This window comes from Saimiri boliviensis, chromosome 16, assembly GCF_048565385.1.
Source record: "Saimiri boliviensis isolate mSaiBol1 chromosome 16, mSaiBol1.pri, whole genome shotgun sequence".
Taxonomy (NCBI): domain Eukaryota; kingdom Metazoa; phylum Chordata; class Mammalia; order Primates; family Cebidae; genus Saimiri; species Saimiri boliviensis.
Window position 1 is genome coordinate 72,529,108 of NC_133464.1, and position 72,089 is coordinate 72,601,196.

The following is a 72,089-nucleotide window of genomic DNA, read 5'->3' on the forward strand; positions in this document are numbered from 1 at the left end:
AAAAAAGATGTGCATATCTTTTAGTCATTATTTTAGGGAAAGACATTGAGTTTTTGCCCCTCAAAATCTGTGGAATCAGTTATTTACTGGAAAATGGATATGTGCTATTAAAAAATCCAGCTATGTAACTTTACATCACTGTAAGACTGCTCATTATAACCTGTATACTTCTGAATGTGCTTCTCTGACTTTAGAACCAGTGGACCCTGTTGGAAATTTCCCGGTAAAAAATGCATCAATGCTCCTTTCATACAAAGGCGAATTCCAAAGAATTATTGGTTTGCATGACATCTCTGTGACCCAAGTGAAAAGCTGAGACATTTTATAAGCACATAGTACAATTACCCAGGGAAACTACATACAAGTAAAATACTAATATAATATCTATTTCAAAAGAAATAAAAAAAAAAACTCTGAGTGATTTTGGAAAATATACTAGCAAACCCATAGGGAAAAACAACAAAACCATTTCCTGTTTTTCCCTGTGGGTTTGCTAGCTCTTGAGCAATGGATTCCTAACCCAAGCTACACACTAAAATCACCCCCAAATGCATCAGAGCAGTGATATCAGAATCTCTGGGGCTGGAACTCTGGCACTAGTATTTTTTAAAGCTTTCCAAGTAATTCTGATGTGCAGCCAAAGTTGAGATCCACTGGCTTAGGGCTGTCTCAAGGTATCTTGCAGCGGTACTGATGTCTGCCAGTCTTGAGACAGAGAACGAGCAAGACCCAGAGATAAAATAGCAATGCTTTCCTTCCTGCAAGTGTTGAGAAAATACTAATGAGCATTCTGACATTTGTCTGATCGCCATCATCTGGAACATTCTGCAATAATTTATACAACAAGTAATTTAATTAGCATGATGGAGAGCAAAGCACATCATGAACACCTAGGACACTAATAAACTGACTAGAGGCAGCTCACAATGAGACAATAGATTATGACATTTTGAAAGAGATATAGAATTAAGTACATGACGAGGGCTTAATAAAACACTGATTCAATCAAGGCTCTGTTACCTGACAGGTGAAATGAATACAAATGGGGATGCAAGATGGAAATTGTGTTATCCTGGAAAACTGTACAAGTGGAATGTGGAAAGAGGTTCTATGTAATCTGTTCTTTCAAGCAGATATTCTTAGAACAGTAGCAATAATCTATCAATCACTTTACTCAGGGATTTAGTTTCAAAGTAAATCGTATTACCTTTTGGGTACCAAAATATTTAATAATAAACTAGCTTTGAATTTGCAAATAATCATTTCGTTAAAGTACTAGCTCAGAAACTGATTCTGTTGAAGGAATTTCTCCTTAGTTCAGCTAAAGACGGGGTCTTTGTCACATGGCCATGAAATATGAGGCTCACAGACACTTCGAAGGTGGAGAAAAATGGGATTTACTGGACAAAAGGAAAAAAAGGGAAACAGGGACCCTCAGCAGAGCGGGAGTCCTGCTAGTGGGCTTCCTCCTTCACAGATTGAATCCCAGGTTCCCTCCAGGAAGAGGAGGGACAAGTCTCCTCCCTGCTGCAAACCGTGTGAACTTCCCTGGCTCCCCCTCGGTGCACACTCCTCCCAGCATGCAGGTGGTTGGAGTTTCTCTGGGGCCTGCTTTACGTTTGGCTGTCTCAATTCCACATAGTGAGTCAGCAGTACAGCCTGGGGAAAAAACAGCATTCAGGATCCATTCAAAAAGTCTATGCTTCATAGACTTCCTGAAGGATAACTACAGAGTTCTTCCACTTTTTTTTTTTCCTTTAATATACTCACACCTTTTGCTCATGAGTTTATTAGTATATATGTGTGTTGGTCAAGAAAGGACTCAGGAGTCAGACGATCTAGGTGCCATTCCAGCTTCCCTAATGGCTAGCTTTATGGCTTTGGGCAAGTTCACATCATCTTCGTGCCACAGTTTTCTCATCTGTAAAATGGGGATAATAACCTGTCTCACAGAGTTGTTGTGAGAAGAAATGTGTTCGTTGTACGTCCTGGAACACAGCACCATATGCCTGTGAACCCTGCTATTACAAGGACAAAGAACAAATTTCTGGATCCACACACTCCTTTCTGTCTTTTTCTCTTGCCTTTTGTCTGTCTTCAGGCCATTTCGCTGTTAATTAACACTTCCATCTTATCATGAGTGACAGAAATAAAGATAGGAAATCAAGACAGTCAATTTTGATATTAATTATCACTGCATTAAAATATGAAAAGTCTGAAGCCATTGGTAAAAATGAGATTTGGGGTTGTCTATTGAATTCAGTTATCTGGGTTCTTCCCAGAACCTGCAGTTCTCCCAACTTATTTTTTGACGTGGACAATTGAAGGTTAATTATTCAAACCACTGGCATAAAACTCCAGATATATGTTAGAATCATTGGAGATGTTTTGAAAAATATCTTTGCTCTGGCCTCACTGCTACATTAATGTCATTGGAATCTGCATGGTGTTTTTTGTTTGTTTGTTTGTTTTGTTTTTTCAGAAAAAAAGATTAGAGGGGAAGGAAAGTTCCTTCTTTGACTGTTCTTGTCTTAAGCTGGCCTTCTGTTTTTTAAGTCTGGCTGGTGCTTAGAGGTGACATGTGCTTTCTGAGTGCTTTTGTGAGTTCTCAGGCCCCAGCCTCATGAGTGGATATTTTGCACCTGCAGAGCCCCAAATGCCAGTGATAACGCTACTCCAGCTCATACCTTACACCTGGGCATCCAGCCTCTGCTGTAGCTACTGCAGGTCCCATCTCTTCTCCAGTGGCCCTATTATACAGGACCTCAAACAATCTCAGTGGCTCATGAGAAACACTCATGATTCTTTTTCCCTGACAAACTTGGAGTCCAGGCTCACTCCTTTGGCAGCCACCTTTCCCTCAGCACCATTTGTATCAGCTAGTCAGCCCATTATTTATCCTCCAGATTTCTCAGAGCAGAGATAGTCACTAGTGTACTGGGTCCTTCTAATTTCGGGGTACACATATCAAGTTCTGCAGATGATCCCTCTGCAGTTTCTTTCTCTTGGTTTACAATAAAGAGTTGAACACTTCCCAGCTCTAACGAGGACTAGGAATCATACCACAACTCTCTCTACAGAAAACCTCTTCCTTCTCTCCAGCCTCCAAGAGCTCTGAAACAGTAGCTAGAAAGAGAGAAAACACTGTAACCCTTTTCTCCCCAGAATATGCTCTACCTGGTGGGAGGGGAGACAGCTGTGAATGAAGCTGGAAGTTTTGATTAATAAGTAAGGGTGACCTTTCTAACTTCAAATCTGAAACTTCGTCTTGCTCCTTAGAGGAATTATATGACTTTGTGATTTTGAAACTAGCCAGAGAGTTGTGAGATTGCCAGTGTTTTCATCCAGAAAGAGGGAAGGAACCACCTCAGCTAAATAACATTAAAGTTATAGTGGGAGAATAAAATTAAGTTGCTTAGTGATTATATTCACTAAGACATACTTGCTGAAGTACAGGGTTACACAGAGATCCAGACAGGATCAATTAGTTGTAAAATGTATTCCCAAGAAATTCAAAATATTAATGAGATTTAGGTTAACAATTCTATAAACTACTTAAATGTATGAGAACATCTGCTTACAATAATATCTATGGTTTTATAACAGTTGATAGCCATTCATTTTTTCAGACCAAAGTTATTGAGCAAATCTTTCTTTATTTTGTTTTTATTTTTAAATTAAATAGAGATGGGGTCTCACTTTGATGCCCAGGCTGGTCCCAAACTCCTGACCTCAAGCAATACTCCCATTTCAGTCTCAAAAGTGCTAGGATTATAGGCATGAGCCACTGTGCTGAGTTCTTTTTTACTTTAAGACCACCCTATATTATCACTTTACTGGATCTTTCTCTCTGATAGTAGCACAATATTATACACAATTCTATTATTTTAGGAAATTAAAATATTTTAAGTAAGCATTTTATTTTAAAAATATAACACAAGAACAGAAAACCAAACACCTCATGTTCTCACTTGTAAGTGGGTGTTGAATAATGAGAACACAAGGATGCAGGGAGGGGAACATCACACACTGGGGCCTGGGGGTTAGGGGGCTGGGGAGGAATAGCGGGGTGGGGGCGGGATTGGGGAGAGATAACATTAGAATAAATATCTAGTGTGGATGATGGGGCAATGGATGCAGGAAACCATCACCAAGGCACGTGTATACTTATGTAACAAACCTGCACAATCTGTACACGTACCCCAGAACTTGAAGTATAATAAATAAATTTAAAAAAAAAGAATATACCATGTATACTCATAATGTCTTGGTTATAGTGTTCTCTACATATCAGTTAGGTCAAAGTGGTTGATAGTCTTTTTAAAAGTAATCTGTATACTTACTGATATTTCAATCTAATAACATAATTAAAATATTGTGATTTTATCAAAAAAGTAAAAATAAAAAATAATGTTGATAACACATCCTTAATTTGCCATATATATTAATTCACAAAAAGAATTCCAGTCTCCTTCAAATTGTCAATCAAATGTTGACAACCTGATTTTTTGATACTAAGAATTCCTTTGCTCACTATCATCATAACTCATCTTATAAAAATTAAGCTTCAAGTGGGATGGTTTGGGATTGTGGTAGAGAGACAGTAAGAAATGGTCCACTGTAACTGCATGTGTTAAACCAAAAATTCCCTGGCTGGATGCAGATGTTTTAAAAGAAAACAGATGAATTATAATGTGTTTTTGCAATAATATTGTTTTTTGATGCTTCATTTCTCAGCAAGTCTTGAATATTGATTTTTTGTGGTCTTTGGGGAGACTGAAGCTCTCCCCAATTTCCATCCACCCCAGTCTCAGGACAGTTGATAAATGGACCCCACCACTCTGTTGCAGTTGTCAGGGAGGGAAGGGAAGGTATTGACTTGTGGGTGTTTTAATATTTGAAGTCAAATAAAAATTATTTTGGCTTATCTCTGTTTTTTCATTATCTTCTCTTCTCTCCATCCATGCATACAGTTCATAATTGTCTGCATAAATTAAATAATTCACAACAAGCCTAATTATTATCTTCTCTAAATGCAGTTTCATTAACATTAAAAATTACAGTCTATCATGTCAAATCATTGTATTGATTTAAAAACAAACTAATTACCACAGGATCTGTGATTCTAACTTAAGCACTATGAGTTGGGGGACAAAAATATGGAAAAGGGTGACAGAGCAAATTGGTGCATGAAGGCAGGGAATGCAGAAGATAAGCCTGAAGTCACTTGCAGTTCCAGCAAGCAAAGAAAAAAATAAATAAAAAAGAAAGAGAGGGAAAATCACACTGTCTTAGTCCGTTCTTACACTCCTAGAAAGAACTACCTGAGACTGGGTAATTTATGAAGAAAAGAGGTTTAATTGACTCACAGTTCCACTGTCTGTACAGGAGGCATGGCTAGGGAAGCCTTAGGAAACTTAGAATCCTGGCAGAAGGTTGAAAGGGAAGCAAGCACCTTCTTCACATGGTGGAGCAGGAGAGAGAGAGTGAATGGGGAAGGGCTACACACTTTCAAACAACCAGATCTCCTAAGAACTCACTCACTATCACAAGAACAGCTAGGGGAAAATCTGCCCCCGTGATCCTTCCACCAATCCCTCTCCCAACATTGAGAACTACAGTTCGACATGAGATTTGGGTGGGAACACAGAGCCAAACCATATCACACACATAATGAGACAGTGTGTAAAAAAGACAAAGCAACCCATTGAAAGAGTTCCTCTGAGCACCTTTCAGTTTTATAGATTGGATGCTGCCTGATTCATGAGTCACTAATAAAAGCCAATTTGGTCTTTGAACTCAATTTGTTGAAAAAAAAATTGGGGGGCATTTTTAATGGTTTCCAGATCTTATAAAGACACATGGGGGAGTGGCAGGATCAAGCAATGGAGCTCTTAAATCAGGTGAAAGCTGAATGTTGAGGACTCAGCCTTGGAGGGAGTTTATGCCTATTGCTAACCCCCACGAAGAAGAGACAAGAAAATTTCCTTTATTCCTCTGAACAGACTATAACACTGGACACTTAATTTTTAGGTACTGAAAATCAGCAATGAAATTTTGTTTTTTGAGAAGTGCAAAATAAAGAAACTTGAACAAAATATGAACTCCGTTAATAAAAATTTACCAATACTGTTTCATTAACTGTGATAAATATATCATCTCAATATAATAATACAGTAAACTGGGCATGGGGTATATGAGAACTCTCTGTACTATCCTCCCAACTTCTCTGTAAATCTGAAAGTATTCTAAAAGTTAAAAATGTATTTAAAAACAAATTTGAGCATTATGGATCATAAGTGGAATTGATGCAGTTCATGTTATGGCCTGTAAAAAGAAAAGAGTATGGCTACAGGAATATCAGGAGGGGGAGCAGAGAGCAGGTGAGTGATGTGGCCAAGGAAAAGCATTATGCTGTGAAAGACAGGAGAATCTTCCACAGGTACATAACTAAGCTTCAGAACTATTCTGTTCTGCATGTCATAAAATGCCTCCAAATACACAAAAAAGGAAAAGGAAAGAGTAAGACCCTTTAGAGAGCTCTGAATGAAAGCCAAATTATCAAATTCACCTAAAATTAAAGAAATTGCTTTCTGTAAAGGTAGAGCATTTTTAGATTCTTCATTTTTAAAAGTCCAGAAGAATAAGTATCACTGAGAAGGACGAGTAGGGCTGGCTTCACCATGACTGTTATTTAGCTTTCCAAGAGTTCATCGAATCCCAAAGCATGGATTTTTTACACTACAGGAATAAACAAACTTATTTATCTTTGGCAAAAGAAAAGTGTTGATTATAAAGGCTCCTGTTTTGATTAATAAAGATGGGTTTGAGCCTAGTTATAATGATTTAAAATTCATGGTCTAAAACTGCAATTATGTTTGCACCAACCTAATACTATCATTGTTGCCTTGCAGCTGCTGGTGAACTGTGTGACTCTCTCTGGCATCATATACAGAAGGCTTTAAATTCTTTAAAGCAGAAATTAAGGGCAAGTTTTCATAAAGTAGTAATTTTTAAAGATAGAGTCAAGAAAGAGGTTCTGTATTAAAATCTGGCCTTAGGTGTATCCTAAAAAATGATCACAATATATTTTTTATATTGCATATTGGTAACAATTATGATGTCATTTATTACTTTTATTTAAAAGGGGATGCTGAATGGAGCTTTTAAAAATGTTTCCTTAGTTGAAGACCTAAAACAGAGAAGATTAAATAAGCAAAAGATGCCTCCACATGCTAAGCCTGACATGTCTAAGCTAAATCTACTGAAAGATATTATATCCTATCTGGTATAATACTCATCAAAACTATCACTCACCTCCAGCCGTTATCAGCCTATATAAGAGAAGATGATCACCAAGGAAGGAGAGCTGTTGGCCTAGTGGGGCCAGTGTGGCATTTCCACCCTTCCCAACAAGTACTGGGGATCTGAGAGACATGCTAACCACAGTTGGGGGTGTCTCAAGGAGAGACGTTTGGCATCTCACTTCCAGCTACATGTTCACTGAGTTGCAGATACTCTGGGGCCCACCAGGAGCACTAAAGTGGAGGTGGTGGAGCATGGCAAGAAGCTGGCATGGGTTTTCTGTAGACTGGGGCCTCTGTCAACATAAGCACTGGTGCCTGATTTCTCTTTGGAATACCATGAAGACAGGAGGACAGCTGGAGAAGCCCCTTCACCCACTGATGGAAGGCAAAGAGAGAGAGAGCTATGGCTTCCTCATTTGCTGTGGAAAGATGCATGAGGTCCTTAAGGATGAAGAGAAATGGTAGTTGCGGATGGTCACCAGAGAGAGTCTGCTGAAGAGTTAATTACCTATGTCAGGCAATGAGAGTAGCCTGAAGGTGTGAAGTGAGGATGGGGGAAGGCTCCACAGAACACTCAATGATGCCGGGACAAAACCAGCACATACAGGCCTGCCAGAAGAGAGACCAGAACAGGCCATCAGCACTAGCAGAGAGAGCACCACCAGTGACACTGGACCTTTCCTGCCTTCCTGGAATCCCTCTCCCTTCTCCTAATTCTGAAGCTCCAGAAGGTTCAGTGGAGAAATGTCAAAGTCTTTACATCAACCCTTCCCCACTGTAGGTTTCTGAGCCAACTGAGATTTGGTGGAAAGCAGAGAGGTAGGGGGAGAAGCTACGAGCTGGCTGTGAAGTTCAAGCTTTGATACTAGATTGAATCAGACCTTTTTACATCCCCCAAATCAGTTAGGCACGAGATAAAGCTTTTTTCAAAAATAGCTGGAAGCGATAGGAAAACTATGCACTCTACCTTAAGCTGTCATCAGGGGGTGGGGAGAGGAAATCCGAGACTGCAAAAGTGAAAGTGGTTTGTGGTTTTACCCCATTGATTAAACCCATTTTAAAAACCAGCAACAGTTATTTTAAAATAGAACATTCTATAGAAACAGCCTAATTGATAGAACAGGCCATTGAAATATTTTTCTTGTCCTTTGCAGACATGCAGGCCCAGGGAAGGATAAATGGAAGCGTTCATGCTTTCTGAACTTAGAGCCTGCATGGAGCTCGTCGGCGAGACAAGCTTTGCAAGTCCCGCTCAACAGCAACGTGGTATAAGTTGCTGGTTTGTGAAGAGACAGATTCTAGAAAAAGAACCCAAGGCATTTTCTGGAAAATATATAACATTTTGAAGAGGAAGAGGTTAGGACCTAGCGTTTATTAATTATTTATTATTTTGCCTGTATGCCTGGCAACCTGGTAGTGTGACAGGTGCCTTATCTCATTTAATCTTTCCTACAATAATGTGAGGTAATTATTCATATGCCTGTTTTGCAGATGAGTAAGTTGAGCCTCAGAAAGTTTATAGAATTTTCCTAAACTCATCTGGTTAATAAATGTATTTGATTCAAAAGCCATTCTGTTTCTACCACGTTGCATTGCCAAAACTTGTGAAAGACAATATAAACCTCATCATGTTCAATTGCAAAAGAGATGGACTGGTAACAGATAGGTTACAGCTGTAACAGGGATTATTGTTAGGAAACTTGATAAGAGAGATGGCTGCTCCCTGAAGGGAAAAAAAAAAGGAACAACTCAAAGCAATATGAACTTCAGATAAGATTAAGGCAGTGCTGAGCAGTGTCTGGGGAGAGAATTCTCCAGATTAAACAGAGTTGAATCCACTGAAGTGGGAACATGGAAGACCACAGAAAAGCTGACATAAGGAGCAAAAAGAACAGAAAAGACACTGGGAGCAAAGGCTGTGTTTGAATGGGCACAGTCTGGGGTGAGCACCTCTAAGGAGCATCAGTGGCCACCAGTGAGGCCCGCCTCTCCTTCCCAAGTTGATCTAGGGGTGCTTGGAGAAGATCAAGGAGGAAGCTCTTAGACAGGCTTTTCCGAGTCTGGGCAAGATTTCAAGGCTGTTGCCATTGCCAAATGGATCTTTTGTGAAACTCACGCAAATCAGAAAGATCACCTGAGGTCACATTATGGAGATCTGTAAGAAGGACATTTTTCCAAATAAAATTTAAAAAGTGTTTACTTTTCAATTGTTCCTATTCACCTGGACAAGTATCTCCAAACAAACCAATGGGTTTTGTCTGGGTAGGCTTTTATTAGTGCCAAAGGATACTCCGCTCTACAATTGCATATGAACAAGCATCCTACTGTACTCTCATTCCTATTCCTGGAGAATTAAAAATTTTTCAGTCAGTTAAAAATCCCTCTGCTTAGGGATAGGATTGGGGTGAGGGAGTGGTCTAAACCCAGTCTTAGAAACTCTCTAAAAGAGACGACCCACCTGCTCCCCTGTGTCTGCTGTGATCTCTGAAAGTGACCACATATAGTCTGGAAAGAGCATAGGCTTGAAGTTACAAACCAGGTTTCCAATCAGCTTTGTATAATCTTAGGCAAGTTATAGAATCTCAGTTTCCTAGTCTGTAAAATGCAGAATCCCTGCATTACTGGTTAGCATTTGTGCTGTTTTCATGATTAAATACGATAATGTCTGCAGAACACTTGGTAATAATCCTGGAACGTGATTAGACAATAAATAGTCTTTTCCTTGCTTCGATGTCTTACCTCAGTGTCTGCAGAACTGCCCGCTGCTCTTTAAATCTGCAGTTTGGGCACCCTGGGAATGAATGGGAACCAAGTACACCAGCGAGCCCAGATTTCAGAGCGCGCTCATTCATTCTGCCAGGTTTCTTCACACTTTCCTGGTCTGTGTCCTGAATTCCTCTCGGCTGAATTAACTGAAATGGACATAAGAGAAATGTTCCTTTGCAAGTGCTGCTGCCTCCTGTTTTCATTCTTCCTGACATCAGAGCAAATCTACATTTCTGATGATGCTGTTGGTGATGGGCTGCCACAGAGCAGGCTCGGATTTGGGAGTGTCTTGACAGAATCCCCCGGAGTAGAAATAAACTGCTTGTACCATGAATTAGTTTGTTAGAATTTTTTCCAAGCCTCAGACTCCATCAGTAATGATGGACAAAGTGTGGGTGGCCTCTCTGGTGCTGGATGATGCTACCACATCTTCAAAAGGCATTTGCACTCTGTAGACAAACATTTTCTATGGGATTTTGTTTTGGTAGAATGATGATAAGGATGATGTAATATGATATAAACAAAAATAAAGCATTGATATTATTTTGAAATACTAATTGGTGTTTTTAAATTCCTTTTATTTTATATCTTTAAAACATTAAAACTAGTGAGGCTGAGGTTCCTTGTTCTACAAGAACAGAAAAATATCCACTATGAACTGAGAAATAAAAATAAAATCCTAAGCCCCCCAACCAACTGAATAGACCTCCTCTTGGCCAATAGGATTCCAGAGTAACAGTGAAAAAAAAAACTGAGTTATTGGCCATGGCAGGATTGGAGGCTAGACACACTTCATTATATACCTGTCCTTGCTAACCACCATTAGATTCCTTCCCTAAGGGCTAAACATAAGCCAGCTTTTTCAAAAGACCCCACCACTAACAACTGCTTACTGCTGTCTCTCCTTTCTGTCTGATAAGGGACAACCAACCACAGAAATCTGATAAGAGAATGACAGTCCATAGAGTGTGCACAGTAAGGGTTTGTGTGTTCACCATTTGATGTCAGCATGCCAAAAACTCTACCCTGGGATCATGCTAACACCCATTTGTTGTACATGGGATCTATAAAGGGTCATGAAGTTCAATTGCACATGCGCACATTTCTTCTCTCAAATATTTCAGAGTTTTTAAAGTTGCTCATTGAACGCTTATATTCAGCCACCTCACTCAACTTAAATTTCTCTTCCTTTTGTCCCTCCCTCGAAGTGTCTGTTTTCGGCGTCTGACCAGAGGCTACACTTCTGAGCCTGTCAGATGGCCATCCTGTGACTGCTTTATGAGAAATAAAGCTCTCCTTTCAAAATTTATGAACTTCATCATTCTTCGGTTGACAAAATAAAAGTTTAAATTTTTGGCTTTGAGTTCCAAATAAGGTGCATGAAATTCAAAGGCAAATCAGTAAATTTAAAAGCCTAAGTCTTTTGATTGATAAGAATTGTAATTTTTTTAAAAGAGAAAAGGCTGGAGAATTAGATTTTCCACTACAACCCTTGAGAGCACAGAGCTGGTATCCTTTCTCTTAAGGTCGAGCACAGGCTGAGAAGAGGGAGAGCCAGCCCCCAAGCCTTGCTGAAAGAATATACAATAAATCACACCTGCTAGAGTCATGGGCAGCAGTGACAGCAGGGTGCAAAACGACCCTGAGAGCAGAGGAAGCATGAAGTCTGGACGATACTGCTGGCATCACTTGTTCATTCACTCAGCAAACATTTATATGGCAATTAACTATGTGCCAAAGCTGAACAGGGGTTCAGCCACAGGGATGCCACAGGGACTACAGATTCCATCCCTTGGGAGCCTTTTGAGATAAAATGAATTCAGTAACAGCATAACAAGGATAGATTTTTGTCATGCCTAAGCTTGTGGACTGACGTGTTTGGACATTGAAAGCCATGGCAAACTGATCTGCAACTTTGAAAGCTGTTGCTAATCTTTCTGGGCAAGTTTTTATAAACAAAACTTGCTCAGAAGTCCATAGACAAGGAAAAAATGCTAAGACAAGGTACTGTCATGCAGGGGTCCCTCAGCTGTGGCTCTGCGCCAGCAGTGGCAGCATGGCTGTCACCTGGGAGTTTGTTAGAAATGCCAGTTCTTAGCCCTTCCTCAGTTCTAGTGAATCAGAAACTCTGGAGGGAAGGCCCAGTGATCTGTTAATATGACCTGCAGACGATTCTGTGCATGCTAAGGTTTGAGAACTGATGCTAGATAGATAGGGATCACTAACAAATTAAATTAACTTATCCAATAAGCACTTATTCTGAGTCATGGGTTGGCACTGAGGATGTGAAGGGAAACAAAATGAGTTCCCAGCACTCAGGTAGGTGCTCACAGGCAGGAACATATATAGTTACAATATCATGCAACCAGTGACGTGAAGCATATTCAGGTATGGTACGAGCCCAAGGAGCCAGCTCTTCCCCACACGCTTCCTTGCAGTGGAAGGAAGAGAGGGCTGAAAAAGTGAAGGCTGCTTTTCTTGGAATTCTAGGGTGGCGGGGACTAAGAAGAAGTTTCCTCTACCAAGGCCAGAGCTGCCCCTGGTTGCAGAGCAAAGTTCCACACCAAGCTGTCTTCAGAAACACAGAGAGAGCTTAGAAACATAAGCTGCTGGTCCCAGAGGCTATATTTCATTAGATATATGCACACACACACACACACACACACACATGCACACACATATATGTGTATATATGTATATTCACATACACACGCAAACACATATATACACAAATATGTACATTTAATTTGTATATATACATGCATTTTATACACACACACACACACACACACACACACACACACACATATTTAACGAGCTTCCCAAGTGATTCTTAGGCACCAAAAAGTTTATTCTAAGAGATGAAGAATGAATCAACCTATGAACTTTCCTACCTCATTTTTCATTAGTGCTGCTCATTGAACTATGAGGGAATAGAGGAAATATTTTGCTCTAATTATCTAGTCTCCTGCGAGGCACACCTATGTGGGTTATTTATCTGAGAGCAATTGCTCATGGCATAGGAACCTTATCTTATATTGTAGCTCAACTACTATGATAATTATTGCAGCCCTTATTTAGCAAACATGCATTGAATACTGACAGTTCGCAATTCCTACCTTCACTTGCTTTGGCCATTGGGAGTAACCAGTCATGATCCTTTGCATGACTGAACAGAAGCTTTAAATGCCATTGTATTGCATGGTATGACTGACACTGTACCCTAGTACCACATCTTAGATAATGGATTCTCCTCTGACCTAGATTCTAGAATGAGAAGACACATGGAGCCAAGTCTAACAGAGTCCGGCTGAACTGCAGACCTCATATAATGTGACCAAGAAATAAATATTTATAGTTGTAAACTACTGAGATTTGGAGTTTGTTTACCTTGCAGAATATTCTAGGGAAAGCTGACTAAAACACCAGCTCTGTGTCTGGCGTTGTACTGCAGGGACAAAGATGAGTAACACTGTCTCCTCCCTCAGAACACTTGCTGTTCTGAAGGGGATGAATCAATATTCTATTCTATCCTATTCTATAATTCTATTCTATTAATGCATTCCTTAGATTGTCCCAGAAAGGACTTATTCTGGCTTTTATACGTAGAATGTAAGTAATAAAACACACTAAGGTACATTAGAAGCAGATGAGAAAGAAAAGAGAAAAACAGAGGTCAAGAAATATGACTTAGGAAAGATCCATAATATATGCTTGTGGATAGACTCAAATTTGATTGTGATAATCCAGAAGCCAATTCATGAAAGAGACCTGATTAGCTTCACAATTCACAATGCCCATAATATTAAAAGCAAAGCAATTGCTCCAGAGAGGCATGGCTATGCCTGATCATCGTAAAACAATATAGAAATTACTCTGAGAATGTATGAGATTTAAACTCTTAAAATTTGCTTTTGGGGTTGTAATTTAAGATTTTCTTTTCCAAAATACTATATATATAGCCTCAACTCAATTCTGTTTTAATTTCAAAGAGAGAAGGAGAGAGATAAAAGTTTTGTTTTGTTTTGCTTTAGCTAGGAGAGGGAGAAGATATTGTGTGCTAAATCTGTAAAGCACTCTTTGAGAGTATAGTCTTCATTACCTATCACACTGAATTATAAGTATTTGTTTACCTGCTTGTTTCCTTGGGAGTTATTCTAGGAGATGGTTGGCTTTAATTATTTTTACTTCTAGCTTAGTGTTTAGAATAAAGGAGTTCAATAAAGATTGAACAGAATGAGTGGCTGAATATTGGGTTTATTAATTTTCATTGTTGTGTAGTATTCCACTGCATATACTATTCTATATCCATTATATGTCAGTTCTTAGCTATTTGAGTCATTTCCAGTTTGGTCAACTACAAGCTGTACAACCATAGACACACTTAGACATCTACTTGCTTATACATAAAAGCAGATAATCTCTAGGAAATAAATCTAATGTGGAAAAACTAGGTGATACGGTGTATACAGCTTCCAATTTACTAGCTAACACTATTCTGTTTTTCAAAGAGGCAGTTTCCATCTTCCTTCCCATCAGCAGAGCCAGAGTATAAGAGTATATGATATTTCACCTTTATACAAACACAAACATAAACTATTTTCAGATTTTTTTATATATGCCAATTTTAGTGAGTATATTGTTGTTTTGTTTCTCCTTGTCATTTTAATTTGCCTCTCCCATATTACTAATGAGGCTGAGTTCACTCCCATGTTAATAATGGCTATTGGATTTCCTTCCATGTGAAGAACCAGTTCAAGAATTTTGCACACTTAAAAATTTGTGTTATCTGTTTTTTTCTTATTACAGGAGCTCTTTATATATTCTGAATACTAATCCCTTATCTATTATGTGTGCTACAAATATTTCTACTCAGGTTTACTTTTACACTCTTTTAAAAAATATTTCCATGAAGAAATGTTGTATAACGTCTTTTTATATTTCCATGAAGAAAAAAGGTAGTCTTTTTTATGATGAGTGATTTTTATCTTATATAAGAAATTCTTCCTTCCAAGTCATGAAGATATTTCTTCTAGTTCTTTCTAAAAGGCTTTGTAGTTTAGCTTTTTGTATATAACTTTTTAATCCATCATAAATTATTATAATTTCCAGTAATAAGGATAGAAACAACTGGAAAATAAAACACAAATAATTTTTGCTGAAAGAATTATCATAATTAGTATTTGGGAGGGAGGGTCTGGTAGGTTTCAAAACAGCCCACTTTGGTGAATCAGCCCAGGGTTGCCCCAGCATTGCGGCAACAGAACTATACAGATAGTTCATGGCAGTAGTGAGAGTGGAGGTTGGTGACTGAGCTGTTATCTTCGGAGTGACTAACAGAGCAAAAGATACCTACCACACCCCCCACGGATGCTGTAGACCAGAGGCAGTGCCACCATGGGAACACAGGTAGGCAAAGGAGGATCCCACCCCTTCCCCCAGCCCAACCCAACCAAGGGTAGGCAGTGGAGTGTAAGTAGTTCCGAGCTATAGAATGTTAAATAGTGATTTCCCAAAGAAGTCCACATCCTAATCCTCAGAATCTGTGGCTCTGTGATTTTATAAGGAAGAGAGACTTTGTGGATGTGATCACCTTAAAGATGTTCAGATGCGGGGATTATCTTAGTATATTCCAGTGGGCCCAATGTAATCACAAAGCTAAAAATCCAGACAGTGTTTACTAATAGCCTGATGACTTTAGAAGCACAAACTCAAGTACTGAGCTTTCAGATGCAAAAGTGATTTCTGGATGTTTGATTGCAGGAGGATTCATGAAACCACAAGTTGAAGTCTAGCCCTGAAATGGATAGGGCATTTGTTGTATCAGAGAGCCCCACATGAATTGGAATGTCAGGGTGAATCTGGTTACTTTTATTTACATAATTTAAAAATCTATTTGCAATATTCTTGATTTGCTGTAAACAGTAATGCATCAGAAACAGTTTTTCAGAAATGATATGTTTTTCTCATAGATGCAAAACAAATGCATGTGAGACCAAGATGTGCAAGGAATAATGTAAAATTAATTTTCAGCCAACCCACTCTGGTCACTTTAATCACCTACCTGATCAAAAGGACCCATTTAAAACCCCAAGTGACCATGGTGACCAAGAACCCTTTTTCCAGGGCCTTCTACCTTTTTTTTCCCAATCTGTTTCTGCCTTCAGTAATTTTAAAGGAACCTAAGCCACTGTAATCCCCAACCATTTAAGAGAATTTATAAAGGCGACTAAAACCTAATTCATTTGGCATAAAGCTGGAATTGCTTTGGTGTTGAAATATGTACAGACATGAAGAGTTTCCTTAAAATCCTCAGAGCTCTCCTCCTTCTTCCTGTAGAATACTCTGCAATGCCCAGACGTTTATATAAGGGTTTTATATACCTGCACATCATGGTATTAGAGGAGGTAAAGGACGGGAGACTTCACAGAGCATCTGGTCCATGTATGTGCCAAAAGAGTATCATTTCTTACAACATACTCTCTGGAGATCTATTCTAGCTATAAGCTTCTAACCATCCACCTAAATGATTCTATGATAATATAAAGAGACATTTTCCTTGACATTTAGTGTGTACTTTCTCTCCCAAATTTTAACCACATCTTCCAGAAGGATTCTTTTTATAGACTTAATTAACTAATTTTCTTTCTTGATTTCTGAACCCCTTAAGGACTGAATGCAAATCACAAGAGAGTTTTTTTTTTTTTTTAAGAATAAGGAACTTAATGTATTTTTGAATCATAACAAATTTTTTCTGGGTTTGAGTCTACATTCTGTGCTAGTATCTTTGTTTATTACTGTCTAGCTCTTACCAGTTTTTCTCTTCAATAAACCTTGGGACTATCTCAAATTTTGAGTATGAGAACAGAAATGCTAATATGAGTGTTTTAAACTTAGAAATTTTAAAATAGTCTTAGAGTAAAATAAGACACATAACTATGCCAGTTTAGAAAAATCTAATAATAAACAAGATGATTAACTAAAAAGAATTGAGCAGTGTAATCTCTGAGATTATATCCTGCAAAAGGTATTTCTTGGATGTGTTCAACCACAATCAGTTCTTTCATTATATTCCCTGGTCAGAACTAAATCCTCAAAAATTGTGGGGAAAAAGAGAAAAATGTAGAAAATATTTTAAAGTTATATTTCGCTTTTTATATTAGAATCTCAAATTGTGGCCTAAGAGAACTCTGTCTCTTGTCTCCTGCCCGTGATGGAGATGGAGGGAACTGGATGGGGCGAGGATATGAGTTTTAATGACTACATGATGATCTCAATAGATGCAGAAAAAACTTTTGATAAAATCCAACATCCCTTCATGGTAAAAACCCTCAGCAAACTAGCTATTGAAGGAGAATATAGTTTAGAATGTCTTCTCTGACCCAATGGCGACTGTCTCCCACTTCCGTTACAATGGACTGCATGGATTTTCCTTAGCTACAGTTTAATTTATAGAATCTTAAGGAGAGTGAAGGTATCTCAGAAAAGAATAACTCTGTGGCTAAAATACAAGAAGAGATTACAAGAAAGAAAACATGTAAAAATATTTTGTAACCTCAGGCTTAATTCTGAAGTATATCTTGCCATTTTGTTTACTATTTCATGAGACCAGAGATAAAGAGATGATCAATGTTCTGATCAATAAGTGACTTCACTGGGAATTTTCTTGCTTTTTGTAAAATCTGTAAAGAGAAGGGTTGAGAACTGACTTGTAATGAAAATACACAGCTAAATAATTGCTGTCACAATATTATAAAACAACCTTTATCCAAACAGCTGAGTTTTCATTCTACCTGACGTACTTTTAATCCTCCATAAATACTTTGACTTATTTTTTAAAACACATGCATTACCTCATATATTTATCATTTTTTATTGTCAGATCAATTAAAATAGTAATTTTTAAGAATATAATACATTGTTATTAACTATACTCATCATGTTGTACAACAGATCTCTTCAATGTTTTTCTTCTCTCTAACCTTTGACCAATATTCTGGTAAACACCATGCTACTCTCTGCTTCTATGAATAGACTTTTTAAAGTGGGATTATGCAGTATTTATATTTTTGTGCCTTGCTTATTTTAGTTAGCACAATGTTCTTCAGGTCCGTCAAGGTTGTTGCAAATGGCAGGATGTCCTTCTTTTTTAAGGCTAAAAAGTATTCCATAGCATATATACGCTACATTAAAAAATCATTTATCCACTGATGGACATTTAACTTGCTTCCATATGTTGGCTATAGAGAATAATGCTGAAGTAAACATGGGAATGTAGGTATCTCTTCAATAAGTTGATTTCATATCCTGATATGGTTTGGCTGTGTCCCCACTAAAATCTCATCTTGAATTGTAATCCCCATAATCCTCATAATCTTCAAGGTAGAGACGAAGTAGAGGTAATTGAACCATGCTGTTCTATTGACAGTAAGTGAATTCTTATGAGATCTGATGGTTTCATAAGTGTTTGGCAAGTTCCTTCTTCAGTCATTCTCTCTCTTGCTGCCTTGTGAAGAAGGTGCCTGCCTCCCCTTCACCTTCTGTTGTGATTATAAGTTTCATGAGGCCTTCCCAGTCATACAGAGCTCTGAGTCCATAAAACTTCTTTCCTTGATAAATTATTCAGTCTTGGGGAGTTCTTCATAGCAGTTTGAGAGTGAAGTAGTAAGTAAATTGGTACCAAGGTAGTGGGGAACGGCTATGAAGATACCTGAAAATATGTAAGTAACTTTGGAACTGGGTAATGGGCAGAGGTTGGAACAGTCTGGAGGGCTCAGAAGAAGACAGAAAGATGTGGGAAAGTTTGGAACTTCCTAGAGACTTATTGAATGGTTTTGACCAAAATGCTGATAGTAATATGGATGATGAAGTTTAGGCTGAGGTGGTCTCAGATGGAGATGAAGAACTTCTTGGGAACTGGAACAAAGGTCCAGTCACTCTTGCTATGCTTTAGCAAAGAGATTGGTAGCATTTTGCTTCTTCCCTAGAGATCTGTTGAAATTTGAACTTGAGAGAGTGATTTAGGGTGATCTAACTTTGAACTTGAGAGAGATTATTTAAATTTCTTAACTGGCAGAAGTTTCTAAGGAGAAAAGCATTCAAGATGTGACCTGGGTGAGCTTAAAGGCATTCAGTTTGATGCATTCACAAAGAGATGATTTGGAATTGGAACTTATGTTTAAAAGGGAAACAGAGCATAAAAGTTTGGAAAATTTGCACCCTGACAATGCAATAAAAAAGAAAACCACATTTTCTGGGGAGAAATTCAAGCTGGCTGCAGAAATTTGCATAAGTAGCAAGGAGCCAAATGTTAATCCCAAGACAATGGGACAAATGTCTCCAGGACATGTCAAAGGTCTTCACGTCAGCCCATCCCATCACATGCCCAGAAGCCTAGGAGGAAAAAGTGTTTTTGTGGGATGAGCTCAGGGCCTTGCCACTTTGTGCAGTCTCAGGACTTGGTGCCCTGTGTTCCAGCTGTGGCTAACAGAGGCCAACATACAGCTCATGCCATTGCTTCACAGGGTGCAACCCCCAAGCATTAGTGGCTTACATATGTTGGGCCAGAAGATGCACAGAAGTCAAGAATTGAGGTTTGGGAACCCCCACCTAGATTTCAGCAGATGTATAGAAATACATGGATGTCTAGGCAGAAGTTTGCTGCAGGGGTGGAGCCCTTATAAAGAACCTCTGTTAGGGCAGTGCAGAAGGGAAATACGAGGTTAGAGCCCCCACACAGAGTTCTTACTGGGACACTGCCTAGTAAAGCTATGAGAAGTGGGTCACTGTCCTCCAGACTCCATCATGATAGATCCACCAACAGCTCACACTGTTCAGACACTCAATGCCAGTAAAGAAGCTGGGAGTGGAGCTGTACTCCACAAAGCCACAGGGCTGGAGCTGCCCATGGCTGTGGTAGCCCAACACTTGCATCAGAGTGACCTGATGAGACACATAGAGTCAGAAAAGATCATTTTGGAGATTTAAGATTTGACTGTCCCATTGGATTTCAGAATTGCATGGGTCCTGTAGCCCCTTCATTTTCACCAATTTCTCCCATTTGGAAAAGGTGTATTTACCCAATGCTTGAACACCCATTGTATCTAGAAAGTAACTAACTTGCTTTTGATTTTACCGGCTCCTAGTCAGAAGGAACATGCCTTGTCTCAGATGAGGCTTTGGACTTTGACATTTGGGTTAGTGCTGGAATGAGTTAAGACTCTGGGGAACTATTAGAAAGGCATGATTGTGTTTTGAAATGTGAGGACAACGGGGACCACGATCTGGTGCAGAGAGTCTCTTGTCCTGGGAAATGGATGCAGCCAGAAAGGTGGCTGCCCCTTTGCCCATCACGCAACGCATGTTCATGGGGAACCTGGCACTAAACCATTCATAGGCAATCTGCTTCTGGGTCAGGGTTTCTTACATAGCAGAGCAGCTCCCTCACTGTGATTTATTGAAAGTCAGCCCTCAACACAAGGGTTTGTTTTTTGAAAAGATTAAAAAGAATTTTTTTTTTAAATGTGAGACATGAGAGTTGGGAGGGGCTAGAAATGAGATAATATGGTTTGGCTGTGTCCCCACCCAAATCTCATTTAGAATTGTAATCCCAATAATCCCCATAACCTGCATATGTTTAGGGAGAGACCAGGCAAAGGTAATTGAATCATAGGGGTGGTTTCCCCATGCTGTTCTCATGATGGTGAGTGAATCCTCACGAGATCTGATGGCTTTATAAGTGTCTGGCAAGTTCCTTCTTCAGTTATTCTCTCTCCTGCCACCTTATGAAGAAGGTGCCTGCCTTCCTTTCACCTTCTGCTTTGATTGTAAGTTTCCTGAGGCCTCCCCAGCCATACAGAACTGTGAGTCAACTAAACCTTTTTCCTTTATAGATTACCCAGTCTTAGGAAGTTCTTTATAGCAGTGTGAGAACACATTAATACATATCCTTTGGATAAATACCCAGAAGTGAGATTGCTGGAGCATATGGGAATTCTATTGTTAATTTCTTGAGGAACTTCCATCATGTTTTCCATAATGGCTATCCTACCTAGAGTGTCTCCACATCCTCCCCAAAACTTGCTATCTTTTGTCTTTTTGATAGTAGTTATTCTAAAAGGTGTGAGATAATATCTCATTGTGGTTTTAATTTGTATTTTTCTGATAATTAGCAATGTTGAGTATTTTTTCATGTATCTGTTGGATATTTGTATGTTTTCTTTTGATGAATGTCTCTTTAAGTCCTTTGCCCATTTTAAAATCAGGTTATTTGTTCTCTTGCTATTGAGTTGTTTGAGTTCCTTATATATTTTGGATATTAACCCCTTATCAGATGTATGATTTGCAAATATTTACCTCATTCAGTAGATTGTCTCTTTGTTGATTATTTTCTTTGCTGTACAGAACCTTAGTTTAATGCAATCTCATTTGCCTTTTTTTTCCCCTTTTGTTACCTATGTTTGGGAGGTCATATCCAAAAAAGTATTGCCTAAGCCAATGCCATAGAGATTGATAGAAAACTACTAAAAGATATTTTCTTTTAGTAGTTTTAAAATTTTAGGTCTTATGTTTAAGAATTTAATCAATTTTGGGGTAATTTTTGCACATGATAAGAGATAAAGTTCTAATTTTATTCTTCTACATGTGAATATCCAGTTTTTCCAGTACCATTTATGAAGAGACTGTCCATTCCCCATTGTGTGTTGCTGGCACTTTTGTCAAAAGTCAGTTGGCCAGAAATTCATGGATTTATTTCTGGGCTTTGTGTTCTCCTCCACTGGCCTATGTGTTTGTTTTTATGCCAGTATCATGCTGTTTGGGTTACTATAGCTTTGCAGTATATTTTGAATTAGGTAGTGTAATGGCTCCTGCTTTGCTCCTTTTGTTCAAGATCACTTTGGCTATTCAGAAACTTTTGTGATTTAATCTTCCATAAGTATTTTATTGACAAGTGTTATCAAGCTTCCATATTACTTGTTAAATGTTTCTTACTTAAGTCCTGTCACTTCACCAGTATAAATATTATTCCGTAAATTCTAAGATATTTTCTCAGTCTGCTTGGTTCAGTGTTAAAGATCTCTCTTGACACTCTCCTCTGTTTTTCTAGCTGATTGGTGTTTTTAGTAGGCTGATTGATGACCAGGAAGACAATGAGAGTATAGAGAAAATAGAATATAGTCCACCATATGAAATAGGCACTGTTTATCTTGCTTGTTACATACCTGATTTTGATTCTGCCATTATCCTCTATAAGCTCTTATTCCTCTACTGCATGATGACAATGATAGCATTCTGCAGATCCTTGATAAGTTAGCATGAGGGGGGAAATAGCCAACTCTAAGCTTTTTATTTATTAGACTTTTGTGTGTTTGTTTATTTTCTTTGGGAATCTTTAGAAAGGAACCTTATTCCCAGCGTCCCCATATGCCAGATTTTCTATCTTTTTGTTGTATGGGAAAGGCCCACTACTGCAATGTTGCACTTTACAGGAAATTTACAATTCACTTTCTTACTTGATAAGGATGACTAGTTTGTCTTGCCATGGCATTTTATCCTTCAGTTGCATAACCACAATTACTAGTGCCATGTTTAGATCTGTTTTGTGTTAACAAGCTTGTGAGTCACAGATTTCAAAAGCCACTGCTCACCTGCTACCTCTGTGAGAGTGTTTACCTGATTCCCCATCTTCTTTATCTCTTGTCAAGTAAAAGTGCAAACAAAATAGCAAGATACAAACTTCAAATTCTGCAGCCTGGCCCTTAAATCAGAGCTTATCATGGAGTACAGTCTCCAGGCCTGCAGGCCTGGCAGGGTCTCCCTGATCACCCCACACCCATGCCCACTCTCTCTTCCTTCTTTGCAAGTCCAGGTTCTAGACAGGCACTCCTGAAGCTAGGTTGTGACTTAAATGAGATGTATTTGGGTCTGAGGAGAAAGAGAACTGTCAAGCTTATCCCTTGGGTGTTCTGGTTCTCTCTAGTCTAATATTTTTACAATGGGTCATGCAAATTGCTAGGTTAATAATGCTGTGTGATTCTCAAAATACTTACAGTTTGAGTGGTGAAAAGATGTAGTTGATGCTGATATTAGAAACAAATGATAGGTAATGTGGAAAATTTCCCCTTTTTTCTACTATGTGTAACTAGTTTTCCAAATTCTTTTTGAGTTGCTTATGGCAATATTTCTATTTTATGCATCCTCTACTCCTAAAAGCAAATGTGCTGTCATGAAAATGTGGAGAATTAACTTGGGTTTCAGAGCTGCTATTGTTTTTATTCTATTCCTTAAATAAACAGAAAGCTTTTGCTGTTTGTATCACCATCCCCATGACCCAGAGGGTTGAGTAAATTGTGTATGCACTAAAATGTAGGAAACCAGCTTATGCTTAGAATAGCTGACTGAATTCCAAATGGACACAGATGAGTGGGATCATGAATACTGAGTAGCCACTGTTTAACTGTGTCACCACTGTTTAACTGTGTCTTTTATTTTTGTATTCTGATGCTTTGACATCTGGGGCTTGCTGTCCCTGGAGAGACTGACCCCCTGCCATAGGAAACCAAGTCCTAGAAATAGTAAACAACTGCCCACAAGGGTGTGATTTTTTTCTTTTTCTTTCTTTCTTTCTTTCTTTTTTTTTTTTTTTGAGACAGGATCTCACTCTGTCACCACCCATGCTGGAGTGCAGTGACACCATCATAGCCCACTGCAGGCCAGAACTCCTGGGCTCAAGTGATCCACCTGCCTCAGCCTCCCGAGTAGCTGGGATTACAGGCACATGCCACCATGCCCAGCTAATTTTTAAAATTTTTTATAGACTTGAAGGTCCCACTCTTTTGTCTAGTGTGGTCTTGAAATCCTGGGCTCAAGCAGTCCTTACTCCTTAGCCTCTCAAAGTGTTGGGATTATAGGAATGAACCACTTAGGTGGCCAAGAGTGTGCATTTCAAATGTCAACCAACCAATCCAAAGCCGCACTCCCAATTACCTCCTTTATCTAACACTCCAGGCCACTATTCCACCTGCCTCAATCCCTCTAGGGCCAGCCAGATGCCAGACAACTGGGGAATGCCGCTATGGCCCAAAGCCACTGAAAGTATTCAAACTATCCAATCTCAAGCCCGTTTACATGCCTATCCTGTTCCTTCCCATGGAAACCACCATAAAGTCTCTAACGCACAGTTCCTCTCCCCCTTCACTCCTGACTGACCCTGGTGCTTCGCTGGGTGGCTCTGTGTAACATGGTGTGCTCTCTCCTCTTGGAACTGTGAGTAACGAGCTATCTTTTCAATGGCAGTCATCTGATCTGTTGACCTTAACATACCTTGAATTTTTAAGTTAATACTCTACATTTAAAAGCACCCATAGATTATCCATGTACTTGATGTTAACATGTTATTGTGCCTCTAACATGCTACTAGATGATTCTGTTGTATCCATCTTTACACATAATATAAAAGTCTAACTTATATACTTATAAACAATGTATTTTTTTGAATCCCTCAATGACTTGAAGAAAGTGGGCCCATAAGAAAATATTCGATTGAATGGATGTATTATGAAAGTCCTGGAAAGCTTAATGAACCAAATATATCTTGTTCTCTTCTTTCCTGCCAGGTGTGGGGCTTTATTATTATTCACCTGCTGTGCTGCTCAGAACTGCTAGAATTACAGGTATTAAGTAGCTGATAGCTCAATCTGCATTTTTATTTTGATTTCATTTGTGCATGAGATAAAAGCCATTCCTGACTGTGCAAAGTTTAAAAGCTTTACAAGGAATAAATGGATTGGGTAAGCTGAAAGTATTTCCATGAAACCTTTCTAATTAAGGTTTATAAAGAAAAAAAAAGTGAGATAACTCTAACCTACTTTTTTCTCCTCTCCTCCGCAAACACTCATAATAGAATAATGACAGCCTTCAGGATAAGAAACTGGAACATAAGAGGGGCCTAAGTTTTATTTTTTACTTCGGAACTTAAAAATTAATACAGTCTAAGTTTAAAACAATAAATTTTATATCAAGTGTACTAAATAGAGATAACGCTTTAATTATAAATGAAAGCAAATTATACAAACTCACTATGATCACAGGTCAACTTCTGGGCTTTACAATACCTGAGTTACAGATACTAAGACCCCCAGGCATCTTTCCACACCTACTTCCTTATGGTCATTCCTGCCTCCAGTTCCACCAGGAGGTGCAGGAAAGGGGAGCTCTCTTTAGTACAGCTGCCTTGCTGTTAACAATCATGTGTGCCAATTGTACAGAAAATGCCTAAAATGTGTTGTACTAAATGTACTAAAAATGTACCCAAAATTGACCACTAGGAGTCTAGGCATGAAAATTGAAATAACAGTGAGATGGAATTATAGCAAATTATTATAATTTTATGTTGCCCAGGCATCTATTTTGAATCCAGGCTTAGCTTTCTTGTGACAGAGGCAGGGCTCGGTACCCCTTGACCGAGTTTCCAGGTCTGCGCCCACCCAGATGGCTCAATCTAGTGGCCAAAGATGAGAACGTAGAGGCATCTCTCCAGGTTAGCAGACTGGGCTTGCTGCTTTCCTTTCAGTGAACCATTCAGGCATTGATACAGTTTCGGTATGTCCTCACCCAAATCTCATCCTGAATTATAGCTCCCATAATTCCCATGTGTTGTGGGAGGGACCTGGTGGGTCATAATTGAATGACGGGGGTGGTTTCCTCCATACTGTTCTCGTAATGAATAAGTCTCATGAGAGCTGATGGTTGTATAATGGGAAACAATTTTCGATTGATTCTCTTTTCTTTCTTGTCTGCCACCATGTTTGTAAGACATGCCTTTCACATTCTCCCATGATTGTGAGGCCTCTCTAACCACATGGAATTGTGAGTCCATTAAACCTCTTTTTCTTTATAAATTACCCAGTCTTGGTATGTCTTTATCAGTGGTGTGAAAATGAACGAATACAGGCATTTACATATGAATTTAAAGTGACCCCTCTGTGTTCTCTTATATACATTGCTAGTTACCTCTCTATCTCCCTATATCCCTCCCTCCCTCTTTTACTTTCTCTCTCTGCCTAACTCTTCATTCCTGCCTCACATGACTGAGAAGGAAGGGCTGCCTTCTCAACTCATTGTGTCCTCCCTGCCCAGGATCTATAAGTAAGCAGCCTTTGAATGTGTTTTCTATTGTGGTTGTACATTGAATTTGCACCTTCCTTCTGAAGAACTAAGGGCTGCCCTTGGCCAGGTTTTCCCCTGGGTTTCTGGCCTTGGAAAGAACATAAGGCCAAGTTTCCAGCCCCAGAACACTGGTCAAGTAGGCATAAAGTGGACATAGGTCAGACAAAAACCGCAAGGGTGTCTGCCAGTATAAACAAGTTTCCCATGTGAGGGACCCTCTGGTTGCAAGTTTGGCAATGTGGTATTACGCTCTCTGCCAGGTAAATGAAGTCTCCCGTGAAAGGCACCCTGTGACCATCCAAGGGGACTAGAGGTCCTTTCATTTCCCATTAAACTGGGGTTGCTACTTGCCATCATACTGGAACCCCAGTTATGTTGGGGGCTCTCAAAACAACTATTTTAAAATAGGCAAAGATTTTTAAAATTTATTAGTGCTTTCAAGATACGGGGACTTTTAAAATTACTGTGTGAAAGTATAAACCTATACCACCTTCAGAAGGCAATTTGATAATATAGCAAAGGCTCTGTTAACTGACTACCACTAACCAACTTGCCAGATTAGCCAACCCTCTGTCTTCCCACTAAGGAATATACTGACAGATGCCTACCTCTTGTAAAGCACCCAGCAGGCCATTCCCTGGTCTGTCTAAATGTTCTCACTCCCACCTGTTGAATTGTACACTCTGCATGAGTCAGTTGTACTCATTCCAAAAATCTGTTAATTAGGATGTTATTGATGACTCATGATTTAATTAAATATTATATAAACTTCTATTAAATATGAGATTGAATAAAAAGACAACCTTTTTTCTTGAAAAATTGAACTAAATGTTTTGCAAAGGCTAATAGAAGTTGGTTACTAAAAAGCGTTGTTGAATAATATTCTATAGATTAGATATAGACAGCAATATGTCATCTATGCACCTGTTGACAACTGGGTCTTTTCCAGCTTTTGGTTATTAGAAATAAAGCTGCCATAAACATGTGTGTACAAGTCTTTATATGGATATATGTGTATTCTTTCTTTACTCTCAGTCTATCTATTACGAGAAGCTGAACCATGTTAACTAAGTAGACTGTGAAAGGCTAGGCCTGGAAATTGTAACCCCTAGAGTAATCACTAAAAGAAAATCTTATCAAAGAGGTATAGTTAAAGATCCAACAGATAAAATGAAATAATAAAAAACATGTAAATTATCATTAAAGAAGTTGGGGAAGGGAGAATAAAGAACAACAACAAAACAACAAAAACAACTGAGGTGCAGCAGCTTATAACGCTAATCCCAGCACTTTGGGAAGTTGAAGTTGGGAGGATCGCTTGAGGCCAGGAGTTTGAGACCAGTCTCAGCAATATAGCAAGACTCCGTCTCTAAAAGATTTTTTTAAAGTTATTCAGGTTTGGTGGTGTGCACTATAGCCCTAGCTACTCAGGAGGCTGGAGAAGGAGAATCACTTGGGTGCAGGAGTTCAAGTTTACAGTGAACTATAACCATAACACCACACTCTAGCCTGGGTGACAGAGCAACACCCTGTCTCTGAAAACAAAACTGAAAACAACAACAATAAAATAGAGGAGACAAACGAAAACAAATAATAAAATAATAGACTGAAATAAAATCATGTCAATAATTATGTTAAATATTAGTGAACTAAAACACTACAATTAAAATGCAGAGATTGTCAACATAGACAGAAGCAAGACTATTATATGCTGCCCTCAAGAGAAGCACTTTAAATAGAAAGACACTGCTACATTGAAAATAGATAAATGAAAAAAGATAAACCGTGCACACAGTAAGCGTAAGAAAGCTGGCATGGTTATATTCATACCAGATAAGATGAACTTCAAGCCACAGAATATTAGAAGAGATGAGGGATATTTTATTATGAGAAAAAAGAACAATTGATCAGGTAGGCATAATTATAAATGTGTATAGACCCAAGAACAGAATTTCAAAATACATCAGGCAAAAATGGACAGAATGAAAAGAAAAAATAGACAATTTTATACTCAGAGTATTATATTCAAGACTCTTTTCTCACCAATTAATACAACAGCTAGATTCTAAAAAATAAGTAGACTTAGAAGATTTTAACATTATCAACCCCCATGATCTAATTGAAATTCATAGGACACCATTTATAGAACTGAAAAACACACTTCTTTTCAAGTGAAAAGAAGTACATTTTTCAAAACTGACCATATGTTGGGCCATAAAACAAGTTTAAATGAATTTAAATGTATTAAAATCATACAAAGCACACTGTGTGAAACAAATCAGAAATAAATCCGTGGGAATAATCTATTTCAGAGGAAATCACAAATATTTGGAAACTAAACACCACCCTTCTAAATTATTTATGGTTCAAAAAAGGCATACAAGGGAAATTAGAGAGTATTTAAAATTGAATGAGCTAAAGCAGTGCATAGAGTGAAACACAGGTTTTCATTGTTGTTTGTTCTCTTGAGACAGGATCTCACTCTGTCACCCAAACTGGAGCGTGGTGGCATGATCAAGCTTATTGCATCCTCGACTTCCTGGGTTCCAGCAATCCTTTTGGCTCAGCCTCCCAAGTAGCTGGAACTACAGGCACGTGACACCATGCCTGGATAATTATTTTATTTTATTTTTCTGTAGAGATGGAATCTCACTGTGCTGACCAGGCGGGTCTGGAACTCCCAGGTTCAAGTGGTCCTCATACCTTGGCCTTCCAAAGTGGTGGAATTACCAGCGTGAGTCACCATGCTTGGCTGAAACTACTTTTGAGTGCCCATATTCAGAAAAAATATCTAAAATGAGTGACCTTCCATTTCACTTTCAGAAATTACAGAAAAAAGAGTAAGTTAAATAAATTGTACATGAAAGGAAGGAAATAATAAAGACAGGAGCATAACTTTATTTTTAAAAAGTAGAAAACAGGCAACAGAGAAAACTAACAAAAGCAAGTGCTAGTTCTTTGAAAAGATTAATTTCAGTAAAACCTAGCTGGACTGATCGATCAAGTGAAAAGAGAAAGAACACCTAATCATCAGTATCAGAAACAAAACACACATTATCAGTACAGAGACTACAGACATTATAAGATAATAAATAAAGGGCCCCAAACCGGTTTCTAAAATTTTATTTCACCTTTGGGAATTCATAAATAGACAGGAATCTAGTAATATTCAGTAGAGCAAATAGAGATTACTCTGTAAATCTTTTGCTAAATCACAAGCAAAGTGATTATTCTTCTATGCGCTTAAACTTTAAGCCATGAAATTCAATTATAAAGATGTCTGAACCATAATATTGAGGTTTTAGAGAAGGAAAAATACTTACTTTTTTATTTTTTAGGTGAGAAAATCATGAAGCAAGAAAATAAAAACCTTTTTCTTCCTTTTAAGCTTATGTAGTCCATGGAAAGTCATTAAGATATAGGTTATCTTCTGCACTATGGTTCACTATAAAGTTCAAAAGGAGTTCACAGGAGAACTGTGGGACATGTACAAATAAAGCACATGCTGTAACAAGACCTTAACTGCGGGAAGGGGTTATAATGTTCCAAGCAAAACTTCCCTAGATATATAAATGTGAAGTTTTATGCAAAGGGAAAGAATCCTGGAAAAAAAATCAATCAAATAATATTATAAATCTATATGTAATTGTTCTTATGAAGAAAAATCTCAGGGTACTGGACTTATAACCATTGCTTTGACTTGTTCTATACTATAGACTGTCAGTATACTGTTAGGAAGGACAAATGACAATATTCACAAAAAAACACAAATCTATATCTAATAGTTGTCTAATAGGTAGAGTTATCTAAAGCACATTCAAGAAAAAATACAAGAATAGTTGTCTAATGTGAGAATGTAACAAAAATTGCTATTCTTATTTCTATGAATCACAAATGGCCTTATTCTCATGATAGTTCAAATTTTATAAAATTAAGTATAATAATAAAAATTATTTAGATCTTTATTTTGGTTTTCCTTTTGCTTTGTGGGATCTTGGTTCTTTTTTTTTTTTTTTGAGACAGAGTTTCGCTCTTGTTACCCAGGCTGGAGTGCAATGGCGCGATCTCGGCTCACTTTTTGGAAAGTTGCTATATTGGCTTCCTATTACCATCATAAACAAGAACTGTTTAATGCAGATTATACCCTCAAAGAAAAAAATATTTGATAAGTTGAATTTACGTCATCAATTAACACAGCTAAGTGAGCAACTACAAAATTATTATGATTTTCCTCTCAAAGAATAGAAATTTAAATGAAATATTTAAAATAGACTTCATATTTCATTAGCATGCAAGTTAAATCTTAAATATATAAAATGTATTTAAAATAGATAGCTTTGTTAAAAAGGGATAATAGAAGAATTTCCATGTTTCAAGAATAATAAGAAAGGCCATAGTGGAGGATGAAGCCATGGGGTCCACAGAAAAGAGTGAGTAGATGCAGAAAACGGATTCAGATGTTCCAAGGCCCACACAGAAATGGCTAGTGAACATAACACTATTGTTGCAAGACAGGAATAAAGCCGAGTGCCAGGCTGCTCTCCTAACAGTTAAAAACCTGGTGCTGGGCACGGTGGCTCACGTCTGGTAATCTCAGCACTTTGGGAGGCCGAGGCGGGTGGATCATGAGGTCAAGAGATCGAGACCATCCTGGTCAACACGGTGAAACCCTGTCTCTACTAAAAATACAAAAAAGTTAGCTGGACGTGGTGGTGCATGCCTATAGTCCCAGCTATTTGGGAGGCTGAGGCAGGAGAATCCTTGACCCAGGGAAGGGGAGGTTGCTGTGAGTCAAGATTGCGCCACTGCACTCCAGCCTGGTGACAGAGCAAGAGTCTCAAAAAAAAAAAAAAAAAAAAAGAAAAAAAAGAAAAAAAAACCTGAATTAACTTTATTTGGAAATTCAGGATACAATCACAATGTGCCACTCTCCTATTGGAAGAAAAGAGAGGCAGCTGTGAGAATACTTCAGCCGAGATGATATGTGAGCAGGACATTGTAAGTAGTTCCACTTCCAGGGATAAAGCCTGTAAGCCTCTAATTGAGAAGCTTGGTTTGTCTCTGTTTAACCTGGAGTGCCTTCGTAAGGCAACTGAAAAACCACATGAAATGAGGAGTTCGCATGGGCAAAAAGCTCCAGTGCATAATACAATTTTAGACAAAGTGATAAATGCATGAGAAAATGCTTAATTAGGAGTTAGCCAGCTCACAAAACAAATGAACAATTCATACCAAAGGAGATAGAATAATAATATTTATTCTATAAGGTTTATAAAAATATATGCTGAAACTGCTCATAGAGATTTGTAAAAAGCTAATAGAATACTTCCAATTAGAAGAGAAGGTTATGTAGCAAAAGCAAGCAGAGATACTTTTAAAAACTGGAAATTTTAAAACTTTTTGTTTGTTTGTTTTTTGAGGGAGACTCGCTCTGCTGCCGAGGCTGGAGTGCAGTGGTGTGATCTCAGAGCTCACTATAACCTTCGCCTCTTGAGTTGAAGTGATTCTTCTGCCTCAGCCTCCCAAGTAGCTGAGATTACAGGCACCCCCCTACCATGCCTGGATAATTTTGTATTTTTAGTAGAGATGGGGTTTCACCATGTTGGCCAGGCTGGTTTCAAACTCCTGACCTCAGGTGATCCACCATCCTCAGCCTCCCAAAGTGCTGGGATTACAGGCATAAGCTACTACACCTAGCGAAAAATGTTAATAAATTTTTAAGAAAGAGAAGACATAAGATGAACAGTGGATTGAAGAGACAACTACGTAACAACAACAACAGCAAAAAGAGAATTGAAGAATATAGCACCAACAAGTTAAGAGACAGAAAAGTAGAATATCAATTAAAACATATGATAGGAGATTAAAAAGCTTATTACTTAATAGAAACCCCAGAAAACAATAAAAGTGAAAATGGCAAAAGGAAATTTCTGAAGAGATAAAAGTCTGAAGGTCATCTATAATTGAAAAACGATACAAGGTGCTAGATTTTAAGAATTCACTGGCTACAGGACATAAGAAAAAAAGGAGAAATCATCCTCAATAAGAAAGTAAAAGTAAAATGGTGAAATCAGTCCAAACATTTTAGTAATTAAAACTAATGCAAGTTGGCCAAACTCGTTAAAATTGAAAGACTCTCAAATTGATAAATAAATGGTTTATCAAGCAAAAAGACACTGTCATAGTCCTTTTTATGATACTATAACAGAATATCTGAGACTGTATAATGCATAGTGAGGAGAAATTTATTGGCTCACTTTCTGGAGACTGAGAAGTCCAAAATCAGAATGCCAGATTCTGGCAAGGGCCTTCTTAGAAGGCAAGAGAAAACAAGAGAGGGCTGAATTCATCCTTTTATGACACCAGTCCCACCTTTGAGGGTGGAACCCTCGTGGTCTCATTGCCTGTTAAAAGGGTAACCTCTTAATATTGTTACAATGGCAATTACATTTCAACATGAGTTTGGCAAGGGACAGACACTCAAGCCGCAGTGAACTTCCCAACAAGTTGAAAATAAAAAGATGAAAAAGATAAAACAGGGAAATAGTAACCAAAGGAAGCTCAAGTAAAGAACTTAATACTTGTCCAAATAGAACTCAAAGGAAATGGAAACAAAGACATTTTGTGCTAATAAAAGACTAATCCATCAAGAAAACATTATAATTCTGAATAACCTTGCCACAAAATATGTAAAGCAAATGCTGAAAAAAATCACAGAGAAATGAATAAATCAATAATCATTGTAGAATAATTTAACATACTTTTCTTGGAAAACAAAAGGCCAAGCAGACAAAAATATAGGCAGAAGGTGTTAGATTTGAATAGCATTGTTAACAATAAATATTTAGAACACTCTACCCAAGAAATAAAGAATATACTATTTTCTTAAGAACACATAAAACATTTATTAAAATCCACCAGAACTTTGTCCCAAAGGAAGATTCAACAACTTGCAAACACAATATTATTCAGACAACATTTTTTGATAACTATACAATGAAATTAGAAATCAATTTTAAAGGGAATGTTCAGAACTCCAATTATTAATTCATGACTTAGGTATGAAATATTTAGGTGCAAACAACTAAAATGCATATTAATGATTCACAGGATACAGACAATGCAATACTTAAATGGAAATCTTCTCACTACATAAGTGTATTTATTAGAAAACAAGAAGTCTTGAAGAGAAATGAGCTATGATTTACTCAAAGAATTAAAGAAAATTAAGAATTCAACCTAAGTAAATTATAGCAAAAGAAATCAAAATTTAAGAGCAGAAATGTAGTTAATCAGAAAGAACAAGAAAATAGAACTACTCAAATAAGAAAAGCTAGTTATTTGAAAAGACACATAAAACAGTCAAAATTCTATCAAAACTTATCAGGAAAGATACAGAAAAGTTAATGTAAACCATTTACAACTAGGAAGTAACAGAATTACAGATATAATAGACTTTACTCCCCAAATATCTAATAAGGTAAGCAAAATGTAGTAAAATCTAACAACAAAATTCCAATATCCAAGGAATGGGGGAAAACCTAATGTAATACACTTTAAAAGCTGGCAGCTTAGGAAAGCTATAAAAGATTTTGGAGCAGAATGGGGAAATGCACCACAGCTAAGTTCCTAACTTGCCCCTTTTCTCCAGATTGTGTTGAAAGGTTGACAAAATTCTAAGATTACTCAGGAATTCCTCCAAATCTGGAGAGAGGCAGAATGAGGGTATGTATATCCTTTTCTTCTTTCTTTCTTGAATGAAGAATGACGAAAGTAATAGCTAAAGATAAACAGGAAAGCAGGTATATAAAGATGACCTAATGGAGAGGAAGGCACTGGGGCCTCGCAGGAGAAAAAGACTGAGGACGTCATCCCTAGAAATCAGATATATCTTCAGATTACACGGAGTAAACTCTGGTATAGGACTTCTAAATAAATGTCAAAGGAAAGTACAGACCACAGTTTCTCTTTCCACCATTTCCTCAGGCCATAGAAAAATAGAATATAATGTGTTAAGCCCTCAACTAGGTTGGAGATAGAAAACATTTTAGTCTAGGGTTAAGTTTAAAGAGAGACAAGAGCAATAAAATGCCTAAACAGAATCACTCTAAAAAGAGCTGGATGAAAAGTAACAGCAAAGCAAATATGCAAAATTGTCATATCAATTGCTCCAATGTACACACACACACACACACACACACACGCACACCAAACAAAGAACTATATAAGAAAACATAAGAAACAAAAGGAAACACAACCAATCTTTTCATGCTGTATAGTAATTTAATAAAAACATATTTAATAAAATAAGAACTGAAAGATAAGATTGTTCTGAAAGATAAGACTGTTAAAGCAACTAAATGAGGTGGAAGAAGAGATTGTAAAACTAAGGAAAAAAATACACTATTAAAAAGACAAATAAATGAAATTAAAACAGCAAAGAAGAGAAAAGACTCTATGAAAATAAAATTCTAACAATAGAGGAAAGCTTGAGATTACCACAATAAATTAAGATAAAAATTACCGAGTAAAATAGACCAGAGATACAGTTTTACAAAGATATAATAAGTTTGGTTAAACTAGCTTTACTTTCTGTTTTGGTAATGTTCTAGGTATAGGAGTCTGCCAGAGACCTAGTATACCCTGGATTGGTTAGATGTTTGACCAAGTCTCGGGATATTCTAACATGTGAAGTAATGGGAAGACAGCAAAGTTTCATAGAATGACGTTTACAAATCTTTACCCTAAAAGTATTACTAGCACTGTGTAATCTATTAAATAAAAAAGTTCTCTAAAGTCAGGGGCAATATTTTATATATTTGTTGTTTGTTTCTTTTTTCCTTGTAATGGTTTCTTTTTATTTTTTCATTTTCTCTTTTTTTGTTTGTTTTTGTTTCTTTATTTTGTTTTTTGAGACAAGGTTTCACTCTGCCACCCAGGCTGGAGTGCAGTGGTGCAGTCATGGCTCAGTGCAGCCTTAGCCTCCTGGGCTCAAGCCATCCTCCCACCTCAGCCTCCCAAGTAGCTGGAACCACAGGCAAGTGCCACACCTGGCTAATTGTTGATTTTTTGTAGAGATGAGGTCTCCCTATGTTGTCCAGGCTGGTCTTGAAATTCTGGGCTCAAGCAATCCTCCTGCCTTGGCCTCCCAAAGTGCTAGCATACATGCATGAGCCTCCATGCCTGGCCTCCTTGAGATGGTTTCTGGTACACAGCAGCTGCTTAGAAACATTTGGTGGAAAAGCTCATGAAGTTGGAGGGCTGTCTCTAGAGGCAAGCTACAGAGCTCTGTCCTATTAGACATTTTTATCAGTGATTTGATAAAGACATAGAAGACATGCTTAGCAAGCTTGGAGATGACAGAAAGCTGGACGAAAAAGTGAATCTGATTGATGATAAAATTAAGATTCAAAGTAGTTTTGACAGGTTGGAATGATAAGCAGAAACCAAACGTTCTTCTCTGTATTTACCTTTAAAAGCTCAACAGCCTAAGTACAGAAAGAGGAAATGCGGTTTGGCAGTAGTTTATGCAAAAATAATATGAAGGTTTTGCTTGGCCATAACTTAAGCCAACAATTTAATATAGTTGCTAAAATTAAAAAATCTTGATTGCAATAATACTATGGTAGTGTCCAAATCGCAGAAAATAATAATCCTACTGAGTTTTGCACTGGTCTGATCACACCGGAAATACGGCTTGCAAATTTGGATGCCCCAGTTTAAGACACAGACTAACAAGTTGAGAGCCTCCAAGACAAGGTGACCAAGAAGGGGAGAAGCATATTTCAAGCGACCATTCAAATAACCAGGGGACTTTGGCCTGTACAAGTTTGAAGGGGATACACATTAGCTGTCTTCCAACGTTTGAGAGGTAATCACTGACATACAAAAAAAAAGACAAGATTTGCTCGGTGCTGTTCCAAAGAGAGAGCAAAGGGCAAGCAGATTTCGGCTTAAAAGGAAGGAAAGCATGGGCTAACTTTCAGAGGAAGCTCAGAAGTTTTCACTTTAGTGTAAATGACTGCCTGTAGGGAATTCCCTTACAGAAAACAAGGATAATCAGGAATATCCCTGAGATATTCCTTCAGAGACTTTATACTACATTCAAATTCTGGGCTAGAGAGAAACCTGGTTTCAAATGAACGGAATCATCAGTGGTTCTCCTTTGCCCTTCCCAGTGGCCCACTGGGAATTTCTGTAACCACCACGAACTTCCTTCTTGCCAACTATTTTCACCTACAAACAGATCTGTTTCATGAGGGCAAAGGTTATTTCATTCCTATATCTAACATAAATGCAAGCAGATTCTATTCCCCCTTCATTCAGAGTATTGCACTTCATAATGTTCTTATTAAAGAAAGACACTCATAGAATTAAAATTATTCTCAAGGGTGAGGACTGCCAAAAGAAAGTTAAAAAAGTATTCGATAAATATATATATATATATATTCTTTCTCTTGAAATCACTAGCACAGAGCAAATCTTACTGTGTGAAGGTCAATTCCTCCAGGGTAGGAAACCAGTGGCTCACACAGCCCTTTTACTCTGAATAACTCTAGCTGCTAAAATGTAAGAAATAACAAATGCAGTTTTTGCTCATCTCTTGCAAGAAGTCAGAAACTACTTATTTCTCTGATGGTAAATACCTTCGTCTATGATTTCTTCTTTTTTGATGCAGAATCAATTGAATTTTTAACATAAATTGCTGGCCTGGCATGGCTGCTCATGCCTGTAATCCCAGCACTTTGGTAGGCCGAGGCAGGTAGATCACCTGAGGTCAGGAGTTCAAGACCGCTTGACCAACATTGTGAAACCCTGTCTCTACTAAAAATACAAATAATAGCTGGGCATGGTGGCAGGTGCCTTTAATCCCGGCCACTCTGGAGGCTGAGGCAGGAGAATCACTTGAACCCAGGAAGCAGAGGTTGCAATGAGCTGAGATCATGCCACTGCACTGCAGCCTAGGCAACAGAGTGAGACTGTCAAAAAAAAAAAAAAAAGGTTGCTAATAACTCATCACCAACAAATACCATGACTGAAAACTCACCGTGTGCTATTAGAGCCCTGGCTTTCATTCAGCAGGCATCTCTAAAAATGAATGACTAACTGTCATTGGTAATCAAATAGGTGATTAGATTGTATGCTCCTTGAGAAGCAGGAAAAAAAAAATCCTAATTCATGAGATCTGCCATTTTCTTTAGGGACATTACATATTCCACAGAAAGCTCTTAAAACGTTTACAGTGTATTTCCTAATTAGCTGACAACTCTGCCCCCTTTCCCTTTATTTCTCCTCTGATCACTTCCACCCACCATTATCCACTCACAAAACAGACTGTATTTGAGATTCTGCCCTGTTCACATTTTTTCTTTTTTTGAGCCCTTCATATGTGGCAGACCTTTACTTGCTTGGGCTCCAACTTAGAGTTCTTAGAATAGGACCTATCAACAAATTTGTGAAATGGGTTCTCTCCTTGGAAACACAGTATGGAAGTGAAGAAAATGTCTACATTGTGGTTGGACGAGCTGTTTATAATCCAGCAGCAGCTTGAGGTTGGGCTGGATCCCAACACTGCTATATGAGTTGCACTGTGTCTGCATTTCTCTCCGTAGGGAGAAAGCGGGGCCAGAATCAATATTCATGCTCTCTTGCTTTGGTTTCTTGACGGGCAGAAATCTGTTCTCTCTGAATCTGCATTCCTTCCCCAGGCTCTGTCGGCTCTTTAGCAGGACTGGAGATTGAATTCCCTGATATCCATGATCTTTTTCTAGGTTGAAATTGCTATTCACATCTGTCAGCTTTTGCTTACAAAATGATCTTTCACCTCCCTTGAGAGAAGCCCGTTATTCCGAGGCAAGTTGTCTGTCACCTTGAAGAAAATATTTTCAGCCTACCAAGGAAATCAAAGAAAGAATGTTGCAGGAACATAAGTGGGCAAGATTGATTTAACAAGAAGTCACTAACAACTTTGGTCACTGCAAGGGACTTCTGGAGTCCAAATGTTATTTCAGAATGTTTCCGTATAAATTTGAATTAAAACTTTTGTTTCATTAACGAAAAGAAAGGACTTGTAAATTCTGTGTACTGTGTGTTTCTTTAGTAAAAAGGAGTCCCCTATTCACAAACCTGGTGTTGCACCTTTGCTAGTCACCATGGTGTCTTGACTGAATTTTTCAGCAGAAGACATGTCCCAGTGGATTATTAAAAATTGATGAATAACATGAATATGGTAGTGTGTAAAATGCATTGATGTTAAATGTACAGTATAAAGGTTTTTTTACATATGCATACATACGTAGAGTTATATAACTCTACCCTGAGCAAAGATATGGAACTCTTCCAGAATCCCAGAAGGGTTTTTTGTGTCTCTCCCCAGACTGTAGCCCTCCAAAGGTAACTGCTATTCTGATTTCTATTATTATTGATTAGTTTTGCCAATTCTTAAACTAAAGAGAACCGTACAAAATTTTTGGTGTCTGGTTCTTCTGCTTAACATAATATCTATGAGATTCATCCCTGTTGCTATGCATACCCATTTTACCCATTTGTATTACTATATAGTATTTCATTGTATGACTATACCACAACTTATTTATTCATTCTTCTGTGGATTTGCATTTGGATTATTTTCAGTTTTTTGTCATCAAAGATAAGCTACAGTAAACATTCTTGTATCTACCTTTTGGTGAACACAACCCTGATTTCTCTGCATATATAGCTAGTGGTAAAATTGCTGGTTTGTAAGACAGGCAATGTTTAGTTTTGATGGAAAATTTTAAGCATATTTTCTAAGTAGTTGTGCCATTTTAGAAATCTCCCCAGTTGTTCTACAACCTTGCCAAAACTTATCAGGCACTTAAATTCTGGCCCTTTTGGTGGGTGAATAGTGGCATCTCATTGTGACTTTAATTTTCATTTCCCTGATGAATAATGCCTTGAACATATTTTTATATGCATATTGGCCATTTGGGTATTCTCTTTCATTAAGTGGCTATTAAAATCATTACCCCATTTACAGAAAACAAATCAACAGTAATGAGATACGATTTACATATAACAAAACTCACTCATGTTAAGTGCACAGTTTGATGAGCTTTAACGAATATACACTTATGTGACTGCCACCACAATAAAGATTTGGTACATTTCCATCACCCTAAAACGTTCCCTTCTGTTTGCATCAACACCCATTTCCACAGCTCCAAGCAAACGCTGATCTTCTTTCTGTCAGTATAGATTAGTTGTGCTTATTCTAGAATTTTATATAAATATAATAACACAGTATGTATTCTTCTTTGTCTGGATTCTGTCACTTACCATAACATTTTTGAGCTTCATCTACATTGTTGGGTATATCAATAGCTCATTCCTCTTTATTGCTGAGTGGTAGTATCAGCAGTATTGCTGTGTGGCTGTATCACAATTTGTTTAGCAATTCATCTCGATAAACATTTCGGTTGTTTTCAATTTTTTGCCATTATGAATAACAGCCGCTGAAGAGAGGTTTTATGAGCATTTTTGTATAGATATCTTTGTATATACATGTTTATAATCCTCTTAGATAAATACCCAGAAGTGAAATTGCTGAAACAGTGTCATATGGTAGGTATTCAATTTGTTAAGGAAACTCCAAACTGTTTTCAAAAGTGGTAATAATATTTTACATCCCAATGAGCAATATATTAGAGCTCCAGTTTCATGACATCTTCACCAATACTCAGTGTGGTCAGTTATTTTCATGTTGGCCTTTTTCTAGTACGCAATTGTAACTAATTTTGGTTTAAATTTTCAAAAAATCTTTTTAACGTTAATGAGAGTCTTGCTGAGAACCGACCTAATTCTACTATTCACCTATTTCCATCCTAATACGTAATAAATGACATTTAAGTCCCTAGACATTTGATATTCTTTGATGTGAATCTCTGACACCATGATATAGACTACATTTGTTTTTATTTAATTTTTAAAAATAGGACATAGAGCTAAAGAAGTTGAGGTTTTAAAAATTATATCAGTCACACCTCAATTCATTTTGAATTTAAAGCCCAGGAAAAATCTAAGAATGCACTTTTAGATATTGATTTTATTTCAGTCTTCAGTGCTAGCACATAAAAAGGGAAGTTTCACTGTGAAAATCAGAGAGCCCCAGTGTTTTCTTAGACCACTCATCTTTCCCGGGAAGCTCCATACAGTCCACAGACTGAATGCTTGCATTATGAACGTGTTTAGTCCAATTCTGTCTGTACTTTGTTTCTGGCTTGCATTAATATTTATTATGTTTAATGAAAGCTAATTATCACTTCTTGAGAGCCCATTGAAAATACCATTATTATATCCAGAATTTTGATGAAGCTCTGGGAAGTAACCTGATGTGCTTGCAGGTTCTTTCATCAAAATATTATCCAGGGCTGCAAGGATAAGAACAGCTTGAATACTCGGTCATCAGTTCCTGCGAGAGGTGTTCTTTCAAAGAATGAGGCTTAGCAGAGTGAAAAAGTAAGAAAGTGTAAATGTAACACTTCCTCTGTAATTAAAATAGGAAAAAGTACTTTGATAATCTAATAATGTAAGAGGTAGGTAATCAAGCTGTTTCTTCTCAATTTTACAATAAAGAAAAATGAATAGTAAGCAACTCCTTTCCAGATGTATGGAAAGCAAATAGCAGGGCTAGTGGAACCATCATATTTATGACTCTCCGATGGGAGATTTGAGTTGTAAATATTAATTATTACCTGAGACACTAAATTTTATGTGTCATCTTGACTGGGTCAGAGGGTATCAAGATATTTGGCCAAACACTATTCTGAGTGTTACTGGATGACATTAACATGTAAATTGGTAGAAGGAGTAAAGCAGATTGGCTTACCTCGTGGATGTGGGTCTCATCCAATGAGTTGAAGGCCCGAATAGAACAAAAGGCTAACCCTCCCCCCAGTAAGAGAGAACTCCTCTTGGCTGGCAGCTCTTAGACCTTTGGATTTACACTGGAATTAAACTATCATTTCTCCTGGATCTCCAGCTTGCTGACTCACCTCACAGATCTTGGGACTTGCCAACCTTTATAATAATCCGGTGAACCACTTCCTTATAACAAACAATCATATCCTATTTGTTCTATTTCTGTGAAAACCCATCACCTTTCATGCAAAGAAAGGAAATTTGAATTTAAAGTGGAAAAGATTTTGTTTTCAAATATTTACATGCAACAAAGGGAGCTTAAATACAGATTCTCAAGACCTTGCTTTTCCTGTAATTTTCAAAGTGATCAATTAGTGGGCTTTTCTGGATTTCTCTGTCCCATGACCATAGATGGTAGCCATGGTCCTAACACTTATCCTGCCAGTGTCCTTGCCCATAGAGGTGTCAGGGAAGAGAGAGGAGGTGGATTAGCCATAACTCGTATTCATTCCTTTCTGGAAAAATAACCCAAAACATGTACCTTCCTGGTGGGAAAGTTGGATTCTCCCGTGTTGCCTTGCCCCATGTGGAAAGTGTGATGTGTCTCCATGCAATCCTTATACAACTATGCTGGCAGCCATTGCCCTTGGATGATAGATCATGCCTGCCCTATGGGCGTCAGGGTTTTCCATTTGGTAGGGAAGGAAGTAGGAAGCAACTCTAGGTCTCAAGCCATGTCTTCTACTTTTTTTCTCAGAAGTCTTCCTTTGGCGATTATGAGAATATTCCCCAGATTAATAAAATAGATACTTTGGAACCCATTCCATTATTAGTTCTCTGGATTGTATATTATTGGCCAGTGCCATGGAAGGAAGACTGGCGACAAGCACGATCCTTTTCAAAATGATCAAAACCAAAAACAAAACATTCAAGAGCCAGATTTCTTTTTATACCGGAAACTGTGACCAGGATAACTGGGGTTGAGTCCAGTTCCTTCTCTGTGTGCGTCATCCGTCTTGGATTCTGGCTGCTCTAATGGTGACAGAAGATCAAGTCTTCTGGAGCCCTAAGTGCAGAGATCACATGAATACAGATTAAAAGTCTTGTTCAAAATATATTTACAAGTTCTTTTTGGTTCTTTTGCTGTTAAAACTTCCATTTTCTTTGGCTAGCTTCTAAATCAAAGAAGTATATTAAACTTTTTCCATTTTAGATATTAAAATACCTTATCTTCAGTAACAGCATTAGTTCTATTTGGCATCAGAATTTTGCAGACTATAACTATACGCATGAGTCAATTGTTGGCATGCAGGTCTCAGGGCTGGTGGTGTTGCCTATAGGTATACAATGCAACTTGTGCACCAGTGGGTGATAGTGAAGGTGTTTATGGCCTTGACAGGGAGTTTGGAGCAAGTATGTCTGTGTGTATGTGTGAGTATGGGAGTTGGATGATGAGAGAAAGAAACAGGGAAGTGTTTTCTCTCCAAGAGTAACAACACTTACCAGAGCTTTACAGTTTCCACAACACTTTCATGCATAATTATTTTAAACCTTATACTAAACATGTAAGTTAAAATTGTTATCCAGGATTGACAGGTGGACTGCTGAAAAACAGAGTTTGTTACTAGTATAAAATCACACAGCCAAGTGGCACCAGAGTGTGCTTTAACCAATCCCTCATCCTCCAGCCTTTTAAAACAAACCTGGGTATTCTTGAATCAGCCCCAGGATGGCATGGGCACACATCAGGAAATGTAATAATCGGGTCTAATTTGTTTCTTTTTCTGCTCAAGTCTCAAGACTTGTCCTCAACTCTCAACTGATCTTTCAAGAGGTCAGAACAAATAAAATAGCTGTCTCTGGATTACCTTAGCTGGGAAACCTGAGTCCAAAAAGATTCTTTATCATAAACAGGTGAGAATCGAAGTGAAAAATTATTTATCTACAACATGGAATTGTTTTGGGGGAGTTTTAGTTATTTCTGGTGGCTAAAATGACATGACCTGCTGGCTAGAGGACGAGTTGATTTAAAGTACAAAGTTGTTCAGAAGTACCTGTTTCAGCAGGTTATTTTCTTTGTAGATAAGTTTTCTTTAATATTTATTCATTCTTCCAGCGAACCATATTTGGTACATGCAAGATTGTACTGAAGCAAGAGTGTACCCTAAGAAGGCTAACAATCGTGTGCCTTTAAAAACCTATAGCCTTGATGTGCAGCAGAAAGTGGGTACAAGGTCCAGAGACAAGTGGAAGTACACAACAAAATGCTCCCCAAAGGCACTGCATACGAGGCAGCTATATTTAATGAAGAATCAAGGCCAGAAAAGGTGGCTGATGCCTGCAATCTCTCACTTAGGGAGGCTGAGAGGCAGGAGGATCACCTAAGCCCAGGAATTTGAGGCTACAGTGAGTTGTGATTGTGCTACTGAACTCAGCCTGGGTGGCAGAGTGAAACATTCTCTCAAAATACAAAACATTTTTAAAAAGAAAAAGAAATCAAGCCTAGCATTTCTCTGCTCTTCCTAACATCAACTTCTCAGTGTTCTTAGAAATGATTGCACACATGGAGAGATCCAAGATGGTTGATTACTAGCAGCTCAGGATTGTAACTCCCAGTGAAAGTGCAGAGAACAAGAGGACGCCACACTTTCAGACGAATTTTTGTTGCTCACGGACCAGGAGATTCCCAGCGGAGGAGCCCCATGGGTCGCCAGTGGGACTCTTGTGGCCTGTGCAGTGGTTTTGCCGGCGGCCCAGTGCGGCAGTTCTTGGTGCAGAGTAAATAGGACTGGGTCCCTTTTTGGTTGATGTTTGGAGCTCTGGGAAGGCAGAGTCGCCTATTCAGCTGATTGAAAAAGGGACTCAAGAAGGAAGCCAGACCAGAGATTCCCGGGAAGAAAAGCACCATGCCTCTTAACACCGCCGTTTTAGCTGGTGCAGTGGGTTGCTCAGATTCCGGCGCTGGGAATTAACAAGTTGGACGTCCACTCAGAGACCTAATTTGAAAGTCGGTAATTACAAAGACGACAGGTGGATGAATTTACAATGATGGGAAGAAACCAGCATAAAAAGGCTGAGAATACCCAAAATCAGAATGCCTCTCCTTCTACAGGGGATCACAGTTCCTCATCAACAAGGGAACAAGGCCTGATGGAGAACGAGTGTGTTTCAATAACAGAATTAGGCTTCAGAAGGTGGATAATAAGAAACTTCTGTGAGTTAAAAGAACATGTTCTGGCCCAATGAAAAGAAACTAAGAACCTTGAAAAAAGGTTTGACGAAATCCTAATGAGAATAGACAATTTAGAGAGGAATATAAGTGAATTAATTAAACTGAAGAATATAATATGAGAACTCTGAGAAGTATGCACAGGTTTTAACAGTCAAATTGATCAAGCAGAAGAAAGGATATCAGAAGTCAAAGACCAACTTAATGAAATGAAACAAGAAGACAAGATAAGAGAAGAAAGAGTAAAAAGGAATGGGCAAAGTCTCCAAGAAATATGGGACTATGTGAAAAGACCTAATTTATATTTGATAGGTGTACCTCAATGTCATGAAGAGAATGAATCCAAGCTGGAAAATATTCTTCAGGATATTATTCAGGAAAACGTTCCTAACCTAGTAACGCAGGATAATACTCAACTCCAGGTAATACAGAGAACATCACAAAGATATTCCTCCAGTAGAGCAACCCCAAGACACAGAATTGTTAGATTCACCAGGGTAGAAATAAAGGAGAAAATTCTAAGGGCAGCTAGAGAGAAAGGTCGGGTTACCCATAAAGGGAAGCCTATCAGACTCACAGTAGATCTCTCAGCAGACACCCTACAAACTAGAAGAGAGTGGGGGTCAATATTCAATATCCTCAAAGAAAAGAATTTTCAGCCCAGAATCTCATATCCGGCCAAACTAAGCTTCATAAATGAAGGAAAAATAAAATTTTTCATGAGCAAGCAAGCACTCAGAGATTTCATTGCCACCAGGCCTGCTTTACAAGAGCTTCTGAAGGAAGCGTTACACCCAGAGGGGAACAGCCAGTATCGGTCATCCCAGAAACTTACCAAAAGGTAGAGAGTATCTCCATGGTGAAGAAGCTGTATCAACTCATGGGCAAAATAGCCAGATAGCATTAAATGACAATATTAAACCCACAAATGTCAATATTAATCCTAAATTTAAATGGATTGAATGCCCCAATCAAAGACACAGATGGGCCAATTGAATGGAAAGTCAGGACCCATCCGTGCGCTGCATCCAGATCCATCTCATGGGCCCATCCGTGCGCTGCATCCAGATCCATCTCATGGGCAAGGACACACAAAGACTCAAAATAAAGGATTGGAGGAGGACTCACCAATCAAATGGAGAGAAAAAAACAAAAACCAAAACCAGGAATTGTAACTTTCATCTCTGACAAAATAGACTTTAATAGTAACAAAGACTAAAAGAGACAAGGAAGGACATTACATGGTGGTGGAGGGATCAGTGCAACAACAGGAGTCAATGATTATAAATATATATGCACCCAATGTAGGAGCACCCAGATACATAAGACACGTTCTTAATAACTTATAAAGAGACTTGGACGCCTGCACAATAATAGTGGGAGACTTTGACACCACATTGTTAATATTCGAAAGATCAACGAGATAGAAAATTAACAGAGACATCTATGATTTGAACTCAGACCCGGAACAAGTAAACTCAGCAAATATTTATAGAATTCTTCACCCCAGGTCTATAGAACATACATTTTTCTCAGTATCACATTGCACCTATTTTGAAAGTGACCACATAATTGGAATTAAATCACTCTTCAGCATTTGCATACATTTCACAGACTTAAATAAAATATTGGTTGGGTGTTTGTTATTTTCTTCCCTTATTCCTTCCTGTCTCTGCTGTTAAGCACAATTATCGGCATAAAAGAGGTTTTTAGTACCTATTTTTAGATTGCATTCCAGCCTGGGCAATAGAACAAGACTCCTGTTCTCTCTCGCCCTTTTTCTTTCTTTCATAAAAACAACAACAACAAAAACAAAAAAACAAACAAACAAACAAAAAATCTATAGCCTTTAAACATTTGGTTAACACTTATTTAGGGGGGTAGGGGGAAGTTGATTTTCCATTCCTAAACAGATATATGTAAATGTATAGAGCATTACATATTAACTTATTTGAAGTTATCTTTCATTTCATAATTTTCCTATTGCTCATAGTTGAATAATAAAAGAGGCTATTATCTCCGGAGTGCTTATATGCTGGGTACTGATTTATTTGTTACTTATCTAATCTCATGCTCATGACAACCTTGTGTGGTAAGCACCACTATTATCCCAAATTTCCAAATAATGAAACTGATACTTGGGTTTAATAACATGCCAAAAGACATAAATGGCTCCTACCAAGCGTGCAAATGGGATTTCGGTGCTGCAGTTCTGACTACAGAGCCCATGCCCTTCGTCACTAGAACTCCATACCCTTCTGTAGCACTGATCTCTCGTATTCACTGAATGTGGAGATCACATGTCCATAGGTACAAAATCTTGTTCAGACTAGTTTTACAGGTTCTTCCTGGCTCTTTTGTCAGTAAAACTCTTTCATTTTCCTTTTAGAAGTTAAATACTTTATCTCCAGCAACAACAAATTCTTTTTAGTATCAGAATTTTGCTGATTGCAACTACATGCATGAGTCAATTGTCAGCATCCTGGTCTCAGGACTGGTGGTGTTGCTTGCAGGTATACAATGCAACTTGCACAGAAGTAGATCAGTCAATGAGAAGTATTATTATTTCTACTGCAGTACTATTTCTGCTGCTGTTATTTCTGTTATTATTGTTTCATCCATGAGATGCTATCTAGTTTAAAGGGAATAACATGAGTTATAGCTCACCAGAAACATGAATTAACAGGCACCATTTAAATATAATGTTTTGGCATCCCTTTTAAATTGGCACCCCAGCAAACCTGACCCACTGGTCATGTATGTATATTGTCTGTATGCATCCAGCTATATGCAAATGTAATATCTGAGAAGAAATTCAGCTTTCTAATCCTTGATGAGACCTCTTATTATTCAATTGTGGAACTGAAAAATAAGACAATCTTCCCAAACACATTACTGATCTTAAATTTGTGGGTCATAACCTTTATATTCCATACATAGAAAGTTAACTTGATTAATGTGTTTAATATCTAGTGCTCATGTTACGTGACTGTGAGAAGAGCTCTCTAATGTATGAGTAGAGAAAAGGGGATATTGATGGTGATTTGAAGTGAAAAGTCATAAATACTAATGGTAATTTGTTCATAAGTTATAAATTATCCCCGGTTGGCCCATTTTGTGTCCCTCTGACATTATAGTTTGATGAATGTTGTGTTGACTAAGCATGTGGCAGTATCTACAATGCTGAGAGCAGAGCACTGTCTGTTTAAACACAGAAGCTACAGGAAACAGTTTGCATTTATGTCCTGGCATCTGAATAGGTTACCCATCTGTTTCAGAAATTCCACTCACTTTCATAAACATTTATTGAACACCTACTACAATCAACAGAGCTCTTTGCCAGATGCCTTAGAGATTATAAATATAAGTAAGTTACAGCCCTGTGGCAACAGGGGAAATAAGATCAGTGCAGGAATAATTGCAATGCCAGACAGAAGGAGAAGTGTGGGAGACCTCTAGAGAGCTGTAGACATAGAGGGACAGCGTGGGGCTGGAATTAAAGAGATTTCCCTAGGAAGTCATAGGACTCCAACAATGTGATAAGCTATAAGGGTAAGAAGTGAGATATTTCTGGTAGGGGAGAACAGAGTAAAATGTTGCAGTTGGGCATGTATAGGACTTACTGTAGTACAGAAGGGAAGTAGAGACCTCAGGAAATAAAGCTTGAGAGGTATAGTCGGGTACAAATTGTGCAAATCAGATTCCAAGCCTCATCTTTTGGACATGAATTCAATTTAAGATATGAAAATACATTTAATTCTGAATTGATGTGATTTTGGAGTGTTCTTGCTTGGGAAATTAAATGTTTCGGCTTTTGGAGAGTTATCATCAAACTTGAAAGAAAAGTATGGTGATTGAGTTTTAAATATACTATTTATTATAGTTTTTCTGGCTATAAACATTGAACTTAACTGTTTTTCTCTATTACTACAAAATATCCCTTTACGGATTTTTGAATGAGATTCTGGAATATTGAAACATGGGGATACACCTTAATTCTTAAGTTTAGTTTCCCATTTTTTCACATTTAGATTTGATTGCCTCTAATTTCCAGCTATTATAAATAAAGCTACAATAAAATTTTAAAGTTAATTTTTCTTAAGTGCTTATAATGAATGAGTCAGTGCATCAAGCTTTTTTTTTAAAAAAAATTGAGATGAAATTTATATAACTTAAAATTCACCTTTGTAAAGTGAATAGTTCAGTGGCATTTAGTCCATTCACAATGTTGTGAACCCGCTACTTCTCTCTAGTTCCTAAACATTCTCATCCTCCCAAAAGAAAGATGTATGCCCATTAAGCTTGTCATTCCTCCCTCTCCAGCTCCTGGCAACCAGTAATCTGCATTCTGTTGATGGATTTACCTTTTCTGGATTTTTCAGATAAATGAAATCATGTAGTATAGCGCTGGCTTCTTTGTCTGCCTTCTGTGTCTGGCTTCTTTCTCTCAATATAGTGTTTCAAAGTTCACTGACATTGTGGCATGTATCAGTATTTCATTCCTATTTATGGCTGAAAATTTTCTGTTGTGTGTATATACCGAAATTTGTTTATCCATTGATTCAATGATGGATATGGGTTGTTTCCAGCTATTGGCCATTGTGACTAGCACTGCTATGAACATCCATGTACATATACTTGTTTGAATATTGTTTTTAATCCTGTTGAGTGTATACCTAAGAGGAGAATTGCTGGATTACATGGCAATTCTACATTTGACATTTTGAAGAACTATCAAAGTGTTTTCCATAGCAGTGGAATCATTTTACATTCACACCAGCAATGTAATAGGTTTTCAATTCCTCCACAGCTTCGCTAACTCTATTTTTCTTTTTCGTTTCTTTCTTTTTTTTTTTTTGTTATCACCATGATAGTGAGGATAAAGTGGTATCTAATAGTTGTCTTGATTTTCATACACAAATGGCTAGTGATACTGAAGATTTTTTCATGTGCTCACTTTTTTGACAATATCTTTTTATGCACAAAAGTGTTCAATTTAGACAAAATCTAGTTAATCTGTTTTTTCTTTTTTGTTCACTTATACATTTGGTGGCATATCTAAGAATCCATTGCCAAATTCAAGGTCATGAAGATTTACACCTATTTTTTTCCTAAAAATCTTATAGTTCAGTTCTTATATTTAGGTTATTTATTCATCTTAAATTCCTTTTTTATGTAGTGTTTGGTAGGGATTCATTTGCATGTGGATACCCAGCATCAGTTCTTGAAGGGACTAATGTTTCTACATTGAATGGTCTTAGGCGCTTTGTCAAAAATCAATTTGAAATAGATGTATGTGTTATTTACTGATTCTCATTTCTGTACTATTGATCTATGTCTGTTCTTCTGCAAGTACCACCCTGTTTGGATAACTGTAGCTTTGAAGTAAGTTTAGAAATTAGGAAATATAAATTTTCTAAATTTATTCTTCTTTTTCACAATTACTTTGGCTGTTCAGGACCCCTTTTAAATAATACAAATTTGACAACTGGCATTTTCATTTCTACAAAAAATTTGGATTTTGCTAGAGACTGCATTGAATATATAGATCACTTTTATTTTTTGTTGCCATCTTAATAATATTGTCTTCCAATTCATGCATATGAGATGACTTCATTTGCTTAAACCTTTATTTTCTTTCAGCAATGTTTTATAATTTTCACTTTACAAGTCTTTTATCTCCTTGGTTAAATTTATTCCTAAGCATCATTCTTTTGGGTACCATTTTAAGTGAAATTTAAAAAAATAGCTCTTAAAATTATTCATTCCCAATATATAGAAACACAATTGATTGTGTTTAATCTTATACCTTGTAACATTTCAGAACTTGTTTAACTCTGGTAGATTTTTTTGGTAATTTCTATATATAGAGGTATGTCATCTGTGATAGAGATAATTTTACTTGTTCCTTCCTAATTTGAATGCCTTTATGTCTTTTTCTTGCCTAGTTGTTCTGACTGGAACTTCCAGTTTAATGTTGAATATCAGTGGTGAACCCAAGCATTTTTTTCTTGTTTCTCATCTTAGGGAAAAAAATTGCATCATTAAATATGATGTTAATTTTTCCCCTTTCTTTCTTTCCTTCCTTCCTTCCCTCCCTCTTCCCTTTCTTTCTCTTTCTTTCTTTCTCTTTTTTTGAGACGAGTCTTGCTCTGTTGCCCAGGTTGGAGTGCACTAATGCAATCTTGGCTCACTGAAACCTCCACCTCCCGGATTCAAGCAATTCTGCCTCAGCCTCGTGAGTAGCTGGAATTACAGGCACACCTGCCACCATGCCTGGCTAATTTTTTGTTTGTTTGTTTTGTTTTGTTTTGTTTTGTTTTGTTTTTAGTAGAGACAGAGTTTCACCATGTTGGCCAGGTTGGTCTTGAACTCCTGACCTCAGGTGATCCATCCACCTTGGCCTCCCAAAGTGCTGGGATTACAGGTGTGAGCCACTGCACGGTGTCAACTGTTAGCTTTTCATGTAAGATTTTTATCACGTTGAGAAAGCTCCTTTCTACTCCTAATTTTCTGAGTGTTTTTATTGTCAAAAATGTGTTGAATTTTGTCAAGTACTTTTTCCATGTCAATTGAGATGGCCCTATGGTTTCTTTCTTTGTTCTATTATGTGATATATTACAGGGATGATTTTCTTATGTTGAATCACTCTGCGCCAAGCACTTATGAGTGAATTATCACATTTAATTCTCACAACCACCTGTGAAAGGTGGGTGATATTTTTCTCCTTTTTACACTTGATCTTAGCCAAAAAGCCAAGAAGCGATTTTTTTCTCCTTTTTAATGTTGTAGTTAAGTTACTCTCCCAATTTTGCACAACCTGTGTGCCAGAATAATGCATCTGACTTCAGAATCCATGCTTCTCTTCACTATGCTAATCAATGAATGTCCTCACATGTATTGTTTATTCTTTCAAATATTAATTTAATGTCTATTCTGTGCCAGACACTATGCTAGGCAATTTGATATAACAATTAAAAATATAAGCAGCATTCTCACTTCATGGAGCTTATAGACTCTCTTTTTTTTCCCCTCCCACTGACCCTTTTCTCATCCCCCGCAAGAAACTACTGATAGTTTTATGTCGCTATAGAGTAGTTTGCATTTTCTGAAGCTTTATACAAATTGAATTATATAGTATGTACATTTTGTTTGTTGTTTAGCTTCTTTAACTCGGCATAATTATTTTGAGATTTATTCATATTGTTGCATATATTAATGGTTAATTCCTTTTTTGCTGAGTAGCAGGCTGTTTTGTGGGTATATCACAATTTGTTTGTCATTCATCTGTGGAAGGACATTTGGATTATTTTCAGTCTTTTGGCGGTTATGAATAAAGCTGTTATAAACATGTATGCAGGTCTTTGTGGGAATGTATGTTTTTATTTTGTTTGGATAATACCTACCAGTAGAATAGCTGGGCCATTTGATAGATGTGTATTTAACTTTATAAGATGCTGTCAAGCTGTTACAAAAAGCAACTCTGCCATTTTGCACTCCCATCAACCGTATATGAGCGTGCCAGTTGCTCTACATTTTGCTACCACTTGCTATGGTCAGTCTTTTTGATTTTAGTCATTCTGCTAAGTGTATTGTAGTAACTTGTGGTTTTTATTTGCATTTCCTAATAATTAGTGATTTGAAGTTGAAAAGTACCTTTTCATGTGCTTATTCACTATCTGTATGTCCTTTTGGTGAAGTGTTTGTTCAAAACTTTTGCCCATTTAGAAGTTTAGAAACTGTTTTCCAATTATTAAGCTTTGAGAATTTTAAGAAATACACTCTGAATATAGACCCTTTTAAGGCATATGCTTTACAAATCTTTCATCCCATTATATGGCTTGGAATTTCATTATTTTAACATAACTATTAATGAACAAGGATTTCAATTTTGGTCATCAAACATCTTGATTTAAAAATTTTATGTTTTGGACGGGCGTGGTGGCTCAAGCTTGTAATCCCAGCACTTTGGGAGGCCGAGGTGGGTGGATCACGAGGTCGAGAGATCGAGACCATCCTGGTCAACATGGTGAAACCCCGTCTCTACTAAAAATACAAAAAATTAGCCGGGCATGGTGGCACGTGCCTGTAATCCCAGCTACTCAGGAGGCTGAGGCAGGAGAATTGCCTGAACCCAGGAGGCGGAGGTTGCAGTGAGCCGAGATCACGCCATTGCACTCCAGCCTGAGTAACAAGAGCGAAACTACGTCTCAAAAAAAAAAAAAAAAAAAAAAAAATTTATGTTTTGTGCTTTGAGTATAATATCTGATAAATCCTTGCCTCATCTAAGATGACAACGATTTTTCTGTTGTGTTTTCATCTATAAGTTTTAGAGTTTTTGATATGATATTTAGGCTTATACTCTATTTTAAGTTAATTTTTGTCTATGGTACAACTTGTGTATACATTTTTATTTTTTCTGAATGGATCCAGTTGTTCCAGCACCATTTATTGAAAGCTCTCCTTTCTCACAGTCTCTTCAATAAATGGTGCTGGGAAAATTGGATATCCACATGTGGAAGAACAAAATTGTACCCTTATCTGACATCATATACAAAAATCAATTCAAAATTGACTGAAGACTTAAATGTAAGACCTGAAACTGTATAATTACTAGAAGAAAACATAGGGGGAAAGGTCCGCAACATTGATACTGGCACACATTTTTTGGATGTGTCCCCAAAAGCACAGGCAACAAAAGCAAAGATAAAGAAATAGGATTTCAGCAAACTAAAAAGCTTCTGCACAGTAAAGGAAACAATTAATAGAGTTAAATGGCAATCCCTGGATCAAGAGAAAATATTTGCAAGCCACACATCTTATATAGGGTTAATATGCAAAATATAAAGAGAACTCAACAACTCAACAGCAAGAAAAAAAAAATAACCTGATTAAAAAATAAACAAAGGATCTTCAGAATAGATATTTGTCAAAAGGAGATTTACAAATGATCTACAGATAGATGAAAAAAAGGTTCAACATCACTAATCATCAGGGAAATGCAAGTTAAAATCACAATATCTCCTTTCCCCACCTAGAATGGCTATTATATAAAAGAAAAAAGATAAGAGTTGACAAATATGGAGAAAACAGAACAGTTGGACATTTTTGGTAGGAATGTAAATTAGTACAGCCATTATGGAAAATAGTATAGCGGTTCCTCAAAAAACTAAAAATGGAATTGTCATAAGATCTAGTGATCTCACTTCTGGGTATATATCCAAATAAACTGAAATCAATATGTCAAAGAGATGGTGCACTCCCAAGTTCATTGCAGCTTTATTCATAGTAGCCAATATATGAAAGCAACCTAAGTATACATCCACAGATGAATGGATACAGCAAATGTACATACTGGGATATTATTTAGCCTGAAAAAAAGGAAATTTTGGCATTTGTAACAACACCAATGAACCTGGAGGATACTGCTATATTAAATAAGCCAGGGACATAAAGACAAATATTGCATGATCTCACTGATATATGGCATCTGAAAAGTCAAATTCATAGAAGTAGAGTATAGGAAATTGGTAACCAAAGTCCAGGGAAGTGGGTGGAAATGGGGAAAGGGAAGATATTAATCAAGGGGTATGAAGTTTCAACTAGACAAGGGAAATAAGCTTTAGTGATTACACAGATTGGTGAGCATAATTAATAAAATGCATTGTATATTTCAAAATACTTGAAGAATAGATTTTAAATGTTCTTACCACAAAAAAACTGATAAGTATGTGATGTGATGAATATATACCAAAATATAACATTGTACCCCATAAATATATAAAATTATTACTTGTCAACCAAAACCAAATTAAAATTAAAAATGAAAGCTGTATTTTCCCCACTGAATTATCTTTGCATGTTTGTTAAAAATCAATTGGTTCAAACATTTATGGGGCTCTTTCTGAACTCTGTATTCTATTCATTTGACTTATCAATCTAGCTTTATGGCAAAACACTACTTTCTTAATTATTGTAGCTTTATAATAAGCATTGAAATCAGGTAGTTTAAGTCACATAACATTGTGGTTTTTTTGCAAAGCTTCTTTGGCCATTTTAGGTTCTTTGAACTTCATATGAATTTTGGAACCAGCTTCTCAATTTTCACAAAAAAGTCTACAGGAATTAAAATGTTTTAATGACAAATAACTGTACATATTCATGAGGCACATGCTGATGTTTTGATACATGTACTCTTTAGTGATCAGATTAGAGTAATTAGCATATCCATCATCACAATCATTTATCATTGCTTTTCTTGGGAACACACAATATCCTCCTTCTATCCATTTGAAACCACATAATATATTACTTTTAACTATTGTCATCCTATAGTTGTACAGAACACTATAACTTATTCCTCCTATCTAGCTATAATTTTGAATCCTTTAACAAATGCCTGCTAGAATTTTGATGAGGATTTCATTGAATCTAAAGTTGGGCTTGAGGAGAATTGACATTTTAATATTGAGTCTTTTGACCTAAGAAGAAAACCTAACTATTTAGATCTTCTTTAATTACTCTCTGCAATGTTCTGTATTCTTCAGTATACAAATCATTCATATCTTTTTTTCCCAGATTTACCCGTAAGTATCATTTCAGATGGATTGATGCTATTATAATGATACATTTAATTTTGGTTTCTAATATTTTATTCCTGGCATATAAAAATACAGTTGGTTTTTGTATATTGATCTCATATCCTGAAACACTGCTAAACTTATTTGCTAGTTCTAGCAGATTTTTGTTAATTCCATTGAATTTTTATATAGAGAATAATTTTGTCTAGAAATAGTTTTGTTTCCTCCTTTCCCATTGAGATGCTTTTCATTTAAAAAATTCTTGCCTAATTGTACTGGCCAGAACCCCCAGTATAATATTGAATAGAAGTGATAATAGTAGCCATTCTTTTATTGTTTCTGATCTGTCACCATTTAATATAATGCGTATTGTACATTTTCTGTTGATCCCTTTTCTACAGGCCGGGAAGTTAACTTCTCTCCCGAATTTGCTAAGAGAAATGGATGTTGGAATTTGTCAAATGCTTTCTCTCTATCTATTTAGATTTTCTTGTAGAGTGTTAATGTGGTAATTTACATTGTTTTTGGATGATAAGTCAACCTTGCGAGTCTAACATATACCCCACTTGGTTATGTTGTTTGTTTTTATATTTTGTTGAACTTGACTTTTTAAAACTTTTAAATAATTTTATGTCTGTGTTCATGAAGGATATTGGTCTATTGTTTTCCTTTTTGTAATGTCTTTATATAGTTTTTGTATCAAAGTAATGCTGGCCTCATAGAATACATGGGAAATTATTCTATTTTCTTAATTTTTTGAAGATGTTGCATAAACTTGATTTGTTGTTGTTGTTAAATGTTTGGTAGAATTTATTAGTTATTTTATGAACCTGCAGTTTTCTTTTTAATTAAAAATTTAATGTCTTCAATATATAACAGGGCTATTCAGGTTATATATTTCTTCTTATTGAGCTTTGTTAGTTTTTATCATTCTGTGAATTTTTTTCATTTCTTTTAAGTGGTTAAATTCATCAGCATAAATATCTGCAAAATTTGAGGTGATGTCATGTTTCTCATTTCTGATATTTGTAATTTGTGTCTTCTCTCTCTTTTTCCTGGTCACTCTGGCTAGAGGTTTATCAATTTTATTGGTCTTCTCAGGAAAAACTGTATTGTTACTTTTACTTTTCTCTGTAGTTTTTCTGTTTTTCAGTTCATTGATTTTCTTCCTTATCTTTATTACTCCTTTTCTTTTCTCTATTTGGGTTTTCATTTGTTTTTACTTTTCTTGTTTCTTAAAGTGGAAAGTAACGTTGCTGATCTGAGGCATTTCTTCTTTTTTAATATGTTTATTTAGTACTAAAATTTCCCCCTAAATACTGCTATCCATAAACTCTATTTAAGTATACTATATACACTAGATAATACCACTCTATGGGTATAGTGACACTCCAGAAAATCCGGTATAATGTGTTTTCATGTTCATTCAGTTCAAAATACTTTTTCATTTCCATTTTGATTTTTTCTTGGACACATTTAGAGATGTGTTCTTTAGTTTTCAAATATTTGGGAATTTCCCAGAATTTTTCTTGACTTCTAACTTAATTCCATTATTGTTAGAGTACATACTTTCCATGACTTGAGTTATTTTAAATTTGTTAAATTGTTTTATGGCCCACAGTATGGTTTATGTTGCTAAATACTCTGTGTGTGCTTGGAAAAAGAATGTATATTTTGCTATTTTTGGAAGGAGGGTTCTAAAATTAGGCCAAATTTGTTGACAGTATTGTTTAGTTCTTTTATATTCTTGCTAATTTCCTTTCTTCTTGTTCAATAACCTCTTGCACTGCAATGTGTTATTTGTTGTTAATACTATCCAGTATACTTTTCTTTTTTGAGACAGAGTCTGGCCCTATCGCCCAGGCTGGAGTGCAGTGGCATGATCTTGACTCACTGCAACCTCAGCCTCCCAGGTTAAAGTGATTCTCCTGCCTCAGCCTCCCTAGTAGCTGGGATTACAGGTGTGCACCACCATGCCTGGCTAATTATTTTGTAATTTTAGTAGAGAAAGGGTTTCACCATGTTGACCAGGCTCGTCTCGAACTCCTGGCCTCAAGTGATCTGCCCACCTCAGTCTCCCAAAGTGCTGGGATTATAGGTTAAGCCACTGTGCCAGGTCTAGTAAACTTTTCATTTCAGACATAATTGTTTACATTTCTAAAAATTTTATGTGGGCCTTTTTTCTATATTTTCTGTGTCTGTAATTCTGTCTTTGAACATATGGAATACGGTTATAGTAACTGTTTTCTTTTTTTTGGTTGTTGTTGTTGCTTTTTGGATTTTTTTAGAGAAAGTAAAACCAGCTTCCCTGAGACCTAAAGAATGAGTAAGCATTTTCCATGTGATGGGAGTGGGAGGTGAGGTAGAATACAGCAAAAAAACTAAAATAAAAGCAGATTCCAGGTGGAATGAACAGCATGTATCAGGGCCCTCAAGTATGAAGGAGTTTGAAGTTTTCAAGAAATGGAGAGAAGATCTTATTGGATGGGGCAAGGGTGAAAAGCAGAGGGTGGTGAAAAGGTGTTTGGGAAGAATGAGGGAAAAACCCTTTAGGCCACTTGTCCCCATTGGCATAGGCGATATTATTCTGTGATAACAAAGAATCCCCCAAATCTCAGTGTTTCACACCAACAAAGGATGGTCTGCTCATGTCACAAGGTCATAGGAGGATGACTGTGACTTTCTTCCACATCTTCATTCAGGGCCAAGAGCTGACAAACAACTGCTAACAGGAGTATCGCAGCCTTATGGCAGACAGAAGAGAGCCTTGTTGGAAGCATCATACAGCTTTCAAATCACCTCTTAGGAGCTGGCCTATGGCAACTTCTAATTTCAGTGGACAATGTAAATTGCACAGTTGAGGCTCCCATCAGCAGGCTAGGGTAGGACAGCAGGTATTTCCTAACAACAGCACGAACTACCATACAGGGCTGAGGATAGTAACCATTATTTGAAGAACAATGGTAGGCCAGGGTGCCCTAATGTCACTCTCTTAAGATCATACTTTACGTTTAGAAATAGTCAAAAGACAGACTGGGTGCGGTGGCTCACACCTCTAATCCCAGCACTTTGGGAAGCCAAGGTGGGCAGATTGTCTGAGATCAGGAGTTCGAGACCAGCCGACTAACATGGTGAAACCTCGTCTCTATTAAAAATACAAAAAAAAAAAAAAAAAAAAAAGAAAAGAAAAGAAAAGAAAAAAATTAGCCTGGTGTGGTGGTGCATGCCTGTAGTCCCAGCTACTTAGAAGGCTGAGGCAGGAGAATTGCTTTTACTCGGGAGGCGGAAGTTGCAGTGAGCTGAGATTGAGCCACAGCACTGCAGCCTGGGCAAAGGAGAGAGATTCTGTCTCAAAAAAAAAAAAAAAAAAAAAAAAAGAAATAACCAAAAGACAGTTGGAACTGGGTGCAGTGACTCTTGCCTCTAATTCTAGCACTTTGGGAGTCAAGATTGGGAGAATCACATGAGCCCAGGAGTTCGAGACCAGCTTGAGCAACATAAAAGACCCATTTCTACAAAAAATTAAAAAATTAGCCAGATGTAGTGGTGCCTGCCTATAGTACCAGCCCCTCCCTGATAATATAATATATTTATATATTATTTAAAATATAATGTTTATTGTACATTTTCTGTTGATCCTCTTTCTACAGGCCAGGAAGTTAACCTCTCTTTCAAATTTCCTAAGAGAAATGGATGTTGGAGCTTGTCAAATGCTTTTTCTGTATCTAGGTGATCACTCAGGTTTTTTTTTTTGTTTTTTTTTTTTTTTTTTTTTTTAGTGTGTTGATATGGTAAATCCATCATTTTTGGATGGTGAGTCAACCTAGTGTGTCTGACATATTCCTCACTTGGTTATGTTGTTTATTTGTGCCTGACATAACTACTTTAAAAGAAATGCCAATTATTTTTATATATAGCTTCTAATACTTATTTTTTTCTTTCAGATTCACTCTAATAGGTATACATAAGCATCTAATACTTATTTTTAAATTATTATTTTATAATAGTATCTTGAGCACTGTCTTCTGATTACCACTTTTAAAGACAGAGTTCAGAGTACAATATAAAACTGAATTTTACATTGCAATTATACTGAATGACATTTAATCTTTTTTGGCAATATAAATGACTAGGGTTGAGAATGTGAGTGCTGTTTTTGTTTGTTTCTTTGTTTGTTTGTTCTTTTAGAAGCAAAGCTAGGATTTAATGGCAAATATAAAGTCTGCACTTTAAAAAAAATAACACTCAAATTTAACTCATCAGTTGATTGATTTTTAACTTGGCAAGGGTCTCCTGTGATATTTTCTAATGATTATAGTAGGCTGAAAAAAAAAACCCCAAAAAGCTTGAAAGTGAAACACATTTCTTGGGGAGAAGATGAGTTACCTGAGATACAGGATATTGAAGTTGAGTTTGGTTCACCGTGAATGTTGTGAATGGGCTTCACTGGAGTTTCTAACGAAGGCTTTCCAAGGGTGATGGACACATGGACACAGATGTCTTCAAGGCATCAATCTTTAGATGTTGAGTTATTGCATGTATGCAGTTCTTGACCTGCCAGTTCAGCCTCCCCTCTGCTATGGTCACAGAAGCCTTTCCCCTTAATTATAAAAGTGATGGGAAGCCATACACCTCACCCATCCCAAATCTGCAGACTCAGAAACTTACAGGATGCCAGACAAAGGGACAATTCTAAAACTTGGTTTCAGGAAAATTTTCCTTAACCATCACTAAGAAACTATAATCTCACCATTGTTTTCTTGTTTATGCCCGTTTTACACATATTTTTGCTATTAATGAAACATGAGTTAGAAAACAAGATATTCAAGTGCTCTAAATTTAGAAATATTGAAGAAAGGGTTGGTGGGAATGATGGCAATGATCATTTAATAATAACCTCGCCTCTTCTGTTTTCAAAATGTCGACCAAGACTGTATCCTTCTCAAGAGTCAGTAAGAACAAAACAAAGATAGCAGCAGTAAGAAATGTGAATGCCCGAGGGGAACAACGTACACCAGGGTCTGTTAGGGGTGATGCCGGGGGAGGAAGTGCACCAGGAAAAATAGCCAATGCATGCAGGGCTTAATACCTAGGTGAGTGCTGCTTTTGCCCCAGTGCCTCAAGGGAAGGAACAGGTAACCCCCTGCAGAGTGGTGCCTGCCCTCAGAAGCAAGCTGGATCGATCCTTTGAAGCCAGAATTTCACCCTGTTCTACGGTTTGAAAGAACACTGAGCCTGAGGAGGGGAGAATGTTACCCTTGATGAGTATGGGGTCTGTGACAATCAGGGAAAAAGGAAATCCAAATCAGACATGTACTTCTCTTTGAGTAAACAAATCTTGCCTCCCAGAGACCATCTGTGTGGCAGTGCGGAGCTGTGTTCCAGCAGAGGAACCTACACAGGAGGCAGGAGGTGTCCTCCAAAACCCTCAGACTAAGGCCAGCGTCCATAGCACTCGGTTTAGACCTCTGTTGTAGCACTTACCAGATCACTTAAATTATCTGTAAGTATGACTTGCTTCCCCATAGATCATAAACTTCTTAAAAACAAGAACACAGTCATATCTACCTTGTATCTGTCACCTAGCTCAGTGCCTGACAGATACTCAACCAAACAGATGTAGGAAGAGAAAGCCATTGATCTAGCTGTCTATTCCTAGGACAAGCTTGGCAGGGGCTGTCTTCAGAGAGGGTGACTTTCAGTCCTTTCTGGCAATGCCTGGAAAGAGCTCCAGCTGTCTGCACAGTGTGAAGGAGGCAGGGGGCAGAAGGCACACTGGCAGGAAGAGCCATCCAAAGACCCACCTGAAAGAAGCTGCTGCCAGAGTAGCGGGCAGCAGAAACCCACGAGAGAACCAGGGATGACAGCAGCAGGACTTGAGCCAGAAGCAGCAGGGAGTGGGGAACTTGAAGAAAAGGCATCAGACCCTGTCATTGCTTCTTGCTTGATGTTTCTTTCATAACCAGTGACTAGTTTGTAAGAAGAGTCCTGGGCTCTCCAGAAAGCTGGATTCCTCAGGTTTTTAGGTGGGAATTAGAACCGAGAAAACTATGACTCCCTCTTACCTCCCCTTCTCCAAAAAAAGAAGACATATGAGACTCCGAGTTCCTTGCTGTCTGGGATGTATCTTACTCATTCCCATCTCTGACATGGAGTGAGACGGAACAAAGTTTGTAAGTATGTCTGCACGTACATTGGGAGTGTAGTCTGAACTTAGGACAGACTCACCTCCAGTTTCCTATACTTAATAAAATTATAAGGCTATGACCTGAGTAATTCATACATATATACTCAATATTATCTTAAGAGAAAACTTATCTTTTGTTTCTGTTTCATAAGAGTAAAAAAACCTAATCCTTTATTTATTTGGATTCTGAGAAACAATTTTGCTAGTTTTTAGAGCCTGGTGAATGTGAACCTTAGAGTGCTTTGTTCTCCCTGCAGACCTGCCCAGGAGCTGTAACAATCCAGGTCTCATGCTTCTTGTCTGGAGATTCGTTGACTCCCAGCCTATTCTGACCTGCGACACAGTCCATCAGGCAGGTAATGTTTACGTCGGTAGGTTTCAGGCAAACTAATCCTGAAGGCAAATAAACATGGAAAACCTGGGTCAAACGGAGTGCAACAAATACCTTTACATGGACTCCTTAAAACCTGTAATATGTTAATATGCCATGGAAAGTGGGCATACAGCATTTCCCAACATATGTGACCACGGGACTCTGTTTTTGCAGCTAATGCACAGAAACAATGTTCTGCATAGCCCGCTGTGGAATTTCCTGGAAAACAGGGGGAAAGGTCTACAAGGACCATAGCAGACCTTGGATCATTACTGTAAGTAACTTTGAGTGGGCCACTATACTGGTCTGGGTTTTAATTTTTCTTTCTGAAACATAAAGAAATTAGATACCCCTAAGACAATAGCGAAAGTCCTACCCGTCTGTAGTTCTGTGATATTCCACTAGCTGGACATGGTGGCAGGTACCTGCAGTACCAACTACTCAAGAAGCTGAGGTGGGAGGATCACTTGAGCCTGGGAAGTCATGGCTGTGGTGAGCCATTATTGCACCACTGCACTCCAGCTGTCTCAAATAAATATATAATAAACCTCTTTACCTATAAAGACCACTTTTAATAGGGTAGAAAAAATTAAGCTACAGATTCAGAGAAAAATATTTTCTAATTACATATCTGACAATGAACTTCTATCTAAAATATGTAAAGAAACTTCTTGGTTTCAGCCCCCATTTTCATGTGCAAACCCAGGACTTTCATCATTCTGTGAATGCCCCACCTTTTCCTTCAGCAGAAAGAAAATAAATTAGTCAATAAAAATGGGCAAAATACTTGGACAGATGTTTTACCACAGAAGAAAAAAAGAAGGAAAATAAGCACATGGAAAGATGCTCAGCATCATAAATCAAGTTGAAGTCATGGTGAAATACCACTGTATTCCTAGAACGGCTGCAGTAAAAAGAAACTCACAATACCAAGTGCTGGTGAAGACACAGAGCAACTGAAATTCTGGTAAATTTCTAGAAGAAATGCAAAATGGTACAGCAACCTTGGAAAATAGTTTTGCACTCTCTTATAAAGTTAAACATACACTTACCGAAGGACCCAATGATCCTCAGTCCTAGGAATTTACCCAAAGAAAATGAAAACTTATATTCCCATAATAGCCTGTACGTGAATGTTTATAATCAGCCTATTCAAAGTTGTCAAAAACTAAAAAACAACCCAAATTTCCATCAATAGGTGATAGGCTCATCAAATTGTGGTATATATGTATGATGAATACTACTTAACAATAATAAGGGACCAAATACTGATACATGTTCCAACATGGATGACTCAAATTCATTTTGCCAAGTGAAAGAGTACAGACCCAAAAGGCTATGTAGCATTATATGATTCCTTTATTATGAGATTCTGGAAAAGGCAAAACTATATGAACAGAGGACAGATCAGTTGTTGCCAGAGACTGGGGGTTATGAGAAGGGGATAGTTGATTGCTAAGGGGCAGCAAACAAAATTTTTGGAGGTGATGAAACTGGTTTGTATTATGTTGGATACATTACTCCATTCATTATTCAAAACCCATAGAACTATACCAATCACAAGAGTAAATGGTACTGTATGAAACTTTGATATTATTATTATCATTTTGTAGAGACCGGGTCACATGATGTTGCCCAGGCTGGTCTCAAACTTCTGGCCTCAAGCAATCTTTCTGCCTTAGCCTCCTAGAGTGCTGGGCTGACAGACAGAAACCACTGTGCCCAGCCAATTTTTTTTCTTGAGACAGGGTCTCACTCCACTGCCCAGGCTGGAGTGCAGTGGTGCAATTAGGTCTCACTGCAGCCCTAACCTCCTGGGCTAAAGCAAGCCTCCTGCCTCAGACTCCCAAGTAGCTGTGACTACAGGCATGCACCACCACACACAGGTAATTTTTTAACTACTAATTTCTTTGTAGAAACAAATTCTTCCTGTCTCACTGTGTTGCCCAAGCTGATCTCAAACTATTGCCCTCAAGTGATTATCCCTCCTTGGCCTCTAAAATGTTGGAATTAAAAGTGTGAGCCACTGCAACAGACCTAAAAATAATTTTAAGGCATTTTCAACTGATTACATAATAATTGTCCATATTTTGGGGAACATGTGATATTTCAACACCTGTATCCAACATGTAATGACCAACTCAGGGTAATTGGAATATCCATTACCTCAAACATATACCTTTTCTTTGTGGTTGGAACATCTTAATTTTTATTTTCTTGCTATTTTGAAATATACAATACATTATTAACTATATTTTTCCTAGTGTAATATCAAATTCTAGAACATTTTTCCTAACTGTGTTTTTGCAACCCTTACCCAGCTCCTCAAAGAGATATTTGTCTAGGAAGACTGGCATTTTTGGAGGATGAGAAATTCTAATCCTTGTCTAGAGAGACTAAAAAGGCAAATCATAAAATTTAGGCTATATTGATTCTGATATAAATAAAAATACACAGTACCAAATTTACAAAACCTAGGAACTTTTTGCATACTACGATTAAAATAAACTATTATCACTTTTTAAAGACGTCTCAGTATTTCTCAAACTCTAAAAGAACACATGGTTTGTTGAGTATCATTTTCATGGTCGATCAAAAATGCTCTGTTTTATTCTCTGTTCATTAGAAACACACCGTTTCCTTAACCATGTAGAAAATGTAAGATAAAATGTTTGAAGCTCTGTTTACTTGATCTTTTCACTTGGTGAAATTTCTTTTCTCATAAAATTTTTTCTTTTTACAAGAGTTTTGTTTCTTGTAAAAATTTTTCAAATCAAAGAACAAGTCTAGAGTTTGTATCATTTGAAAGGGTCATTTTACCAGAATTTCACTGAAGTGAAACTGCTGTACTTTCTTTGGAGTGAAATCATTTCTTTGACCTCACATCTCCAGTGATTTTATGAGAGCCCAAATTATCTTGCTTTAAAACAAAGTTAAAATCAATGTATTCAAAGACGGACATGCCCCTGAGCATTCAAAGGTAAATTAAAATCTTGACCCATTTTGCATTAGTGAAAAAATATTGTGTTTTCAAATCAATGGAAGAAAAACTACCTCTTCAGTGCAACATGTACGCTCCTAGTAGAATGTGTAGGATGAAACTGAGCGATGGTCTGGTGAGTTTTTAAATTAGAAAGCAATTCTGCTAATGAGAACATGCATTAGGGATGCAGTTCCTGCTCTGAGTCACCTAACACACCAAAACTTTCCAAATGTGTTTCATCTCAGCCCTTCAACAACCTCACAGAATCAGCATGACAAATGTTCTCTAGTGTTTCAGGCCTCAAGGGCCACTAGAGTGAAAGCAGCCTTTAGTTTTTAGCAACTATAACCTTCCTTCTAAGTACACCCATTTCTGTTCCAAGGGAAACAATGCTGCTAGGTCTAAGCTATGAATCAAATTATTCTACAAGGTAGGCTTATGCATTTTAGAAAAAAAAGTATCTTCTGCAGCCAGATTTCCCATTTCTGTAGATAGAGAAAAATTGAGATTTTTGAAAAGTACGTTGACTTTTTTTTTTTTCAGGTCACTTGGATATTTTTGACTTTGGGTATTCAAATGGTTTTCAAAAAGCCCTGATTTTCTTCTAAAACTAGGAATCTGTTTCATTGAAATTACATTTCTGACTAAGGGGTTAACACAGTAAAGCAAAAGGAGACAGTCATCTAGAAATCGTCTCACAACTGGGACAATCTCTAGGAAGGACTTTCAGGAGGGACTCTCCAGGAAAAATTCTCGGGGGCAGGTGATTCAGTCATACCTTAAATAATGACCACAACCAATGGCACCAGATGACAAAGATGTCATTCTGTGGTACCCTCCCTTAACCCTAAGACAATTGTATGTGCTTATAAATGCTTGTTGGCATGAGTCTCCAAACCCATTCCCTGCATATTCTGTACGTTTCACAGATAATCATAAGAGCTAACATTAATTGAATGCTTATTCTGTGGTCAGCACTTCTGAAGCTTTATAGACATTTTTAAAAATTTAATCCTTCAACAACACTAGAAAGGGGAATGCTATTGTTGCTTGAATAGACACTTCTCAAAAGAAGATACATAGTGACCAAGAAACAAAAGAAAAATGCTCTACATTGCTAATCATCACAGAAACGCAAAGCCAAACCGCAGTGACATGCCATCTCATGTCAGTCAGACGGCTATCATGAAAAAGTCAAAAACAGCAGATGTTGGTGAGGCTGCAGAGAAAAGTGGGCCAACTGTGGTGGCTCGCATCTGTAGTTCGAACACTTTGGGAGGCCCAGGCAGAAGGATTGCTTGAGCATAGGAGTTCGAGGCCAGCCTGGGCAACATAATGAGACCTTGTCTCTATTTTAAAAAAATTAAAGGTTATTCAAGAGTAGTGGTTTGCACTTATGGTCCCAGCTACTTAGGAGACTGAGGCGAGAGGATGACTTAAGCCTGGGAGGTTAAGGCTGCAGTGAGCAATTATTGGAGTGCACTCCAATTGCCACTGCACTCCAGCCTTGATGATTGAGCAACACCTCATTGTCAAAAACAGGGAGTGGAATGCTTGTATGTTGTTGGTGGGAATATAAATTAGTTCAGCCACTGTGGAAAGCAGTTTGAAGATTTCTCAAAAAAACTTAAAACATAATTACCATTTGATCTAACAATTCCATTACTGGGTGTATATCCAAAAGAAAACAAATCATGCTACCAAAAAGACACATGCATGTGTGTATTCATGTCAGCCCTATTCACAATAGCAATGACATGGAATCAACCTAGGTGCCCATCAATGGTGGACTGGACTTTCCCAGATGTGGAACATATACATCATGGGACACTACACAGCCAAAAAAAGAACAAAATCACGTCCTTTGCAGCAACATTGATGCGGCTGAAGGCCATTATCTTAAGCAAATTAATGCTGTAACAGAAAACCCAATACCACATGCTCTAACATATAAGTGAGAGCTAAATATTGGGTACATATAAGATGACAGCTATAGAAACTGGGACTGCCACATGGGGAAGGATAAAGAGAAGGGGACAGGGTTGACAAACTAACTATTGGGTACTATGTTCAGTACTTGGATGATGGGATCATTCATATCCCAAACCTCAACATCATGCAATATATCCAGGTAACAAACCGGCATGAACCCCCTAAATCTAAAATAGAAGTTAAAAAAAATGTGCCCAATGTCCAAACATGTATCTGTGACAGCATGAAAAATCTCAGAAATCTATAGCCTATGGCCAGAGTCATCACACTGTATTGTGCAGGATGAATAGCCTAAATGAAAAGAAGTTTATACATTAAATAAAGAAGGAAACGGCAGAGGAGGAGAAAAAGGAATAAGAGGAGATATTGATTTTGATGACAAAGAGAACGTGAGAGAAACAAAAGCTGAACATTGACATATGACAAAGCCTTTTCTTTCAAGATTAGCAGATTCCATCTTCTTGTAACTTGGTTCAAGAAAACATCAGGATACCCATCACTCAGTGACCTTCTGAGCAGAAGTCATTTCATCATTCTCTGATCCTTTCACATTTGCTCATTAGGATGTGATGTATAGCTCTCCCTAGGCCCAAGCCAGCAAGGCTAAGGTAATGCTCCATAGCTGATCCACGAAGACCTTGCTTCCTTGACCTTGAGACCCTTAACTCTCCGGCTTCTGGTTGCTGGGGGGGCTGCTGGCTGGTTACTGCTGAACCATGGAGACACTGACAGCATATTTGATAAGACACCAACAGAAAACAAAGCTCTGCTTGAAGGCAGGGCCACCGTTTATTGTTCCCAGCAGGCAGCAGCTGCTGAGGCTCTGATTTCCACACCTCTTGCTCAAAGCTTCCTGGAAACGCCAGCTGGAGAGAGTCTGCCCCAATGTCAGACTGTGTGGACACTTTATCCCCATGGCACTTAGGGACTCAAGAGAGAGCATGCCAGCTTCAAATCCACTTCTAAGGTAAATGATACAGAAAATCAACTCAGGCATGGATTTGTACACACATTAAGGAAAATTTAAGGGTCGTCGATCCATGAACTTTTCCGTGACTTTCTTTGGCTCAGGGAAGACAGAAACCTCAAGGCAAAGAATTCCCTCCCACTCCAGACACTAAAGTCAGGTCACTTCAGGACAGGCTGTTTTCTGAAAGCCTGTTTTCTCTAAACAAGTGGTTCCCAGACTTTAATTTCATGGACTAGTAAAATGACCAAAAGCATTATGAAAACTAATATAGTAACAATAATTTATTTTGCCTAGTATGGACATTAAAACAAGCAAACACATTCTTATCTTCTATTTGTCTTCATAAAAAAGGATGTTTTAAAATTAAAAAAGAATTGCATTCAAGACTATTTTAATACGGAAATATTATTAAGTCACTGAACATACTCAGCATAAGGAATAGTCATTGCTATTCCGTATACATAAACACTACATTTTTTTTTTTTTTTGAGGCGGAGTTTTGCTCATTACCCAGGCTGGAGTGCAATGGCGCCATCTTGGCTCACCGCAACCTCCGCCTCCCGGGTTCAGGCAATTCTCCTACCTCAGCCTCCTGAGTAGCTGGGATCACAGGCACACACCACCGTGCCCAGCTAATTTTTTGTATTTTTAGTAGAGACGGGGTTTCACCTCGTTGACCAGGATGGTCTCGATCTCTTGACCTCGTGATCCACCCGCCTCGGCCTCCCAAAGTGCTGGGATTACAGGCTTGAGCCACCGTGCCCGGCCTTATTATTTGATTGTTTTTGTTACATATCAATGTCATAGCCCAACTCTAAGAAAACCACTGTTCTAAACTACCCTAAGCCACTCAAATCTGCTTCTCTTTCAGAATCTTGGGAGGTCTGAAAAAAAATTCCAACTCAGACAAACAGATGGGATAAATCCAGGGACCATTTTAAGGAGAACGTGGATACCCAGGCAGTGGCTCGAGTTTCTTCCGCACAAGGAGCCCAGCAGAACTGAATATGAGTCCAGGCGCCCAACAGCAAGGTACCATTGGCTGTGTGAGCTTTGGCAAGTAACATCACTTCCCTGGTCCTCAGTTTCCTCATCTGTAAGCTAGGGTGAATAATACCTACTTTGGCGAGCGACCCTCCTCTGCTCCAGGGAGTAGACCTGCCTGCCATGGCACGTCTTCCGCTGACATGCCTCATTAGGTATTTGTGGAATGGGCAACAGAATGAACAAAGAAATGAAGAGAGAGGGAAACTCCGTGACTGGGAGCAAAGACTTGGCAGCAGCTCACTCTGTGGGCAAGAGCCTATAGGCCTTCTCCTGCTCCCTGAAATATGGTCCTGACCATCTGCGTTGCCCTGGGCCTCAGGATTTAAAGAGGAAAGTGTCTTGCCATGTCAGCCTCCCTGAATTGCATCCTCTAGCCATTTAAGTTTTCTCCCAGGTTTCTTCTCACTCCCTACCCTGGCAGGCTGATCTCAGAGTTCTTTGGTCCTCATATGGCCCTACCGCTGTCCCTCAGACCCCTCGTTTGTTCCCTCCTTTTTCACCCTGCTGGGATCCCACAGTCCATCGCGGTCCTGAGTCCTTGACGTTGCTCCCACACCATCCTGGCCTCTCTCTCCGACTGTGGCACTCTCAGCAAAACCCTGACAACAATAACTACAACTTTCTATCGACTCTGAACCTTCCTCTGCACAATGGATGCATCTGGAAAAAACAGTCAATCTGGCCAATGGTCTCCCTTGAAATTCATGGCCTCTAACCTCAAGTAGACCCCAAGTGCTTCTCAGAGATACTGCTACAGTTCCCTGGTCCAGTCTCTCACCCACTGTCCTAGGTAAACATCTCACATCGCTTAGGATCTCCCACATCCTCAGCCCTTCTCCTGTCAACCATCTTGCTCCCAGACAATTCCATGCCCTATCCCTCTCTCCTGAAAACCTCATACCTTCTCTTCTTTTCTCTACCCAGACCTCCATACCTCCTCCTGCACCATCCTTACTCTTAGGCAAGGATCCTCCTTTCTATTTCAAGGAAAGAGCAGAGGAAACTGGGAGAGAATAGGCACCTGCTCCCACCACATCATCTGCTGTTCTGAGCCAGTGGCCAGCTACTCAGCCTTTCCTCCTGTTCTGATGGATGAACTGCTCTTCAGCCAACAGACGAGGCTCTAGAAAAACAGAATTCTTGTTCTTGATCCTATGAAGTATATGATCTATTGGGAAGACAGGCCAGCAAATAAATGATGATAAGATTATGATAATAACAATCATAATAAGATATTATGGTGATCTTAATGATGAGAATCATGTCTCATAAAGGGCAAGTCTAAAGAGTGAAAGGAGCCCAAAAGAAGGTACATCAAGATCTGCCTAGAGGGAGGATCAGGGCAGGCTTTGCATGTGTGTTTACCTGAAAGAGAAGCAGCAATGCTGGAAAGAGGGGCTACGGGATGAGGAAAAACCAAGAGGGGAAAAGCTCTGCTGGAAGAAGTCCTAGTTATCAAAACCACTGAGGCTTAGACATTGCTCACCATCAGATATCAGGTGTCTAGAAAATAAGAAACCATCCAGAGAGTGATAACTTCGTGAGAACAAAACCGTCTATTGGAGGCAAATATCACTCATGGTATTTGGTATTGTCCTTGCTTTCAAGTTCTTAATAATTAACATGGAGCCTGATGATGGCCAGAGAACCTGCCTGCAGATGGTAAACAACACCCAAGATATTACAAGAAGGTGTAGACAACAAACGGCATCTAGCTTTCAGTGTTTGCCCTGCCATTAACGGTGAGGCTCTGGATGGCCTCCCCTCTCTGAACTTCAGTTACCTTGCTGTAAAGGAAGGGGTTTGGATTAGGTTATTTCTAACTTCCTTCTAAACATGAACACTCTGGATGACCACAGAAGACATCGGGGTTCACAACTGACAGAAACAAAAGAAGACTTGGGTCTCTGAGTTAGCGGGTTCAGACAGGCGTCTCATCTCAGCATCACTGTCCAGAGTGGCTTAGTCTAAGGTGCTGTGCCATTCTCAGAAATATCTCTGATGTTTATTTTAAAGTCTTACAATATCTTCGAATCAAAGGCTGGCCGATTTCTGCTCTCTCTATTTATGGGAAAATGACAGGAAAGTGTTTATGTTGTGTGGTTGGTTTCCTGTGCCCTCATCCATGTCTGGCTTTAAGGCTGGGTCAATACCATTTTGTTTTTCTCCAATAACTGCCTTAAAACTCTCAACACCAGGAACAGCAACCAATCTTTATTAATTAGCCTTTATTCTCTGAAAAGATGCCCTTAGTCACATTTATAAGGAGAACTTAGTCCTGTCCTTGGCACCAATTTCTAGAATCTTGCCCTTGAGATTTGCTCATTTTAATGACTTCATATCAGCACCTCCTGGGCTATTCATTTGGTCTTAGGTCTGAGGGGCCAGCCTTAGATGACCAGCTTGTGAGAATACGCAGAAATGTACTTCCTGCTCAGTTCTCAGAACACTAGACCTTATTTGCTTTTTTTCTTTTTTTTTTTCTTTTTTTGCATAAAGGTAGCAACTGAGGATTTGGCTCCAACCCTCTGCCGAAATCCATATCCTAACGTAGCTTATCAGGGATAAAATTAAGTATAATGAGGCGGGAAAGTGGGTTTGCTCTCTCTCCGGAAGTTAGCATACTGCAAAGAGTTAAAAATTGGACATGAATTCTTAAAAAATGACCCACCAAAGCAAGGAAGAATCAGGAGTAACTCACATTAATTATTTACTATGTGCCACAAACTGATCTAATTGTTTTTATACATTAACCAATTTATATATAAATATCTTATAAAATAAATATTATTATTATTATTACTATTCCATTTTATAAATGAGGCTAAGCCAGGCTAAGGATATAGTTAGTAAATGTCAGAGCCGAGATTCCCAAGGAGACTATCTGGCTTTACAGTGCACTTTCTAGACCCTAAGCTATATTGTCTCTCAAGTTTCCCTGCGATGTGTGATTCCATATAATTGATTTTTATAACTCTCAGCACACTGGCATTACTAGTTCTATTTCCACCTTCCCCTAGACTAGAAGCTCCATGAGGACAGGGCCCTGTCTGCTCCACTCACTCCTGTGTTCTTAAAGCTAGCACCATGTCTAACTTACACTAAGGGCCTATAAATATTTGTTGAGCGGAGTGGAAAATGACTTATTTGCCCAATTCTCAGAAATAAGCAAAGGCATAAAAAATAGTTGCTGGGTTCAGAGTTGTGCACGGAATGAGGCTGTATCAGGAATTCTCTCCTGCCGTCACTGAAGCTCGCTGGTGGTGAGTGCAGCCACATTCATCAGTGTTAGGATCAGAGAGGCTACTTAAGACAAATTCCTAAAAGCCTGAACCTTCCCTTATCAATCCCACACTCACACTCACTTCTCTTCACTTAAAAAACCGTGAAAATCTCCCTTGACAAACAGAGTTCACTGGTCTGTGGCCTTTTTGTGGGGAGTCCAGAAGCACAGCAGACGTAGGGAATCCTGCCTGTGCTCTCTGCACCCTTCTGGCTTCCTTCTTCCTGATCAGCGCAGCCGCAGGGATCAGGTCCAGGCAGCCCTCTCAGGCTCATGACAAATCTTCCTTGGTGCACACACACATTCC